Here is a 71246-nt window from a genome sequence, read left to right on the forward strand (position 1 = left end):
TGCTCGGGGTGGGACCGCCGAGCACAGCCCAGGCCCGGCCGCTTCCCCCGCGGGTCCGGCACCGTGGCGGCCGTGCCAGCAGGGGGCGCGCCCCGGCAGCGAGCCGCCCCCCGTCTCCGCCTTCCCGGCCGTCCGTCCCTCTCCGCCCGCACATCGTTGGGCCCGGCCCGGAGGGAGGGCTCTGCAGGGAGAAAGCTGCTTCAGGGAGGTCCCAGCGTTTGAAAACGAATTGAAATGTGCGCTTCCTCTTAGTGAAAGAGTACGAGGTGGTCTTGCATTTGCAGCGGGTTTCAGGAGCAGAGGTTTGTCAGGAAATCGTTGTCGCTAAAGACACAAAAAGCTGTTTTGACTGATGACAAGCAAAATGTTTGCCATGTTGCCTTGCTTTGATCCTGCTCTTATCTGTAATATTCATAGTGATGATGTCTAGTGATGCTTTTCGTAATGTAAAGAACCCTACAAAAACTAGTACTGGTGCAAGCCAAAGTCCAAGGAGGGAGGTGGATTGATGTTACTTTTGTTTGCTCTACATCATAAAGACACATGCCTGTACATTACAAGGGATTTTAACAACTCCATCAGTCCCACCACAGAGGTATTAAGTAGATGAAAAGAAAGAAAAATGAACCCCATGCTCACCTCGTGCTGCCTTACCTTGGTACACATGGAGGCTCAGAACTGCAGCCTGTCTTCATTTCCAAGTGAGAACAAGAACTCATGGGAATCCCCATGGCGCTGCTGCTGCTGAGCCCTGGACCTGCTGCTGCATGCAATCATGCAGCTGCAGTCATGCTGCTGCATGCAGAGCTCCTGGAGCACCCCAGCACCTGCTCCAGCATGCTGGCAGGAAGCTTCCACACACAACAGCCTAGTGGGACACTTCTCTTGCAGAGCATGGTGAAGCCAGAGGGCACAATCTGAGCTACAGTTTGCCTTCTGGCTCGAGTTACTGGCAGGAATGGTAGTCTGGGATTGGAAATGAAAGAATAGATTTCTTATTTCCTATTGAGAATGCTTAGCTGATGTTTCTGACCAACTGCTCGTTCCTCTGTTTCAGTTCAGACAAATCAAGATCATCTTCTCCAGCAATATTAAAAACAAAATAAGGAAACCTGGTGCATTCTCATGTTACTTGCCAAATGACTAAATTCTGGATTTATTTCTCTCTGTTGTTACAAAGAAACTGTGGAGCATTTGCTGTGCACGTGTGCTTCCTGATCTTTTGTACAAGAGGGATTTTGCACTTGATTAGTGTAATGTCTTTTATTGCCAGATTCTACTCCATTTGTCTTTTTGAAGGTACTTTACTTTGTCAGTACTCTTATCCTGGTCTTCAGTTTAAGCAAGAAATAAGTAGATCTTTACCACTGCTTGCAACATTATACCTTAAATGCCCGTATGTCCCCTGGCTGGCCCATCCTTTGGATGTTCTGCTTCACTGGACAAGGCAAGGGCTTGTGGTGGGCATCAAGGAGTACTTGCATGCACTCCTGCTTCATAATTCGTCAAATAACCCACAGCAAAGTTAAACTCAGCCCAACTGAACCATTTTCCTTTTGTGAAAGGGACAGGAATAAAAGATACGACCTGACAAGATGACCTTCTGAAAACATACACTACAGTAAGCGAAAAAGGGAACTGAAGAGACAATTACAGCTGTTATATACAAACTTTTTTCTTGGCTGCTTAAGAACAGTAGATTTTCCTCCTACAGGCGTAATATCAAATTTATTCATTTTGAGGTTTTGGTCTACCTGGAGAAGGATAATTAAACACTTCATAGTTGTTTAACAGTGAAAGCAAAAATAATGCCATGGGTTTTACATTAACAGTCTGGGAATAAAAAGCATTGCACTCTTCTGCCAATAGAGTAGAAAATTTACTATTGCGAGTCAAGAAAACCTAGTCATTTCACTACTCTTAACATTATAAATCTTCTTTCATGAAGATAAAATGCCTTTTAAAGTGCACTTTTGAGAGCAATGATTACGGCAGGTTTTTTCTCAGGGAGAAAAGGCGGGGTGCTGTGCATTGCAGACGAATTTCCGCTCTGAGAAGCTGCAGGGTGTTGTGAGGAGAGCTGGCCAGAGGGCAGTCGCTCAGCCTCACAAGGACAGGTGAGCACAGAGTTCAAGTAAATATATCTACTCAGGTCTCCACCTGTGTTTTTTTCACTTTGGCTGATAAGCTTTAGTTTCTGCCTCTGCTGTTCCTTACTGTTAATCAGATTACAGAGAATCGTGCTTCAGAGGAGGTGGGAATTATGAGCATACTTCTCAAACAGTTCTAAAGGAAGCTGTGCAAACACATCTGAAGAAATATTCCTGGAAGAATTTTAATCTGTTTGTTTTAAAAAGCACACCACTTACTTCCATTAAATTTTGAAATTCCCTGAACTAGGCAGCTTTTATTGCGTACCATCATCCTAAATAAATATTTTGGCTTATTGCATTTCCAAAACATGCACAAAACTTATGACACTCTCAAAAAAATCAGATAATCATCAGATACCAAAATTAGGCATGTCATCTTCAGAATTGTTCTTTTACTGTTGAGAAACATTGTTTTCAAAATACCTTCCTCCTGTTTCCAAGAGCAGATCAAACACCTTTCTTTAATCTTAGCTTGTAGATGGTAAAATTTCAGGTTGCTGTGTTTATCATTTTCCATTTTCTGTGAAGTTGCTATCAGAATGTTTAACAACAAAAAAAATTAAGGTGGTAGTTGGAGTACTTTTCTATAGAGATAAGCGGGAAACAGGTGCTGAATATAAATTTCTCTTAATAAAGTGCTACCATGACTATAATAATTAAGAACTCTTTGATGTCTCATCTAGCAGCTGTAATTAATAGAAATGATAAAATACCATGCAGCGAAATTGCAGTGCGTTATGGTTCCAAGTTTCCCACTGGGGATTTCACTGAGCAGCAAAGTCCCTTTCCAAGGCACAGAACTCAAGGAGATGAGAAGCAGAGGGGCTGTGGGCAGACTCAGGTGGGTCCTGTGAGAGCACTACTGTCACTTGCTTCTTTGATGCTCTGTGTGGAAGATGAGCTACAATAATTCTGGGAAGCCAAAGAACAGAGCCTCTGAACTCTGCTATATGCTCAGCCTGCCTCTATTTTGGCGTGGGCCAACATTTTGCTCAGAGAGCAACTTTTACAATGAAACAAATTTTAAGAGGCACTTCAGAGTTACCAAACAGTAACATCTACCCATCCAACTCGACCCCTCTCACCTCTCCAAGTGACAATCCAACCACTGCAGCATCTATGGCTGCCACGGGCAGGAAGCTGGGTGCTGGAACGGCAGGGTGCTGCCTCGTGCGCTCACTCCAACAGAACGCTGAGGAACGGGGCATCTCCTCCCAGAATGAGGGCAACGGCCATCAGCTGATGCTAGAGCCTAACCCGCTCCGTGCCTGAGCCTCTCCCCTCCTCTCACTCCCAAAATAAAGTTCCTGACGAGAGCATCATACCTGCTGCTCTCTTCCATAACCTTATCTTTAGCTCCTTCAATTCTTTCCTGTGTCAGACAGCATCGCGTCTAACCGCCTGTATTCGCACACGGAACACGCATACAGCTCAATACGTTTTCTTTAAGAGGGCCTTTTCCTACTCCCCGTACTGCGGCGTTATACGAGTCCAGTCTCTGTGGAACCGGCTGATTTTTGCCTCAACCCGAACCAGGGCCGGTGTGGCAGAGACGTGAGCAGAGATGCGTCTGAGGCTTTCAGCTCCCGAAGCTGCCACGACAGCGCGCGGGGCTCCGCCGCCATGGCTCGCGGCTCCCGCCTCACCGCCCCAGCGGGGCTCCGGGCCGCCGTGCAGCGGACAGCCCCCTCCTCCAAGCACGTCTCGCGTGGTTCGTCGAGAATTCGCCTCACTCATTTCTTTCTTTCCTTTTTATTTATTTATTTGTGACCATATTCCCCTCTTCCGGGCCGGGCGGCGCTGACTGCCGTGCCGGCAGCCCAGTGAGAGCGGCGAGGCGGAGCGAACCGAGACCAGGATCGTCCTCCCGGCGCCCGCCCTCCCGCCGCCTCCTCAGCGCCAGCCCGCGCCGCGCCGCACACACCCACCCGCCCGCCCGCCTGGCTCCGCGTCCCTCCGCTCCCCGCCGGCATGGTCATCAAGGTGTACATCGCCTCCTCCTCCGGATCCACGGCGGTGAGCAGCGAGGCGGGAAAGTTGTAACGGGCTGAGGGGGCCCATCCGACCGCATCGGCGGTGCTTCTCTTCGCCGCCTCCATCCGCGGCTGTCGTGTGACACGGCGGGGAGCGGCGGGCTGCGGGAGGGGGGCTGAGCTCAGCGCGGGGACGGCGAGACTGCGGGGAGAGGGCAGCGGGGAGACCGTGCTGGAGCTGTCGGGGCCGGGGCCGGGGCCGGGCTTAGGTAAGGGCTGGGGGCAGTTAGCACTGGGTTTAGGTAAAGGCTGGGGCTAGCTGGGGCTCCGAACCGCCACAGGTGTGCGGAGCTGCCCAGGGGAAAGCTGCCCGCCCAGCTGAAGCAAAACCCGCATCCTCCTCACCGCGTGGCTCCTCAGCCCTTGGCCCCGCACCGTCTGAGCATCAGCATCCTGCCCTGGGAGGGAGATCTGTTTACTGCAACCGGTGCTCACGAATAACATGTCATTTCCTTCGCGATTTAGCAGCTTGCTTTGTGACTTCTTGCTTCCCTCTCCCACTGTTGGACTGTTTTTAACAGTATCAAGTGGATAGCACGCTTTGGCTCTGTTCTGCACCGGAAAGGCAAAGCGAACTAATTTTCTGTTTCTTAGTTTGCTATGGTTTTACTCTTGAGGTTCATTTCTGAGTTGTGTTAACCCTCATGTCAGCACTGGGTTCTGATGCTCTCATACCAAATGGTTAATGACGATGGGCGTGTGAGGCTACTGCCTGAGCAGCTGCAGCTTCTTGCCCTGTGGGAGTACTGAGTTTTGTTTTCTGCAGCCCCAGCACGCTGTCGGCATAGCTGGCTCAGAAGACTGTGTTTTTTCAAAGCTAAGTGAATGAAAGAAAAAAAAAAAAAGTGGGAGTCTGTGCCTAGGATCAGATATACCTCAGCAGCAGCATCCCGAAAGTTGTCTGATTTCTTCTGTGTGACCTGCAAAAAAGAGACTCGGAGCCTAAAATCCAAGGGATTTATTGCACTGCATGAATATACAAGAGACTTTCAAAATGCCAGTGAGTGCCGTTAATGATCAGTGACTTTTGCTGCATGCAGATAGAATCTAAGCTACAGGTTAGCAGTGTTGCTGATACTTCTGTGAACTTCTAGAGTAGCCACCCAAACTTTCAGAGGCCAGCAATGTACAGGAGGAAGAAGCACCACTGCCCATTTCACCAAATTCTCCTTCTCTGGTTCAGTGCAGTTGCTGATCTGTGATCTTCAGCAGAAGAAATGCTGTGTTGGTGAGCTGTGGTGTGGTAGCCCCTTGTTTGACTCTGTTGGTCAGCGGCTGAGCCTTGCCACAGAAGAGAGCAGAGAAGTTCATGCCTCGGATGACGCTATGCTAACAGTCCTTGTGTTGTCTTTGTTACTCTCAATGTCAGCGCTAACATCAACATGCTGATGATGGAAAACTGAAGATTACCAGATACACATCTTGAAAGAGTCTTGACATCCTGAGCAGGTAGTTTATGAGAGAAATCAAAAAGAATTTCTGCTGGCTTTATAGAAAATAATCTTATAGAGGGAAAGAAACAGTCATTAGCAAATAGAAGAAGTAATTCTTTTCTCTAACACAGCTGTTAATAGCTTTTCGGTTGACAGGCTTTGCTGCTGTAGATTCTTATCAGTGACCTCTTAATGGCAGTTATTGATTTTTGGTTTGTGTAGTGGTACTAAGCTCCAGGGAGATGGCCACTGATCTTGATCTCAACTGCATTTTCCTGTTTTTAAAATTATTGGCATAGTAGTTTCTGCGATGCTGTCTTATCTTGTGAACTGTACATTTCATGAGACTCAGTGCTAACTTTGTCCCAAGTTTTAGGCTCCCTCATGCATCCTTGACCCTGGAATTTGGATCTCAGCACTGGCGTGTTTTGTGTTTATGGAATATGAGTGTAACAGACTCATAAATACCAATTTTATTACGTATGTATACCCAGGTCTAAAGTGACTGCAGCTGAAGTGATGTCGAGCAGTGAGCAGGACTTGCGTGTTCTTGATTTGCTGAATGCACCCAGGGTGTTTCTGTTGGCCAGGCTCAGCCGTGTACCGTGTACCTCACTGGGTGGCTGTTTTCTTTCTGCTATAAAAATTTTAATTGATTCTTGAACTTAAAGCAAAACAGAGAGGCACCTAACTGAAGAAGAAGTCTCTGATTCACATGAAATGAGGTCAAAGGGAATGAGTTATTTGTTCTGGGTCTTAAAATGAGCTATTAGTGTGTCAGTCTCTGCTTGGAGAGCCAGCAGAGTCTTACCGGGATCCTCAGGGAGTGGATCAGAGGATCCACTGAACCAAATCAGAGTTGTTGTCATTTGCTAACATCAGCCCTGTAAGCCAGCTCCGTCTCACCAAGAAGGCTTTGTTTTGCCAGCAGCATCCCATGCACTGTTACTTTGGTTTCCTTGAGTAAAAACTAGAAACAGGAGGAAAATCACCTCCTCTCCAGAAAATGATGACTTGTTCCTGAAAGTTGTTAAAGCATTTGTGAGGCTCTGGATGCATTATATCAGCTGCAGGGAAAAGGGATTGAGGCAGCTTTGCACCTTGGAGCCTTGGGCTGTCAGTCTGGGAGGGTGCCCAAGTTTTGTGGTCTTTCACTGGCAAAGCAATACTTTGTTCTGCAGTCAGTTTTGCATATCACAGCTTTATAACTGTTTCTCCAAGGCACTGTTCTCCGTAGTATTTTTATTCAATGATATGTGTCTGTGAGGAAAAACTACCATATGCTGATGATGTCTAAGCAGGGGCATATCAGAGGTACATGTTGAGGAGTTTCTGGTGATGTACACTCTGCTGGTTAATTCCTCTGTACCTGTGTGTTGTGGTGCTTCATTATGGGTGTCACAGCCCCAAGGGTGGGTGCTGAGCTGCCTGTTCTCCAGCACGAGGAGTTGGTGAGTACACAGCCTTATCTCTGCTGTGATTCATCGGTTGCTAAGCCCTGTGTTTAATCATGGGTTTTGCTGCATACCCTGTACGGTAAAGGTGACTTTGTGTGTGTTGTGGTTTGGTGCTGCACCTCTCAGAGGCAGAGTTAACTGAATGTACCTGAAGTTCGTAGTTCAGGAGTCTTCAGCTGAAAGGTGCCCTTCTCCTTTGATCTTTCTGGTTCTGAACCACAAGCTGGGCAATGGAGCACAGGTGGCTGTAATTATGGAGATGAGCTGTAGGCACCAATGTGGGAATGTGCACGTGCAGCTCCTGTCCAGGAGTCTCAGTGGCGTGCAGCCAGAGTGAACAGCATTACCTAATGTGAGCCAGTGTTGGAGGCCACGAATGTGAAACAACAGGCACAAATGCCACATTCAGGAGCACCCAAGCATTGACTTGAATGGGGATTGTGCAAGCTGTGAGACCGAATTTGGCTACAGACTGCTATTCAAATCCTTTAAGAGACAAAAGGAGGAGAGGCCGAGGAGTGATTGGCATTCTAGCTCTGTGAAGAAGTAGTATATAGGGACTGAAGAGGGTGAATTGCATCAGCCTGTGATTTTCTCCATTTGGGTTTTTCTTTCTTTTTGGGTAGGAGATTGCCCCATCTCTCCTCCAGTACCAAAAGAACTTGCATACTTCTCCATGAAGGCAGCTGCCTTACTGCTTTTATTGATCTCGGGTGGAAAGGAGCCAGCTGTTGAAATTCCTCTCACTGTTACAAGCGTGCATTTGTTGCCAGTAACTGCCAGCATTGCTCATGGTGCAGTCCCAGAGGACTGTGTCTGTTCATAGGGTACCCCACTGCCAGCTGCAGTTCTGATGGCACATGGCTGGTTCTTCTCACTTGCAATGAGTTGTGATTGAGCACAATGGCCAAACCAAGAAAATACTATCATTTCCATGTTATATCATGGACTCCCACTGTTAAGAATGACTTTAAAAAGGAGAGGAACCTTGAGTTTATTTTTTCATTCTCAGATTAAGGGATGGGAGGGTGTAGAGTTTTGTATTTTCATATTGTTTTCTTGTTTGGGAAAAGATTGAGGTCATTTCCTCCTCACCCACCAGGAAATGGAGAGGAGTGCGGCCTGTCATCTGGAGCACGAGCACTGGGTAACAATGGTGCCTGCTCTTCTTTCCTCCCATGTCTCCTCAAGAAGCACAGAGGCACCTGGCAGTGCTGGGGCAGCAGCAGGTGGTTTGAGGCAGAGCAGCTTTGTGTGAGACTGGGAATGAGCAGAGTTGTCTGCAGCCAGCAGCTCTTGCCTCTGTGTTCAGCAGCTCAGGGCTGTGGGATGGCTGGTGAAGCTGCATCATTCTTCTGAAGCAATCCCCAGAAAGTAATAAACAGAGAAATGGAGCTTGTATAAAGACGGGTATTTTGCATTTAAATATCTCTGGGGCCTTTTCTCTCTTCTTGTCTCAATAAAGGTACTACTGCCCTCTGAGAAGATGAATGAAAGCTACGTGCTTTCTGCTCCTGTGCTGTCGTACTGCCGTGTGGTTCATGAGCAGAATGGTGCCACAGCCACGGCACTGGCGTTCCTTGCAGCCAGCATCTCAGCACGAGGTGCAGTAAGCACACCTTCTGCTGCACTCGTGTTCATGGTTACAAAGGTGTTATCGAAGCTCTGGTGCACATGGTCACGTTTGTCAGCCCAGAAGCTGTGAGCAGCTGCAACACACATACTAGAATAGCTGGCAAATGTCTGCTTAAATGCTTGGTGTGTATCACTGCTGTTAGTAGAAGGGAGTACTGATACAGGTCTTTTATAGATGGTTGTGTATATAATGCAAGTTCAGGTGAAACCATGTAACGTGGGAAAATACGCTGTGTGTGTATTTTTAAAATCAATCTGACAGGGGTATACAGAGGTTTGTGATACTTTGCACATATTTTGTATGCTGTGGGTGAGAACTGCCTCATTAATAGGTTTGTTATTGATTTTAAATCCTTTGTTTTATGAACTTCATATGCATGAAGTACTTTGTTGGATATCCAGTGATACCACACTTCATCTCTCCCTCAGAAAGAATGGTATGAATTGCTCTGAGTCAGAGCTCTCAGGGTAGAAGGCAAAATATGTAACATGAGTCTAGGCAGTCAGCTAGGATCCCTTCCGCCTGCCTCCCGGCTGTCTCTTTTTTCAAGTCATTGTTCTAAACTCCAGATAAGTCAAACATTTTTCCTAAAATATTGCATTCAAATCTTTAATGGAGCCAAAGATTAAATTGATTGCAGTTGTTGCAAAAGTTCTAATGTATCAAAATAAAAAACATTCTACTGCACTTAAATAAAAAGTGTTTTCTGACAATGTGAGTGAGATTGAAGTGATGCTTTGCAGTTGTGGCTGGAAAAGGCTTTTTGTTAAGACTGCATGTGGCTGTATATGTCAGGATGACAGTGTTTATGTTGGGGCAGTGTGTGAGGATTTTGCTGTCCCTGGGCAGGCTGCACTGGCTCTGCTGGCTCCAGGGGCTCAGCACCCAGGCAGGATCTGGGCAGCCACAGGTCAGTGCTGAGCACTTGCATTTTTTTAGGAAATATTTGCAGAGCTGTACGAGAAACATCTCCTGTCCTGAGACATTAAGGTTACACTCAGAAAACTGTAGAAGTCAGTGAATTGGCATGCATACAATGAGAGGAGGATGCCAAAGAGTCTCTGCAACATTGTTATTACAGCTTATTCCTCCCAGAGCAGGGGGAATTGGGGAAAGAGGAGACAAATAAAACTGAGCAAGTACTGATAGACATCAGCTGTTCAAGATGGAAACAGAACAAAATTTTTTCCCCTATATAATAAGAAGAAGGTCTAAAGATGATCCATCACAGCAGGAGAGGAGAGAGCTCTGCCTTATGATGCTGCTCTGAGAGTCTGTAGCGCTGAGCTCTGCAGCTCTGCTCTGAGCTCTTGGTGCTGGGCAGGCACCAGGCTGCATTTGTCATGCTGATCTTCATGACATCCAAGAGCACATCATTTTCAGGAGGCCAACTGAAGAGCCTACTAAGAGCACTTTCAGAAATTCAGAAGGCAGGGAGATGAGATTCAAGTTACTGAGAGAGAATGCAAAGGATCAACATCAAACTGAGCAAAGCTGATTCTGACAGCTGAAGTAGACAGCTTCGTCTTGTTGGGCTTAGTTTCCCCTGTGAGAAGTGGATGTGTGGATTGCTTTAATTAGCTATCTGAAGGTTAATTTTGTTGGGGCTCCTTTTGCATGCATGAGTACTGTAACATTTGAGATACTGAAGGCACTCAAGTGTGAAATTTTAACTATTGCCTCTTGAGGAATCTCCTGTTTGGGGTGCTGTGGTGTCACAGGCAACAGGATTTTGAAAAGGATCTCAGGAAAGTTTGGGAGCTACAAATACCTTTTTGGGCTGGACAAACTGATGTTATCTGTTAGATTTCCCTGACAGGTGTGTGGACAGATGCAACACAGGGAGGGGAAAGCCATGCTGCTGAGTTCCTTGGAGAAGAAGCTGAGCACATGAGTAAGGGTGATCCTTTTCCATGAGGAAACCAAGCCGCCATAGGATAAGATAAAAGGGTTTTTTTTTTGGCTTACATAATTGATTACACACCAGTTATATAAAGCAGATAACAATTAACTTTGCAACATACAGGCAGTTCTTGCAATATACAGAAGTTAGGAGGGGGTGCTACAGAGGTCTGTGCTGATCAGCATAATCAGAGGCAACCCAGAAGGAGAAAGCGAAGGGAGGGAGGCTGCTGGTGAAGTTGCATTGCAGCAGAGCAGCCTCCTGTGCCTGTCCTGTCATCAGGATACACGACCACAGTGCTGTGCAGTGCTGAGCTTTAACTCATACTGCTTAGCAGAGAAGTCCTGGAGCCGAGCTAGGTAATTCTACAAAAATACCATAATAGTGGTCATAAAGAAACAAATAAAATACCAGCAGTTTTTAGAACCAGTGAGAGCAAAGTGTAAAACAATAACACTATAGAAATCTAAGGTCTGTATCTCCTTTAGACTGGAACAGTCTAAACGAACAATAAAACAAAGTAAAAAGAGAAAACGAGAAAGGTAATGTGGTCACTGTATGAGGAACAACCAAATAAGGGAGAAATCTGTAGCTCAGAGAGGACTGAGAAGGTTATAGAGAGATAAAGTCACATCCGGCGTAGGAGAGCAATGAGGAAGTGGTGGTACGTAACTTTTTGTGACATAACAGAACTGGGGAGAGCGAAGGAGACTTGCAGGTGGCAGGATCAGGATAAATGGTTTGCAGTGTCTGACGATGTGCAGTGCTTGACAACGTGCAATTCACCAGAGAAACTCACTGCTAGAGAATGCGTATGGCAAAAATTGCTTGGGTTCAGGAAGCAATGAGACAAATTAAGGAGGAAAATCTATTATAGTTAATAGTTTAATAGCCCTTGATTACTACACCTCTGACTCAAAGCTGCGTGTTATTTGCGTCTGGGAAAGTACAACGTGGTATTGCCCTGTGTGCTCTTGTCTGTGGTGTGCCTTTCCCTGGAGGAGGCAGGATATTGGGGCAGACAAGCATTGGATCTGACCCAGCAAAGTTCTTCTGTTCTTGGATGAAATTGGCTCTGCTCCCAAAATTACGTTAACAGTTTGCATTTGAAGTATCAAAGAATGTGTCGTCCAGGAAAAAATGTTTGGTGGAAGAAAATGCATGTCTTTGTTTGGAATGTGTTGGTTTGGTTTTGGTTTGGTGGTTACTACAAAGGCTGTAGATCTAAAAGAATGGGAAGGCTCTGGATACTTCAGTGTAACTAGAAATATCCTTTGGGTTGTGAAGGGATTTTTTTATCTGTTTTGTATTCAGCCATACCACTGTGATTAAGATCTTAGCTCCTTCTGCTTTGCAGACACTGAGATGCTTCAAGAGACTGTAGATATAGGAGGAACTTTTAACTGTATTTGTCCCCTGTATCTTAGAAACAGAAAGAAAATAGTGGAAGCTTAATGATAAATCTCCTCTTGGTTTTCTTTTAAAGAACTGCAGTCCAGCTCAGCAGCTGAGGATAGGGCTGTAAGAAACATGGCATGGAGCTGGTAGTTATATGGTGGCAGTGGGCAGACACTGATCTCAGTACTTGGGTGCTGGGAAAGACTTTGCCTTAAGAGGATTTGTTGTTAGAGCTTCTACTTTATGTTAGAATGAAATGTTCCATGGGATCCAGGTTATGACTGGGGCCTTAGTAACTAGAGGAGTGATAGAATCATGGAGTGGCTTGTTTTGGAAGGGATGTTAACAACCACCTTTCCATTGAGGTTTTGCATAATACTTGAGTGTGACTGGGGAAGGGTTTCCATGATCGAAGCTAGAATTTCTCCTTCTTTCCTGGGCTCTCAAAATGTGCCTTTCAGCTACCCAAAATGTACACAAGAGCTCATAGGAGTGTGTGGCTGGTCATCTTGTCTTGCAGCAGGTCACCCATCTTAGCATTTCTTATACAGGAAACATCAGTGTTTGATGATACAGGCAGCAGGTGATTCCAAAACCATCATGATTTTGCAGCATGAACAGCAGATGCTGATATACATCATTTTTAGACCTAGACAGTAAGGTAGGTTTGTCAGAAATCCCTACTGCTGTAGGTCAGAATAAATTGGCAGGCCCTGTGTAAACAGAAACAGGCAGCCCCTGGGGAAAACAATAGTAGTTTTCACATAAACCCACACTTTTATGAGAGTAGGAGTTTCCAGGCAGGTTTGTACAGCACATCTGTACTCACCTCATGGGATGACCATCTTGCTGTGTTAATGGCTCTGGAGGCTTGCCACAGACTACAGTGGGGCAAGGTTTTGCTTTAGGAAATTCTTCATGCTGCTTATCTGAGGTCACTCCCATGCACGTGGTGAGAGTTTACTCAGCCACAGCAGCAGCTCCAGAGCAACCAGCAGAATGGGGGAGGAGCAGAATAACACGATGGATGAATTAAAAATCTACCCCAAAACTTTTTCAATGGGTGTGGATAGAAGTGAAGTTCTGCCAGAAATCATTTATTGATAAAAGATGTAGGATTTTGTTTTCCTTAGGGGAAATGCAATACATATATGTAGAAGTACAAAGGAGGCACAACAAAAGGGGCAGGTTCACAAACTTGTATGTTAGTGACCCGATAATCCTGATTAGAAACTGGAAATTCTTTTCCGCCCTGTAATGCAGATAAGCACACGTCTCATGGTTCTGGTGGCTAAGTCCATGAAACCTTTGTGCTTGAGAAATCTTTCTCTAAATTTGTTTCCTTTCATCATGTCAATTGAGCAATCTTTCTCTAAATTTCTGTTTCCTTTCACCAACTCAGAGTGTACCGGGAGTTAGCCACAAGAGCCTTCATCTAATCTGCAGAAGGCCAAGGTTTGAGCTGTACATGTGAAAATATGGAAGTCAGTCCATAAGGCTCCCCCAGGGTCTGCTTCCTCTAGGAATTCACACCTATATAAACTGAGGAGCAGCTGGACCGACAGCTATGTCTTCCCCATAATAATTTGAGACTGAAATTAGCAGCACGGAAGGCATTAGGATAGCCATCACTTCCCAGTGCCAGCAGCTGAGCATGGGGCTGAGCCTGAGGAACGACAGGGGAATAAAGCTATTTTGGCTGCTTGCCTGGGTCTGGAGAACTCCATCCTACAGCAAATAACAGCTGGGACACTTAGTCTTTCAAAAAATAAATGCAGTTCGTATTTGTCTTCGTGTTTGCTTGTGGTATGCAAATGCTAGCTTGCACACTGGCAAAAGGAAGTTTGTGGTTTTTTTAAAAATAAAAAAGGCTGATACTGCAGTGACAGGAAGGCTCTAAAACCCCAGGGCAGGCAGGCTGGGATGTGGCCATGGCTGTGCTGGTGGCTATGGCTGCACGGCATGGGCAGTGTTAGGTGTGGGCTGGAGATGGCCGCCCCCCATCAGTGTGCAGTACTTAGCCAGTGGGTAGCAATAGCTGTTGAAAAATGCTCCGTTTTTTGCATTCCTGTAAAGGAAGACTTGAGAATGTTACCTGAGCAGTGCCCTGGATGGCAAAGCTGCAGGTAATAGAAGCAGAAGTTGTCTGAGTGTTGCATTGCTCTGGGAGCTGCAAAGCCAGTCTTTGTGAGCTTTCTGTTTATCCCCCTCTCTCTGTGCTTCAAGACAGTTTCTAAAGTTACATATAAAAGTTAGCAAATCTGCTTTAGAATAAAGAAGGGACTGTGGGCAGTGGGTCGATACGCTCTCAAAAGCAAGCTGCAAACTAGCAGTGCAAAGCACTGGTATTAACACAGGCATTTGTTTGCCAGATCTTTTGCCTTTTGGCGCCGTGGTGTGAATGCACCAAACTGAAGTTCTGTTTTGGAGTAGCCTGACTCTTTTTGGAGAGAGGAGGAAAACTTATTCTTTAATCCATAGCTTTCCTCTTAATCCTTCCTTCCTTTGTGTTATGATAGTTTGGTATTTCAGTTCAGGGGAAAAAAATGCTTGCTTGTCTTGGAAGAATGTATTTGTTTTAATATAGCTATTTTGATAGCAGTCATCCAAAAGACTTCTATGCTCAATGGTGCCTCTAGTATATGAGTTCTTTGCAGACAGAAAGTAATACAGAACAGAAGCACCTGGATTTAGAGTAGGGATCCCTAAGGTCGTGCTGTATGTCTTCTTAAAGTAAGCTTTATTTAAAAATAATGAATACCTGGCAGTATAAAGGCAGTGAAGCAGCAATTAATGCTGTAAACTTTTAGTCTTGTCAGTTAATTTAGTCTCCCTGTGTGCTAAACTGTACAGGAAATAAACCTTCCTTTTATTGCAAGCCACAGGAGCCTCATGCAGTGCTTCTCTGTGCTCTTAACTCATTTGCTAACCAGAGTTCTGCTCTAGTCAGGCAAATGAAATGTCAAATGTTTTTCTTCACTCTTCTGTTTGCCATAGATGGCTCCTCATCACCAGCACAAATGCACTGATTCAGAAAAATAATTACATTAGCAGCTGTTTCAATAAACAGCCTGAACTGCACCCTTCTACTGTTTATGGTGCTGGCCCTCAGGCTGTCTTCTTGGGCTGCTTCTCCAGCAAATCCCAGCACTGCGCAGACACAACATTTGCAGCGTAATGACGCGTGACCTGTGCTGTTGCACCTGGTGGGATGCTGCAGACACCAGTATTCATAGACTGTGGCCGCTGCCAACATTCAGTGAGCTTCCACAGCCTATCCTGGAGCCCTCTGTGAAAAGAAACATAAGGGAGGATTGTTTTGGCTTTCAGGGGGAGATGGGCTGAAAAAAAAGCAACAAACCAGCTTGAAAGCTGAGGGTGGTGGTGAGATCCAAATCTGCAGGACTGAAGTTCTGAAGTTCCTGGAGCAGAGTCAGTTTTCAATAGCACCCAGAATGCCTTTTTCCCCCCATTTTTCTCAGCCATTCTGAGTACTTTCCAGAACCTAGCCTAGCTATTTGTCATGTTCCAGGGAGTTTTCTGCAGCTCTTGTGATATTGAGCCTGACTGTCTCATTGGAGATAAGCCTTGTGTGTGCTAAATTGCATTATGGTCGATGCATGCAGCCTGTCGGTGAGACTGGGCTGTGGTGTATTTGGTAGTATTCTACTGCTTGTAGAAACAGCCCAAATTAAGTCTAACCCCATTTTCACAAGAAATAAGCAATGATTTGGAAAAAAAAAAAAAAGAAAAAAAAAGTAGTATTATTGCTGACTGTCTGCTTAGGAGAGGAAGCTTTGAGATACAAAAGCTGCGTTCAAAGTTACGTGAGGAGCACGTGACAGAGGTAGCATAGCCTGAAGAGTTTTTCTCTTTTCCTTATTGTGGAATTTCCTATTTCCTGACAACGTGCTGTGCTGCAGGTAACATAGAGAGGCTAAGGCCAGGTGCTGAGGCTGCAGAGATGTGTGTGGTGTCCCAAGGAGTTGTGCCAGGAGGAACAGGACTTGCAGGCTGCCTGCTCACCTTCTTAGGGCTGCCCTGGCACCCTGGGCTAAGTGAGCAGGGTGGGCATAAAGTGCTCCATTGCTTCCAGGGTTGGAGGAAGGACTGGGAGAAAGATGTGGGGGGCCTGGGTCTCCTCCAGCCTCCCTGAGGCTTGGACAAGCACAAATCCAGCTGTGGGATTTGCATCGATTTGTCTGGAATGCTTCATCCATGTCCAAGAGGGAAAACCACGCGCAGTTTCTCAAGGCTTGTAGCTCCGTGCTGTTGTGCCAGACATCTGACTGCAAACAAAAGCAGTGATTAATGAGGGAAAATTCAGAAGCCGTGACAACAGGTTTGTTTTTAGACTTCTGCTTTCTTGCAAACCATAAATTGGTCAGATCAGTGGGACTGCTGGAGATGCTCTGGCTGAAGCACCATGAACTTGTTCCAGATCCTGGGGCACTTCAGTTTTTTTTAAGCAGGCATTTCTTCCTCCTGGGCAGCCTTGGAAGCCTGCTGATGGCTGCAGAGCACTGCAGTGGGCACTGAGTGCATCTGTCTGCTCTGCCTGGCATTCTCACAGCTCTGACGCATTGAGATGTGCAGCAGTTAGGTTGATTTTATACCCTTTTTTGGGAGGAGCAGAGCTGTTTTTCTTTCCTTTAACCCCATGTGGAGCTTTGTTGCTGTTACCAGGGGCACGTAGATGTTCAGGAGAGTACAGTCTGCCAAGTTCCAAGTCTGCAGCACAAAACAACTGCATGTAATTAATGAGGAGTTCACATTGTGCCACTGCTTATGCTGCATTAATGGATAACCAAGATAATGGAGCCTGTATTTCCACCGTAGGAAGCTGTCTCTCTGTTGGTTTTGGAGCAGGCAAGCAGTTTTCAGTCTTATAAAAGTCAAATGCCACAAAATTGACTTAGAAAATTGCCAAAGGTCAATTTATTTTGTATTGTGATGGTGGTGTTTCTGTTTTGAAGAGGACAACTCTGGATGCTGCAGTGATCTGTGGAAGGTGCCAGTGCACAAGGTTGAGGCTCTGGCTCTGCAATACATCGATGTTCCTTTACATTCTCATCTAAAGTGAGATAAGGGGAGGCTTAGCACTGGCAGCTTGGCTTTGCAAGATATATTAATTTTGGCCTACTCCAGCTGTCTATTCACAAAAGAAATGATTAAAAAAAATTCCTGATATGTGAAGATCTGCACCAAACAGAGCAAAGACCTGAGATAGGGATGACCTGAGGCCACAGTACAATGTGCATATTGCTGTGGGACGAGACGCTGCCATGTCCCCCGGCTCATTTTCTTCTCTGCTCTGTGCTGGTGCAAGCACAGAGAGCTGCATCCAATCACCAGATATCCCACCGTGCTGCTGGTGCTTCTGGCACAAATTACGGGCAGGGGGAACTCGCTGGGCACAGCACGCTGAGAAGGGGACCGAGCAATGCTGGGGCATCCCCCATTTTCCAGATCTCCTTTTTGAGTGAAGTGCAAGTCTAACGCCTTTCCAGATCAGAACTGCCTTGTGCAATACTCAGCTTCATTTGCATGTCACCATTTTTCTCTTCTCAGGCTGACAGGCTTTCTAACAACAGCACACATGCTCTGGGGTTTGGGGCCTCTTCTAATACCAGAAACCTAGACTCCCAGTGCTCTGCTGTGTTAGTGCATCTGCTGCATCCCTCCTCCTTTTGTGAAAATGGAGTGAGCATCTCTGATCACACCAGTAAATTAATTCTGCTGTACAAAAGCTTCCAGCTCCTTCCTCTGGAGTGTGTTACCAGCCTTTAACTAGGGAAAAATTTTTCATTAAAAATGTGGGACATATGAGAGAAATGTAACACAATAACCTACTTCATATTTGTGGTAAAGTCTTGAAGTGATGCTTTTCTTGTAGTATTCTAACAGGCTGTGGCTGCTGTGGGGAATAGCGTTTGTCATCCCGACTTTTGCATTGCTCCCATTTGGCAACTGTGACTCTTTAAACAATTTACAGGATGAATAAATGCATGTAAAGCAAGCGATGGGCCATGGCAGGACAGAGAACATGAGACTAGTGGCCAGTAAACCCTGTGGGGTGGCAAGTGAGGGGAGAGTAGAAGGAGTATGCTCAGTGCCATCCTTCTTTTCCTTGGATCCAAGAAAGAGAAGCAAGATTTCCTTCTGAATGTGGTGGCTTCAGGAGGAAAAGGGTTGATTTTTCTCAGACAGAGTCCATTTTCATTTCCTGGAGCAAAATCTGAAGTTTATTAAATGGTATTTTATAAACTGTGCTCAGGCCTTTCTGTTGATGGGATATTCTGTGTGTCAGAAACCCAGAAGCAACACAACAGCCCTCTGAAAAGCAGGTATAAAAGGAAAAATTAATTCTCTGCCTGCTCTCCAAGTGCTTGAATATTATTTGTTAAGAACAGAATTTCATGCAGGATGTGCTAATGTATTAATCCGTAAGGTGCCTTCATAGAAAGTAAGCTTAAAACACATTAAAAAGTAATCAGGGCTTCATTAGGCAGTGCTTCTGCAGCTGCTTTCTAGCAGCTGAGGAGATATAAATAAGGAAATGTTACTTGTCCTTGCACCTAAGTAACGGATGGAGGAATCTGCTGTGGGCTGGAGGAAGGGAGCCAAGCAGTTCTCTGAAGTGATGCAGATGTGTTTATGGCATTTTAGGGTCTTTGTTATTAGAATGTGATAGTAGAACAGTCTGATTTCTGTCTGATACAAAAATGGTGACACTTGGAAATCCTGCTGCGATGCAAAGCTCAAATCTTGCATGCGTTTGAATGAAAGGAGTGATGCCTTTTGGTTCTAAATATTTTAATTGCTGATACCATGCAACGCTGAGAAAAGCACCCATCTTCCAGCTTCACTTCTGCCAGCTGCCCATGGCACAGTTAAGGGCTGCTTAATGTGCTCCAGCTAGGCTCCTGTGGGGGGCTTCATGATCTCAGCACTCTGCATATAAGGATGAATAAAATCCAGTGCGTCCAGAAAAGTGCCTTAGGCCCTATTGGGAATCCCAGTCTCCAGGACACCATGGCACGCCATGGCGATGCTTGTGTTGGTATCTTACTCTCCTGAGAGGAATGAAGCTGTCAGACACACTGCAGCCTTTTGGCTTGGGTTTTGTTGTTGTGGGATTTAGCAAATTTTTAGGCATTGGTGTATTGAACGAGTGCACTCAAAATGGCATCATAATCCATAAAAGAAGCTTTTATTTTTGTTCTCACGAATCAGCTTTTCCCCTTACATAGTTTTCTATAGTTTCTGGAGAAAGTTGTCTTGCTTTGGAAAGCAAGGACTTCACTCCCTGTTCAAGCTGCGTTCTTGGCTTGTGGAGGCTAACCAGCTGTGTAGCATGGTACCTTATGCCTGGATCACACCGTGTTGCAAGCAGACTGTGTGCTTCCGGATGCAATGCAACCTTTAGTTAGATTGCAAAAACATTTCACTAGCTCAGATTTTTCCCTCAGCCCTGCACTGAGTGGTGGTTTTGCATCTTTTCAGTCCTGGACTTTTTCCTGCTTTTATCTAGCATCCTCCAGAGCCACGGGTGAGAAGCAGGAGCTCAGAGGTGAGCTGCAGCCAAGCTCTGGGCTAGTGTGCAAGTTGCCAGTGGGGAGAGCAGCATCCATACAGGAGGCTCTGAGTTGCTGAGACAAACCACATGAAGGCAGCTCTGCTGCAGCAGCTGTGCAGGACACGAGCTGATGTGCCCTGGGCTTTCCCAGCATGAGACAGTCAGTACATATGGAGCCAATCTGGATGCTGCCTCACTTCAGGGGAAAAAAAAAAAAAAAAAAGAAAAAAGAAGCGCAAGTACAGCATGAGCTTTTCCAGCCTCTTGTGTTTGGTTTAGGTCATGTAAGTTCACGGTGGTTTTGCTGTATTTGCCCTCAGTTTTCTTCCTTACAGACCAGTAACTGAGCATTGGAAAAGATAATGATGGCATTGCTACATGTCATGCGTGGCTTAAAATAGTTAGAGTAAAGAAGTGGTTTGAGTTCTGTAATGATAATTGCGCAGACCTAAAAATAGGTGAATGTTCTACCAGGCAGAGAGAAGTAAAAGAGTGGGACAAACCACTGGGAGACTCTTCAGAGACATCCTGCAGAGCTCTCTTCAAGCACTACTGGGCTGTAGGGACCTGCAGTTCTCAATCCTCTCACCACAGCTGATGGCAATGGTGGCCAGCAGCACCATCGCAGCTGGCACCTCTGATTTGTAGCTAATAAGGGGAAAGAACAACTGGCTTGTTCCTGTGAATAAAGAAAAGCAAACGACAAAAGCTTTATACAAACCTTCAGGACCTTCAGTATAACAGCACCTCATGGAGTCCAGGAAGGAGCCTTGTCAGAAGTATTCTGTCTGTGGAAGGAGTCCTGCTGCAGTGTCCTGGGGTGGAAACTCTCCAGGAATCCCCAGTATTTAAATGCTTGGGTGAGCTGCCTGCTGGTTGGCTCCTGCCAGGTGCGTTGTATGGGAAGGCGCAATTGGAAGTCCAAGCAGGATTGTTCTGCTGGCTGGTGTCTCCTTGGCTGAGCTAGAGGAAAGGTCTGCTGTTTGCTGAAGGCTTTCATGGTTGTACTTTTCCCGTTCACAGCTGAATTTGAATTTCATCTTCAAAATGCACCAGTTTGAATGGGCAGTTCGAAGATCTTGAGTATGACTGCAGACAGGAATGTCACTTGTTGGATTGAACTTTTCACCTCACGGTACAAACAGATATGCTGTATGATATAAGGAGTGGCCCCCCAGTGATGAAGCAGCTTGTTTAAAACCAGCAGTGCTTTGAAATGCAAACCCTTCCAAGATTTGACTGCTTTTTCTTATCTCAAATTCTGGCGGAACCCCAAAGGCTGGAATCAAAAATAGTAAAAACCTTTTAAAGCGGTTTTTATCTTTAAGCTAAAATGAGAATTGTGCAAGATCTAGTTTCACTGCAATGTCTTTGCTCTCTGGTGTCCTGGTGCTGGTTTGGAAAATGAAATAAAACCATGAAGCAGCTGAGAGGTGGACAGGGGCAGTGCAGGTAGGGGCTGGAACTGATGATAGAACCATGGCCGAGAACTTAATAAGAAAGCTTTTAAATTCCTTTAAATCCTCACAACAGCACAAGAGCCACATGGAAGTAAGTTTGCAAAAAAAATGTAGCTATTTATGTGTGTTTTCCCTGCATGGAAGCAGGGATCCATGCCCGCCAAGCAGCAGGAACGCCTCGTGCCAGAGCGGCAGAGCCGAGCGGTGCCAGCAGCAGCGGGAAGGTCGGCGTGGGGCCGGCCCAGCAGCGCCCAGACTGTCAGCTTACTTTGGGTTCCTGTGGTCCAGAAATAGATTTCCAAAACACATCTATTGTCCAGCAGGGAGTTTATTTATAAACTGAAGAAATAGCAAGACTTAAAAGCAAAATCCTTCTTGGCCAGCAGTGCAAACAAGACTGTTTTGTATGCTTCTGTATACCAAATAAGACATTTCTTTGAAGCTCTTTTCAGTAATGTGTTTCAAATAGAAGTTTCCTTGTGGTGGGGTGGTGCTGGTCCACCTTGCGTTTGGAGCCTGAGGTCCCCAAGCATTGCCCTGTGCTCCTGTGGGACCTGCAGAAAGAAAGTTCCAGCAATCCTGGTCACCTTTTATGTCAGATTCTTCCATTTTCCTTCTGCTGTTGCAAGCATTGTGACTGCTTTCATCAAAGAACTTATATGGGCAGCTTGTTAGCATCTTAGCCCAGTGCTGTCAAAAGTCTGCTGATCTGGACAAATTGTCTTAGGTGAAATCACTTCCTTGAAAGTGAACTAAAATAATGTGAACATATTTTTACTATATTTGGAAGTGTTTGTCAAAATAACCAAATAGCCTCGAATCACAAATCTATACGTGTCTTGGTCAGCTGTGGTGAGAGTGAGTGCTGGATACCAGCTTGGTAGCTGAGTTGAGAAGCAGGGAGAAAATGGAGTTTGGCTTGAAGTGCAGCAGAAATGCTGCAGGTTCCTTAAGGACTTAAACCAGCTTTGTCCTCTGTCTCCTTGTCTCCTTCCTGTTTTATATTTTTTGGTTACATCTTCTGTGTGTGTGCATATGAGTGAGGAAAAAATGGGAAGAAACAAAAATATTTTGATAGTGAAGTGTCGCAGTATTTTGTGGGAAGTGTTGCCCATTTTGGAGTTAAAGTTCCATTTTTGATGGACTGCCATTTGTTGGACAGCATCACCCACCTCCACTCCCAGCAGCCTGACATGGCTTCTGTGTTACTGACAGCATCCGCTGCTGCACACTGGACCCTAGCACAAAAACACTCACTTCTGGTGAGCATCCTGAGGAAGGACAGTACTTGATCATAGTCCAAAGCTGCTCATTTTCATGGTGTATTTCTATGTGTGTTCTCTGTTGAAAGGCTGATAATTCATGGCTGGCTTGTAACTGCTGAAGAAGGTGCCTGTGCTCCCACAGCTCCACGCTCCTTCCCAAACTTGGGCAGCAGGAACCATCTCCAGGCTTCTGTCCCCGTGCTGTGTGTGCCCATCTGAGTAAGACAAAGCACCCCGGAGCGGCGGCAGGCGCCTGCTGCTCTGTTTCTGGTGCTTCCCTCCCAGTGATTCTCCAGTGCCTGAGATTAATGGTGGTTTTCTAAATAAAATCACAGTAAATAATGCACTCTGGCAGCCGTGGATGCTGTGTTTCTGGAGCATTCAGTGCTCTGTGTTCCTCTTGTCTGAGGAGCCAGGAGGGGGATGTCCTGTGAATCTTCTAACTCATTTCCTCAGCCAAAAGAAGAGGGTTTCCATGTGCGTCAGCACTAGTTCATTCTTTTCAGGGCATTCCCACTGCTGTGGAAGGAGAATTGTCTCCTTTGCCCATAGATGGGCAGTGACCAAAATGCTGCCCTTGCCTCCTGCACAGTGCTTTTAGCACAGCCAGCTCCACTAGCTGCTCTCAGACCAGCAAGGAGGGTCACCTGCAGTCTTCTGAGCCCTGAGCTCGAGCCCTGCTGTGCTACCTGTGGCTGGAAACAGCCCCAAGCCTGCCAGAGCCACACAAAGCTGGGGGGATGAGCAGAGGGGGATAGCTTACAAGTTAAGGAACTGAGAGTAATGAGAGTTGGCTTGAACTGTAATTCACAACTGGTGGGAAATGGTTAATTGAAATGTAATTAGGGAGAAAAACCCCTCCGTTTATTCCCAGGTCAGCATGTGGCCTTAAAAACTGAGTACTGGCAGAGCAGTTTACAATTACAAAGACCTTTCCCATATTCTAGTCCTGTGGAAGGGTTTATGGAGGAAGTGCTGGCTCTTTTTTCTTTGACCTTTGTAACATGATGGAGGAAAACTTTCCCTGACGGCCCCCTCCCGCTATGACTCTTGTTATTAAAGGCAAATGAGGAAATCTCTTACCAGTAAATCTGAGTGTGCTGAGAAATGTTCTTATGTGTCGCCTGTAACATGAATGACCTCCTTGGAGCTGTATTAACTCGTCCATTTTATTTATTTTTAGCCACGATGAAGATCTGCTAGCATGCACAGCTATGGTGCTCGAGGGTTTGTACTTACATTAGGTGCACTGACCCCTCTGGGAGGAGCCGTGTGGGCTCCTGTAGGATGGATCATCACTCTGCATAGAAAGGGGTGCTGGATGCCAGGCAGTGCCACCGCACATCGTCTCTGGGGTTGCAGGGTTCTGCTCCTGCATGCTGCTCCCTCCCTACAGCCATCTCCCACATGCAGAATGCAGAGCAGCTGGTGGCCAGAGCTGGCAGTGGCACAGCATCAGCGTGGGGTGCTGCCCAGGGGCCTCGCTGGGATAAAGCTCTGTTTGCAGTGAAGGGAGAGCAATGTGAAGGGAACAGATTTCCCATTAATCCTCATTTTTTCATTGTTTGCCAGGATGTGCATGGTTATAATTTCCTTTTTGGTGGTAAAGTCATGCAGAGGAAGAACAGAGCACAACAGAACATCTCTGCATCAGGAAGTTAATTATTCAAGTATGACAGTAATAAAAACCACTTTTCCTGTAAATAGCCAGCATAGTCTTTGCTGCAGAAATCCTGCTTTTTGCTGAAGTTCTGCTGCATCCATGTGGGATCTCTGTTAATAAGGATGGGATGAGATCTCTGTCTGTAAGTCCATATGTGGGTTAGGGGCATGGAGGGTGCAAGCTGCACGTTGCATATCCACCAGCAAACTTCACTGCTTCTGTAGTGCAGTGTTCCACGAGTTGGCTCAGCCAGCACAGCTGCTGCACAGGGACTGCTTGCACCTTTGGTTTAGTGGAAACTTAACATTGGCAGCACTTGGCATTTGCAGTGCGTATAGAAGCAGCCTTTGTACTCCAGCCTGTTTGGTCATACAGGAACCAAGCTGAGGGATTCCTTGTAAAGAAACCTGTTCTGAATTTTTTGCTGATGATGAGAAATGATGAAAAGAAACTTTTTTTTTTGCTAAGAATTTCTGTACAGTTTTCATTTTCAGTCTGTTTTGCACTCCCTTGTTCTTGTATCGAACCCTGTATAATCGGCAGCAGAAATCACTTGACTGGTTTTATTTTTCTCTTCCTCCCTTCCTTCTTTGTGACAGATTAAAAAGCAACAACAAGATGTTCTAGGCTTCCTGGAAGCCAACAAAATAGAATTTGAGGAAAAGGATATTGCTGCCAACGAGGAGAATCGGAAGTGGATGCGGGAGAACGTTCCTGAAGACAGGCGGCCAGCCAGTGGGAACCCGCTGCCACCCCGGCTCTTCAATGACAGCCGCTACCTCGGGGTAAGGGACAGCCTCTGGTCCTCTCCTCGTGCTCACCACCGTGCTCTTGCCCTGCTGTTGTCATCAGCAACCCTTAATTCTCACCAAGCTAACACTTGGCAGAAGCCTGGTAGTGATACATCGACCTGTCGCAAGTTCAGAGAGCTGTCCACGTGGGTTTTGCATGTAGATTTCAGATAGCTCCAGTCTGTTCCTCTCCAAAAGACTTCTGGGGTGATGCGACCCATGTCAGTACACGAGTTCTGTGATCCTTGGGATGACTTTTTATGCTGTTTGCAAAATGAATGCAGCTGCAGTCTGCTTACTCCAATGCCTTGAAAAGATTAAAAATCGCACTGAGAATAGAATACTTCCTTGTAATTATTTTAATGCTTGATCAAAAGTATGCTGCCCTGCAGCACTTCTACACAGCAGGCCATGCTTGAATGATTATTAGATTAACTGTTAATTTTATTTTTAAAACCTAGTATCTTCTGAAAAGAGCTCACAGTATGGATTGATTTCAGCTGTGTGTTCACTTCTAAGTCATTTTGCTGCCTGGTCCTGAGCTGGAACATCTGTCATTCACATCTGCCAGTGTTGAACCTTTGAGAGACAATCCTGTGGCCACTGGAAGAAATGATGCCACAGTGCACCACCATTTTTTCTTGCTTGTAATAAAAGCAGAACTTGAAACAACATCCAGTGAATTAACATACCACTCGGCTTTCAAAATTTTACTGACTGGTTTTGACATGGAAAGGGTTTGGTTTGGAGTGACAAACATAATGGTTGATAGTTGTCTGCAACCAAAAGCTGAGAAGAGACTAGTCATGAAGAGCTGAAAATCTCAATTATCTATATTTAAAAAAAATAATTCTGTACCAGTAGGAAGTCCAGTTGCAGCAGAATCACATTTCTCCTTTGGTATGCAGAGCTTTAGATAGCAGATGACTGTGCAGTTGTCCTTGTTGCCAAATTCCTGCTGCATTGCTGCAGGTATGCAGTAGAGCAGCGCTCTACTATGCAGTTGGATGGGACAAGAAAAGTTTGCACAGCTAAATCTGGATGTTTGTGTATAGGAGATGCTTCTCATGTATCCCCAGCTGCAATCCATGAGAGTTTTGCAGTAATTTTGGGGAAAGAGGTGTACGTACTTCAGGCCTATGTGTTTATTTCATTCCTAAAATTTTGGCTGATGTCACTTCGAACTTTTGAAGTTCAGTGAATTTGTGTAGCTGAGTTCGAGTTACAGTTTTGCTTTCAGAAAGGCAGAAGTTAATTCTGTCTACATACCTTTTTGTCCTTATTTGATCCTCCTCAAGCATTAACTTCTCCCTGTTTCATCAGATGCAGTATAACTGGCAGCAGTATGAGCAAGCTGAGTTTTACTGGCCCATTTGTGGCAGGAAGGCTGTAATTGTAGGTGCTGTCTATCACCAGGCTAGCACAAATCCTGCTCCTTAGGCACGGGCATTCCTTTCCTAGTGGATGCTCCAAAGCAGCCTGCTAAACTATGCACAGGCAAGATAAATAGCTGCTTTGTTATCAAGCAGCTCCAACACATAGCTAGTGCTGTCAGCAGAAGGGCCTCAGGAGGATTTAACATACTCATACACATTTTTATCAAACTAACACCTGAGTGCTGTGTGTACAAATCAAGCAGTAGCTTGACATCCCTGATGGGGGTTGGACTCGATGATCTCTGGAGGTCCCTTCCAACCCCTACAATTCTGTGATTCTGTGATCACCAGGCTTTTCAGACCCTCTGTTCCCTGTACTCCCTCTGTTCCAGCTGCAACAGCCTTTGGTGAGAAGCACCCCAGCTCTGAGCACACTGCAGGTCCTACAGCATTTGCTGTTTCTGCAGGCGTGCAGAGCCCTGTGCCCTTAATGGCAGCTCTCTGACTGACTTCAGCCCATGACTGAGCCTGCTCTGAGCTGCTGACTCTCTGTGGAGTTTCCTGCCAGGACTCCTGCAGCAAAACATTCCCCAGTAAAGCTGGAGAGAGTCAGCACTGTTGTTTCTGTTAGAAAGGGAGAAAAGGCAAGGCACAGGTCAGACGTGCTGCATTTGGAAATCAGGGAAGTGTTTGGTAACTCGGACAGCAGTGAGCTTGCACAAACATTCTGGGTTCCTTTGGCTGGTGTTTGGCAACAGCTCTTGGCTGAGCCACAGTGTGGGGTTTTTGCTTGCCATTTCCTCGCCTAGCAGACAACTAAGCTGTGTTGTTTGTAATCCGCACAGAATTGTATTCTATCTCAAATAGGAAAAAAGGCAAAGAAGGAAGCATGGGTACTTTTTTATTGCTTCATTTTAACTTTAATTTTCTTGGGAAGTGGTTGTGTGCATATTTAGAGCAACTGAAATGCACTGCTTAATACAGTACCAAACAGTACAGGGCTGAGATGTGCATTTTTTTTACTAGGCTCATGCACTAACAGGGCTTATGCTGAAGCAACATCTGCCTGCACTGAAGTAGGTTGGTTTTACATTAGTCTCACCTGACTTCATTTGTTTGTGTAGGCTAATCACTAAAGGCAATACGTGGGGAGAAAAGGTGAAGTCTTAATTTACAGGTTTAAATTTAACTTTTGACAGGTATGAGGGTTCATGTCCATAGCTGCCCATTACTGATGAGTAATTAGTGGCAACTATGGGTATGAGTGCTTCTGATGCCAACAAAGAGTGAGCTCACCTGGTCCTGCGGGAGACAGACCTGTGACAGCAGCTATGGATGTTGTCCCTTTGGGAAAGGCTGAAGCACCTTGCAGCAGCATCTGTTACTACAGATCCCCAAATTCCCAGTCACTTTTCAGACAGTACAAACCCTGCAGCATCAGTGCCAGTGATAAAAGCAGGAGATGACACGCTGATGTCTGCATTAGGCTGCAGGAAGCAATTTGCTCAGTGTGGGTTGGGTAACACCCCAAATTGAGCTCTGATTATTTCTGAAAAGTAGTAACTACTTTGTTTTGTTTTCCCCTGAATCCCATCGTGAAGGATTATGAAGCTTTCTTTGAAGCTCGAGAGAACAATGCAGTATATGCATTTTTAGGCTTGACTGCGCCACCTGGTTCAAAGGTAGGTGTGTACATTTACCACAGCCTATACTTTATACCTTGTTCTTTTCTGCTCATGGCAGGATATTTTACGTGTTCTGAGGGTGTCACAGTGAATCTACATACTGGACTGATATTCACTGTATCCACAGACTGGCTTTCAGACTTTAACATCACAGCAACACAGTATGTGCTGCTTTATTTGGAGAGTGCTGTGTTCCCTGGAGGTATCTTCCTTCCCCTCCTTTTACCAGAAAATCTGTGCTCAGTACTGATGTCCTTTTGGTATGCTCAGTGTGGAGCCACCCTGCTTTTTTCCAACTTAATGGAAATGCTTTTGTTGGTTAAAGAAAAACAAAACAAAAAAAGCTTGGTAGAGTTTTTCACTAGTATATTTGTCTCTTACTGTGGGACTTTTTTCCAAATTGCACACTCTGGGGAAAAAGTGAAAGATCAGCTAGTATTTGCACTGAGGAATGCATTGCAATCTGGATGAAAAGATACTGCCACACACATGAAAAGAATTATTTCAATTCAGTGTAAAACAAATAAATAAATACTTAAATCATGTAGCCTTAATGTACTGAAGTCATAAAGCTTTGTTTTGATCTAGGAAATACAATGAAACCAGAATCACCGTTTTTGAAATAATGTGCTCTTATTGCAGAGCAGTTTTATCTCCAGCTTGTAATCTGAAGCCTTGTTTTCCTTGCCAATTACAAACTGGATTGCTGCTTTGCCGACTCAATGGGCTGGAATTCTTCTTTTGATTTAGATAGGATGGGACAAGCCTGCTTTTTACGTTTCATTGGAGGGCACCAGGATCCTCCAGGTCACTTCCAGCTTTCTTGTTCCAATGGATAAACACGCCGTTTCCTTTCAACTTTATTCATGTAAGAGTTGAAGGTCACACTGTGTGCATCACTCAGAGACCTAATTTTAAAAGAGGATGATGATCAGTTAGTATTAAGCATTAGAACTTGCGGGTCAGACTGAGACAGTTTTGGGCACCAAACTAATTTCTAGGGTTAATTCCACTAATGAGCAGTGTAGTAAGGAAAAAGCTCTGCCTCTTATGGAGTTTCAGAGAGCAAACCCTGTGATACGTGCCCCAGCACGATGCATTGCTGGCTTCAGGAGGCCAGCTCACACAGTGCAGTGCGTGTTTAGATCCTGTTTATTTCTCAGAACGTCTGCACAATGTTGCACAAAAGAGTGAGCAGGACAGAACCAAGGAGAGGGAAGGCGTGCAGGAAAGCCTTTGCATTTCCTCTTACCTGTGAGGTCTGGGAAATGCAGCTGGTGCCATAACGAATCAGGTCACCTGTCTCCACAGCAGTTACAGATGCTGCTGCTTACCTAACCTGCTAGATTGCTGTTTTGGCAGAAACAGTCTGTGTGGCTGTTGGTTGCTCAGATTTGTCCTAGGGGGAAAAGATGAGTTTTAAACAAGAGGAGCATTAATGCAGTTGTACTCTGCTGGATTCTCATATTATTTGCTACAGCTTGCAGTATGAGCTAATGAAGATAACCTTTGCATAAGTGAGTTTGTACCCCGTGCTTCATGCAGTTGCTCTGACTTTTGGTATCCATCTTGAAATTACATTATGTCAAATCAAGCTGATTGCCTGTGCCATGAAGGAGGAACTGATTTGTTGATGCTGCAGTTGGTATTTACAGGATGGCTGTAATACTGTAGTTAATGACCTTGTGTTGCTAGATAAAGTGAAAGGAGTCTGGGATCAACCTGTGTACCAGCAAGAGAAGGTCTTGGCAGCAAACCTCCATTACATGTCGTTAAGAGAGATTTGGAAAGGTGTTTGAATACAAAGTTCCAACATTAATGCTAAACAAAATTAACAGAAGCTCAGAAGTGAGCATAGGCGATGCAAGTAACCATTTGCTGAGCCCTGGTGTTTGCTCCTGGAGATGAGAGAAATGCTCGGAGTCTCCTCCAGCTTAGCACTGCCTTAAAAAAAAAAGGCCAGGTGTCACTTCTGTACTGCCAGCAACTGCCTAATGGAGTTGTTAGAAAGCCAAGAGATCCATCTCCTCTTGTTTCCATTCAAAGAGCTGCATGTCTTCCAGGCAATTTACACCATCCTTTTTTTTCCCCCAGGTTTTGTTGTCCTTTCTAATCTTCCCTGTTTTTTCACCTGCTTTTTGTGCTGCAAACTGATGGGCTGCCCTTCCACGAGTGCCATGGCTCGCTAACATCCCGGCTCCGCTCTGTTCCATGGTGTTTGTGCAGGGAGCAGAGCAGGGGAGCAGAGCTGGCATACAGTGTGGGGCCGTTCCCACGGCCTCAGGCAGGCAGCAGCACACTGGGATGTGTGTGGCAGTGTGCCAGCAGAGCCAGCACAACCCCTGAGTGATAATGGAGATAAGTGTGGGACTGCTGTCCTGCAGGCTGGGGTCACTGCCCACATCCCCTCTCTGATGAGTCTTACAGGCTTCTGAGAAAGTCCTTTCACAGTCCTTCCTCCTTTTATTTATTTACTTGTTTATCATACTGTCTCATTTTAATGATACTGTTGAGACTGTTATCTTCTGGAATTTTTGTGCAGTCACCAAAGCAAACAACTCAATTACATAAAAGCTATGTTTAGCAGATTTCCTTTAAAACGAACGGCACACTCCGCCCTGAAGTGAGAGCACGATGACTCTGTTCATCGTTCTGTGGGCCATGTTGCTGCTAGCAGGTAATTCAATTAATCTTCACTCAGAAGTACGCAGGCAGAAACCACTTTCAGGAAAAAAATCCTTTTGCATTTCTTCTATAATATCATTCTCTCACTTCTGTGGTGACTGTACAAAAAAACAAAGAGTGAAAAATATAGGCTACCATTTTTTAATGATCCTCCTGGTGTGTACCAGTACATGTCAGAGATGAACTGGTATGCCTGCTCAACTGCTTCAGCTGCTCCTTGATCTTCCCAGGTAACAGTGATACTACAAGCACTGGTGGCCTCAAGTTGCACTGAGGAGGTTCAGGTTGGATATTAGGAAAAATTTCTTCTCTGAAAGAGCGGTGAGGCACTGGAATGGGCTGCCCAGGGAGGTGGAGGAGTCGCAGTTCCTGGAAGTGTTCAAGACACATGTGGATGTGGCACTGAGTGCCAGCAGTCCTGGTGCCAGGACAAGGCCCACTGCCAGCCCTGGGTTGGAGCTCACCTGCAGGTCTCCTTCTCTTTGACTTCTCAGGCTGCTGTGGAGGGCAAACACTAAATGGTGGTTTCTGGTTGTTTGGTAGTCTTTAATTAGAGAAGTAAATTATGTCTCTTCAAGGCTTTTTTTTCCCCCCCCTTTTTTTTTCCCTTTATTCAATGTAAAGTTTTTAATGAATATATTATATATATTAATATATATGATATTGTCATTTGTCTGTAGTTTTTCAAATAGTCACTGATCTCAGTTCTTGTGTCCTAACAATAAACAAGGGACAACTCATTATATCTGTTCTTACTCTGTTTAAACTTTCACAACTGAAGTTGCTCTGTGCATGCATAGCAGAACGGTGAGGAATGGGAACAATGCGGACATTTTTTTACGAGTCCTGCCTGAGCTAGGTCAGAACTGGAGGTGAAGCCAGTGCCTTATGTGACTTCATGTAACTGTGGGCAGTAGAGATCCTTTGAGTTGGGTTCAGTGCTGTTCAGTTCTTAATCACAGACAACTGCATTTTTTAATGACATATGTTGCTGCCTAACATAGGTTATGTGTACATTGCTATCTTTCATAATGTACTAATACATGTATTTCTGTTCTGCTGTTTCAGGAAGCTGAAGCACTGGCAAAGCAACAAGCGTGAATTTCAACTGCCTTAATGTTCTGTAAAGGGAATTTCCACAGCTTTTTATAAAATAGTAAAACTGTCTCTGCTTCAAGAAATATAGATGTGATTTCTAGCAATTGATTGGTGCTTGCAGCATTCACCATACATAACACAAATTTGAACACAGGATGAAAATGTGAACATAAAGGTAGAAAGCATGGGTGTACTATTACGAAGTTATAAGCATAGGAAACTGAAGCAATTGGACACGAATGACTTTCACATAGTTTAAAATGTCTTGGCAATTTGTCCATTTTGTGTAAACTTCAAGAAGCTATTTTAATACAGATGTGGTTATACCCAGGAATCCAACTATTTAAAATATAGGGAAAAAAAGCAACTATCTAAAACCTTGTCAGATACAGGTTTAGTGCCTGTGTTGCCTCAAAAACATTACAGAAATACACAGCTTTTCAGTGTCTTTAAATTCTGGTTTCAGATGAAATTGTAGGTGGTGGTGTGTATTATAACCATTGTAGTCACTGTTGAAAGTTATGTTCTTTTGTAGGATGGATATTTAAGATTTGTAACACACTGTACAGATGATAAAAAAAAATGTCGTGTTTCTCATTTAAGTGATTTGTGAGGGCTCTTTCGACAAAGAAAAAGAGAGTGGGCTCTGGACAGCCTTTTTGTTGGCAAGTTCATCACACAGCTGCCTAAGCATGACTTGGTTACACGTTTATGTGCAAGACTCAGTGCACTTCAAAGAAATACATGCTGATTCCCAGGCAATGTTGCAATTAAGCCAAAATGGCCAGAAGTGGCATTTCCTTACCTGTGTAAGGGTGAACGCCTTTAATGTATTTCTCTACAAAAATACCAGTTCACACTGCTTATAGTGTTAGGCATTTTAATGCATGTTCAAGTAGTCATTAGATTCATATAGTATTTTTTCAAATGAGTAAAGTTAAATGTTGGAATAGCAAGAATTATTGCAATTATCCAAGATTTTTTTAAGGTTTAAAAGCTTATTTCCATTGCTATTGCCATATCATCAAGCTATTACAGGAATTGTGAACCCATTAAAGTGTCTTGTATTGGTGAATTTACCACGTGCAATATTAACCTGTCTGTTCTCCCAGTGCTCATGAGATAGCCTGAATTTCTTGGCCATGTTCTGCAAAAATGCAGATAATTACAAGTGCCCTGAAGGATAAGAAGCAGGTTTTAAAAATGTGTGAGTAATTTAAAATGCATTATGCACCACATAATGTACTTATCCCCTCAAAGCATCAAAATACAGAAAGGTAATTAGTCCTTGCTATAGTCAGAGGATCATTCTAATAGCTCTGCATACATATATTTTGATTTTCTTTGCTTTATGAAGAAACAGGTGGTACAGTTCAGCGAAAGACTGCAGTGTATCATGCGATGCGGTTATTTCCCATTTATGCTTTGAAATGTATGCAGTGCTTTTCAGAGACCTGACAAAATGGTTTACAGTTCATAGTTTTAAAGTCTCCAATTAGGAACAGGATAGAAGTAACAACTCCGGCTTACAAAGACGGTTTAAAGTGCAGTAATTAAATACTTCCTTCCCTGACGTCTCTTTGGGGCTTTTGTTCATTCACTGAAACCAATGATTTTGTCAACATCTGTTAAAACAGAAATGCAGCTACTTGCTGTGTTTGGAGAGCAGCTCTGCTTCTGCAGAGCTCACGTTGAGACTTCCAGAGATGCCAGAGGGAGCAGGACCTAGCACGGAGCCAAGTTAGGCACATACACGTTTATTTCACCTTTCATCTTTTCTGATTTGGGAGCCAGCAAGTTGGCTTAAAGCTTGCGCTTAAAAATGCAAGCACGCTGTCAAATTACACACAGATAGATTAATGTTGCTTTACCTTCAAAATTTACACATGCATTTGTGCTTTTTTTTATTAACAAGCTTTATCAGTAATTTCTGAATTTCTGTGAAATTTATTTTTAAGATCTTTTGAGTGTGGAAGTACTGTTGTACGTTTAGTGTCTTATTCTTGTTCACTGTAATTTCATCTTTCAAAATGGAGGTGATTTTTCTTTCTTCATATTTGTGTAATCTCTTTCTATGTCTAAACTGAAGGCCAAGTTTTTGAGAAAGTATTTCAGAATACTAAGCGAAGTCTTGCGAAGAAAGTGGAATTTGACACGCAAGTCAGTATCCTCATTCCGATTTCCTGTGTTTCCTGTGTAAGGAAAGTAAGTTTTGTGAATTACAGTCATTATTTGGAAGAAGCTGTAATTGAAAGTCACTGCTGAATTCTGTCAGTTCAGCGACCCAGAACGTTCTGAAATGAGGTCAGTCTCTGTTTCTGATGGTCGAGAGAATTACCAAGGTTAAGAAAGCGCACTCACTTTCCTGGTCTGGTCCCCCATCCTTGCCATATGGTAGCATTCAAACTGTATCAGCATTCCTAAGAAAGCTCTGTTGAGACAGACTGAATTACTTCTTTGTCCGGGGAACAAGGCAGCAACACAAAGTGAAAAATACCTAAAATATCTTTGTTGTGGGACTGTGTGACAATGTTGATGCAGACATCTTGTTTGAATTTGGCAGTGCTAGCAACGTGTTGCTCTATGCTACTTTTCTAGTTCACATACCTGAGTTAATGATGGACACAAGAACTGAATTTGTTCGTTTCTCATTGTATGTTTTCCTATGTAGATGGCAGGCAATCAGGACTTAACCTGTACTACTAACCATTCCTGTATCATTCCAATAAAACCGTTTTAGAATGCTTTCTCACACTATTGACTTTTTTGCATGCTTTATTTATGGTTTGAAGTGAACTGTAAGGTTAAAGAAGCGGAGTTTCCAAATGAAAATGCAAGATTTTGAAGTGCAGCATCCAAACAACACAAAGTCACATATCCATCGCTGCTGCATGTTGAATCTGCTGGATCTCTCACCCTTTGCAGCTAATGGGTTTTAATTACTTGGGATACACCTACTTGAAGTGAAATGTTTTCCACTCTTTGCTTAAGGCAGTTCCCAATTGAAAGCCGGGCAATCAACTTCACCCCGTGCCTGTAAAGCTTGCCAAACATTCCCAGTCGCTTTTTTGAGATGTGTAGTTCATTAGCTTTGTGCCGATTGCAAGGGGTTCTTCCCAGTGGTGGTATGACGCTATGCTTTGGTTCTAGGAGAAAACCAGTGCCGGTAACACAGTTACACTTCCGTCGGGGAAACAAACCCTGTGTGCGCACACAGTATTTCCCTAACTTGCTGTTTCAGGTTACAGCTGCAATCAGTGCAGTTCCTACGGATTAACGTGGGCTTTTACCCGTTTCTCGCTATTCTCGACCCGCATCTCATGGAAGACGCTGTGGTGTGACGCTACCATTCGGTACCACGAGCTGCACTACGCGCCTCACTCGCGGTCCCAATCCCACGCCCAGCTCCCCGCACCGCCAGCGCGCCGCTCACACCGGAATGGCGGCGCCGGCGGCAGCACCGCCCCGCTCCTCCCAGCGGTCGCTTCGTGCCGTTGCCACGGAGACCAGCCGCCACTCAGCGAACGTGGCGGGCCCGCCCCGCCATTCCGAATGGACGTCGCCTTTGTCAATCGGCTCTCCGCCCTGCCTTCCGCCTCTTTCGGGCTGCCGGGGCGGAGGGGAATGGCGGCGGTGCGCTTGAGGGGTGCCGCGGTCGGGTGGTTCTGGTCGTTACGGCTCTCAGTGCCGTCCTTCTTCGCGCGCTGCAGCGGCCCCAGAGGCGCGTGCCCCGGGTTAGGGAGCTCCTGTCCCGAGTTCACCAGCGCACAGCAGCAGCGCCCCCTGGCTGCAGCGCGGCAGCCGCGCTGGGGCAAAGCGGCGCCCCAGGCGTGGCACCGCCGCTCTGCGTCCGGGCTGGGAGGAGCAGCGCAGCCTGTGAGATATTAATACTTCCTAGTAAGAACAAAAAAAAAGCGTACTTAGCCGCTTGTTTGCGGCTGTGTGCTGTGACAGGAGATGGAGGACGCAGGGAGCAGGCAGGGCGGGCGGCGGCAGGGAGCTGGAACGAAAAACCGCGTTCGGGGTATGTGGAGATGTGCAGAAAGGAGCTTGGAAACGGGCAGGCAGTGGGGCTGCTGGAAGGAGGCACTGCTGGTTCCAAGGGAAATGAGCGGTTGAAGTGGCTGTGCCTGGAAAAAAAAAAATGTATCAACTCCTACTTCATGTTTGTATGCACAGAAGGTGTGCGTTTTGACCTGGAATTAGGGGCTTTGTTTACCTGCTGCTATGGTTATTGTTTATGTAGGCAGGTTGCTCTGAAAGCAATGCCCTCAATTTATTTCCATGGAAACTACAACAGATACAAAGAGCACAGTAACACTGGTAGAGCAAATTCTCGGCTACAAAACGCTGTTTTTCAACACAGTCACCACCATCAGCTGTGTATTTTCACCTGTAATGAACAAGAGCCTGTGTGCCATGCTCATACAAATTGCACCAATGGAGGTGAGCCAGTGCTGCTGTCACTGCTGCTGAAACGTAGCACCTGCTGCCTCGCTGGGCCACATCCGCTGTTGGAATCCAGAAATGTTCGTTGGGTGTCAATGAATGTCAGTAGGTGCCATTTGCTGCATGGAGGAATTAAATTCCACCCCGTGGCTTCAAATGCCCTTCCATGTCAGACGCCGTTCTGTCAGTCTGCCCCTCTGCTGCTGTCTGTCACACGGCAACAGAATCTCATGGGATATTGGAAGGAAGGTTCAGCCCCCACTGCCGTCCCACCAGCATCTGCCTGTGACACTGTGGGCCGACATCAAAGCTTAGTAAGCACTACTTTCAGAGCAGCCCTTGTAATGTTGTAATTGTGTAATCTTATTTTTCCATGTGTGAATGAGACATCAAAATTTCATCTTCCTGTAATCATTGTAGTTCAGATTTAGCCTTGGGATTATGACGCTCATCTTGTTGACTCTGATTCTCCCGACTGCAATCTGCATTCAACTTCCAAAGCAGCTTTTGTTCTGTCTTGTTCTTATTTTGTGTTTGCAAATACAAGGTTTTTCTAATGTAAGGTGATCTGATGGGTAAAGATACAGATTTCCAGCCCCAGGGTAGAACTGAAATGAAGGATGACTTATTTTAATCACTCCTGACTAATTTAGCTAACTTCAATTCTTTCTCTCCCCCTCTCCCTTGTTTTGGTGTTTTGTTGAAGTTGCTTCACAAAGTTGTCAATTTCTTTCCACCAGGAAGAGTTTGCAAGGCTATAAATTTAGCTGTTTGTTCCAAAAAAAGAAATGGTATAAATAACTAAACTTACACAGAAGTGGTCCTTGGAATTCAGTTTCGTTTTTGAACAGCCTGGTGACATACAGACTGAGCTTTTAGTAATCCTTGTTGATTTTAAGTGGCACATTTTGGTACTTCCTATCTGGTCAGCATTGTACCTCAGTCAGAAACATCTCAGTTCATGTTTGTAACGTCCTCTTTCAGATTTGCTGCCATTCCTTACTCAGAGACTGCACACTTTTTCCAGTGGGATCGCTTCTGTTTTATAGGAAAACAAAATGGGGAACTGAATCACATGTATTCCAGTTATTGCTCACACAGCAGTGAAGAAAAAGTATGGGAGACTGTTCCCTTAGAGCAGCTGTAGTCGGGGACTTACTGGCTATGTAACAATCCAGCTTTCTAACTCTGCTGGAATTGGTAAGTCTGAGCTTGTTGTACTCTTATATTTTCATTCACCCTCCTCTGCCCCCCCCCCCCCCCCCCCCCCACTATGGTTTGTTCCAGAATGCAGGCACTATTTATTTAAAAGAGAATGTAATTTTTCTATAATGACCACATTTTAGCTTTTATATTAGCACTGTAAGCATTTTCAAAGCAATATAGCAACATTTGCAACCATTGATGTTCAACAAGCTTTAGATTGCTGAGTGCCCTTGTCTCTTGAAAACAATACTTAAGTTTCCTAAGTCCCTTAAGAGCTTAAGAAAATGTTGTCAACAGTAGGTGAATTGAAAAGCAATGATAAATAATCATAAAATGTACCCGATTTTTTCTGAGACCTATCAGCTAACTTGATTATTTCTGTGCATTTTGCAAATCTGTAAAACCTTTAAGTCCGACTTGGATTTTTATTTCCTTCCAGTGTCAGCTCTTGAGAGCATAGAAATTGTCTTCCTATGGAAAAAGTTGTTTCGTAACTGATGATAATGATGTAGCCATCAAATGAAATCGCTTTGCAGGTATTTATGTGAATCCTTACCCACTAACAACTCGTGAGTATCATCTCTCTCAGCTAGCCACAATGCAGAAGAGATACCTAGGTACAGAAGTGTGTTACTAGAGGTGAACAACCTAGCGAATGCCCTTCCTGTATCTCCTCACCTGAGTATAGATTAGATGCTTAGAAAAACAGTTTGCTTTTTATTAAAATAAATATTCTAGAGAAAAAGCAAAATCACAATCTGTCTTCATAAAATATACATTGTTCATTTTATACTGTAATTAATATTTTCCAAATGAGCTTAGAGTACTTTTCTCATCTTTCTTTCACTCATAGAACTACATGGAATTCTGGTGATTAGACTGTTACTCACACTTGTCATCATGTTGGCAGAAGGCATCTTAACTAGGCTCATATATAAAGATATCTGTCATCAAGATAAGCCTCACAAATCTCATGCAGCCAAAAAGGATAAAGAGGGAATCTGGAGAGAGAAACTTGTAGACAACCCAAAAATTAAAGGATCTGATGATGGACTTGAGAATCTGGACAAGATCTCTGCTGGAAGCAACAAAATGGAAAACAAGAATGGTCTTCAACAGAGATCCGCAGCAGATCCTGCGAAGAGTCAAACGGCAGCGATTGGGAGAACCGTGTCACGAGCTTTGTGTGTCCCTGAAAGAGAACAAAGTAATGAACAGACGGATTTGTGTCGATCCTGGTCTTGCAACAGCATTTATCAAAACTACCCTGACTTACATATTGGGGGAGACCACGTGGGAGACCATACCTGTGATTCAGGTTGTGTTTTGGACCATGTGTGTGATGACCTTTCTGACGGCCCCGTTATACTGTCTGTAGATATTCCTCTTGGTCAGTCTCCCCTGTGTGAGCATCCTGAAAAGCCAGGTGTAAATTTCCTGTCTGGAGACGAAGCTGGAGAAATGAGCATGATGTTCTGTGAGGAGCCTCTTTCAAACTCTCAGCTCAACGACTATATGGAAGCAAAAGTGGCGGAGCTCTATAAGCAGCTTTTTGAAGAAATCTTGACCAGGTGTGGTTCTGTAAGAAACCTCCTCACTTGCAGTTTAGTAAGAAGTAATGTGGATCAGATAAGCTCTCAGATATCCCAGGAGCAGAACATAGAAACATCAAAAGCCAGAGAAGTGCTCTTACAGTCTTTAGCTTTGTTTAGTTTGCACAACACTACCAATAGAAGTAGCTCTGAGTTCAGTACTCCAAATTTGCAAATATCAAACCCAGCAGGTGTGAAAAAATGCTGCAGGACGTGGCTTGAATCGTGTCTGAACTGCTCAGCTGAAGAGATGAATACAGGTCACTTACCAGTGTTTCATTCTAAGGATTAGATTGGAAAATGAAAGCATGTAGACACCACAGACTTAATGGCTTAAGCCATACTTTGTCTACGATGATCATTGGCAGAGTGAAAACGTAAAGGTCTCTGTTCTCTTTTTTCTCATGCAGAATTTGAAATGCATTCATCTCTAAAATTCTATTTGATTTCCCTGTAAAAATGTGTATGACCTCCTTGTAAGACTCTGTCTGTATGAGTAATGTACTCATGTTTCATTGGATTTACTCCTGCAAAAGTATTCAATCAAGGCAGAAGTGCTGCTAAAACTTTTATCTGAGAGACTGATCCACCCATCTCTACGTAAGAGTCCTTGCTGGACTTTGGATTGTGCTGTAGAGCTGAAGCTCAAGTTTTGGGTATTCAAGTACAAATTTTGTTCTGCAAAGCTTGATTGCAGTGGCTGGGAAAAGATTTCTTTGGTTTGAAAATCTTGTCAGCAGATGGAGATGCTCAGGACTGAATTATTTCGTGTCTGGAATCATACACAGGAAATGTATCAACATGAAACATCAATCAAGACACTCATTGCATATGTATGTTGATACTGCATAGATGAGTGTGTCACAAAGAACATCTAGGTGAGGTAGCTGATCAAGAATTTTAAAATATTTTCTGTAAAAATGTTTTAAATAAATTTTACTTCTTTGATGAAATCCTCTCAGCTTTCCTTTGGCGTGTTATATATTCAGTTTGTATTTTTGGTAAGTGGACTCTGTATTTCTTTGAAAATGAAGCTCGTGCAACCTCAGCAAGCTAACACTACTGCAGCATTCCTGGAAATCTTCCTTCATCTTCATTTGGAAATGTAAATGTACTTCTTGATATGAAAATGTCATTACTTAGCATTCAAACCTATTTTCTTCTTTTTTTTGTTTTGTTTCTTCTTGGCAAGCATTTCAACTGAAAATTAATCACTGTCTCACCATTATGAAATGATGATGAGACTAATGAGACTAATAATTTATTTTCTTCTACTAAGGAAAGCTCTTCACATGCACTATTTGACACACCTACAGTTCTGGGTTTGCAATCATGAAATCCAATTCTGAAATATACCAACAAACTATATTTATGGAACTACAAGCTTCCAAAACATCTGCTGATGTACTCATCAAGTCACTTCATCCGGGTCACAGCGGCACTCAGTGCATCGATATGGGATGAGTTACACAGCAGAGCTGCTCAGTGAACTTCCATCGAACACCTGATGTAATCCAAAACCAAGGTTGTTTTTGAGACATCTCTTAAACTCTGATGCAAAATATGCATTTTTAAAATCTCTGTCAACCCTTCAGGAGAATATGAAAGATCTTGTGATCTCTAGGTAATAATACATCAAATGCAAACGTATTTGTGTTTGTAAATCAAGGCCCTTGACATCTGATCATTCCTTTGAAGAGATCAAAGTTGGTGGTTTTTGTTTTTTTTTTAATCCAGCATCTTCAGTTCTTGTGCTTTTTTAAAATCAAGTGCTGGATTTTATAATGAAAATACCACTGAGCATGAAAGAATACCCCAGAACACTGAGAAGATCTGAATTCACAAGGGATTAACCTTGGGGCTCTTGAATTCAAGTAATTTAGCTTCATTAGTTGGTTGGTTTTTTTTTTTGTTGTTTGTTTGTTTTTGTGATAGAAACTGCGTGTTAGGGCTTAGAGTTAAAACTGTACCTGTTTTGGCCTATACAGGGAAAGAAATTTGAAGGAGAAAAAAAGTACACTGAACCCTTCATGAGCTCTAAGTCTGCAACGATTGCAGTTTCATGGCATGGGGCTTTTTGTAGGGGTAGCACAGAGACATCAGTGTGGGCACTCATTGTATGTAATGTCACACAGTCTGCTAAACGTAGCAGCATACGTTATGGAAAGGGAACTACAAAACTTTCATGTAACCAAGATTTTAACCCTTTCTAAAACCTTTCAATCTCTTTTAGGATTAGTGGAACTTGAGTAAAGTGATTTTCTGTACATAAGAGCTAACACACATTCAGATGCAAGCACATGGACTTAATAGTTTATGCACATTCAAATTTGAGACCAAACCTCAAAGCTCCCAAATGAAACCAACCAAACAGCTAGCAGACAAGGCTGCTATGTTAGATCTTCTGAGTGAGCATCAAGCCAATTCAGAATCAGGGGGGTGAATACCCCTGCTTGTGAGGTGTTTGGGGCTTGCAATTATAGAAAGGCAGACAATATGCTTCTCTTGAACTGCCCTGATCACTGGGCATTCATTTTCCTAAGCTGCCTTTGAAAATAAATCCTATTTCTGCTCTTTGCGTCCAGTCTTGAATGCCTAACTTTTAGTCTTCTGTGTTTTTTTTTGCAGGCAGTCTTCAATGTGAGGTAGGCTTTTACAGGTAGTGGTGGGCGTGGGGTGTAGGGTGGATATTTTGAGTGTATAAAGAGAAACTGATGTCATTTGGGGACCAGCAGGATTGAGAAGGTTTTGCTCTTGTAGGAAAAGCAATCTGGGTGACCCAAGTAAGCACCCTTCTCTCCAGATGAAAATGACAAGCAAAGACAATCTCTACAGAGCATGTGGCAAGTAATTAAATACAATTAAACTCATACATGAGAAGACCTGAAGTGAACCTCCTTTGCCTGATCAAAAATTCCCATTGACGTTAGTAGTGTGAGAAGTCATAGTGAAGCTGGTTCCTGTTTTCTAGCAGGATGACACAGAAGTCACTTGGCTTTTAGTGTGCCTTGCCCTGATCCCACATGTCTCATTAATCACCTTTGCTGCACTCACATGCAAGTCAGAAGTCCAGTGGAAGAGGCCAAAGGGCTTCATTAAATTCTGGAGGAGTCCAGAATGGGCAGCATTGAAGTGTTCCTTGGTAGAGGTGCAGAGAAAAAGTTAACTGAAGGTGAGGTGAAAAAATTTCAGGTGGGTTTGCAATTAACTGTGAAAAAAAGTGCTCTATGGCTTTTGTGCTGCCCTGGCTTCATCTTTAATTCTCCCTGGGACATATTTATAGTTCAGTCCAACCTCCTGAAAGAAGTTAATTGCACAAGGTTCTTCCTCAGGATGTATAGAAGTCAGAGTTTAAAGCTGAGGTCCAGGTCCTTGTGTTCTCTGTTCTTCCTCCCAGCCCTGCGGAATGCATTAGAGCAAAGCTGTGCTTCTCTCCTCCCAGCCTCAAGATGGGGACCCTGCATCTTCAGCTCACTGCAGCTCAGCACCAACAGCAGCACGGCAAGAGCTGCACTGTTGTGAACTGCTGCATCAGGACAGGCCTTGCTGGCCCCGCTCCTCTTGTCATTGAGCAACGGAGTGGTGGAAGGGAATATGGAAATGGATGTTCTGCATTTGGCAGAACCCAGCCTTACCACAAAGCTCCATCGATCCCAAACCATGTCAGGGCTGTTTTCAGAGCTCTTTTTTGAGTCACTTTTCTATGTGGACAATTTTAACTATAACGTAAATGTTAGAATGAAAACACAACGCAGCGAGCCATGTTGTGAGAAAAGCTTGTTATCTGTAGCTTTGATTAGAATTACAGTCCTTACTGTAAGCTGATGGAGGCAACAAGTGTGTCAGATTATTGTGGCAGCAGCTATACTGAAACCAGCCCTGCTGTGGGTACAGATGAAGCTGCTGTAAAGGAAATACACGACATTTTGCAGGCATACTTTCGAGTTTTGTTTTTCAAACAGAAAAAATATGAGATGATTTGGTTTTTAGAATTTAAATAAACGCAGAAGGTAGAGGATGGAAAAGCAAAATGCATTTTCATGTATCTACTCCTATAGGAAACTTGCAGGTAAATGTGCATTTAACATACATTACCATGGAGTAGGTTTTGTTACTGATGTTATACAATTCTGCCCATAGAAAAGTATTGTCTGTGTAGTTTTCCTGATATTTCTTACTCAGATTTAATAAAAAATGCAAATAATATCTCAGAATTGAGACTTACTTAAGAAGAGATCCCTGCACTGTTGCAGAGTACATTTTAGGAAAAAAATCATGTAATTTCTAAAAAGATGAGACAAATACAAACTTACAGTTCACTTAGATACCATTCTTAGTTCCATTTTATTTTAAGTGATATATTTTAATTCATTGCATGTTGAATTTATTTATTTATTTAAACAAAGATATTGAATCACATTGTAGATTTAAACGAGTAAATCTCCATCAGCTGTGCTGGAGCTCTGCCTGTTTTCACTAACAGGAAAAATGGCTCCATGAACTCCAATTACACAGGAAAATCACTTACAAGGTGTGCTTTTCCAGACTGCTGGAGGACAGCAGATGGATTTCATTACCAATGAAAGCAGTGCCTTATTTTACAGGTCACACACATGGGGCCACATTCTGACTGGCAGCTCTGCTTATGTGTGTGCCAGAAAATCTGAACTGGAAGGAGAAATTGTGGCAGGGAATTTGCAGCTTTCGTTTCCAGTTCTCATTCAGCATTCCTGCAGGGAAGTGTTCATTGAGTGCTACAACCCTGAAGGTCTGGTTTTTCATTTTGCACATTGCTCCTGTTCTACCTACAAGCTTCTAAAATGTAGGCATTTGATGTAACTCTTTTTTTTTTTTTTTTTTTTTTTTTTAATCAGAAGAACTCACTGCCATATCTCCATGGGGTTAATTGTTAATTTATTTGTAACCACCCCAGCCCCCTATGGGGTACCACTCTGGTGCGTGCTGCCTGCGGGCCTTGTGGGGATGTTAGAGAATTGGGTACTGCCCTTTGGATCCCAGCAGCTCAGCGGCCCTCCTTCCCAATGCCCTCCCCCTGGCACGTTGTTCCACATATGGGCTGTAGGTATTGCCCCTCTTGTAAAAAAAACTCTGCCCTCTTTTGTCAACCGTGTCTATCAGGACAGTATTTCATTTTCCTTATGCTGGTCACACGGTGCTCCAAGCATCAGCTTTGCTGTGAATGTAAGTCTTTTTCCACTGAAGTTCTTTGCTTTGCTTAACCACAGTGGCTGGAATTCACTCCCCAGGCCTTTGTATCAGGCTTTTCTGCAACATCTCAGGTTCTGCTGTATCCAGGTGTAGGAAACCCCATAAGGAGGGCTTTGCAAGTCCGAAAGCACAATATAGAGCTGAGTGTTTTCTTTCACATAAATAATAAGACCTTAAGTTATGGGAAATGGCTGCTTTACCAAAGCAAAACAAAGCTGGTTGTTCTCAGAGTGCTGAGGGCAGTGATGGTCTCAGAAGGCTCTTGGCTCTGTGACAGGGTTGGTTGGGTTATACACGCAAATACACTTTGTATCAGAGGATTTACAAGTAAACAACTCCATAATTCTAAATATGCCATGGAATGCTGCTGACATGTAAGTTCTGACTTAGGTTTTAGGGGTCCTCAGAAAGATTCTTGTTTTGTGCAATAATATGATTAACGCACTGTGCTGGTGGCTTTTTTTGTTCTTATTCCCCATCTGTACTGACAACATACTTCTGCTTTCCATTGCTGAATTTCTATTGCATGCTGTGCTGCTGACCAGATTCCTTCAGTGCTCTTTCCATTGCTCAAACCTATAAAACTGCTGTTTCTGTAGTTACGTACTACTTTGGGATGTGATGAAAGCTAATGAAGTCCTGAGCAGGCTGAGGGTATCAGATGGAAGCTTTGATCTCATTGTGTGTTCCAGGTCGTTCAGCTTTGTCAGGCAGTTCCTGTGGGTAAGCACAGTGTGCCACGTTGCCCAATGGGTGACTGATGAAGGTACTAAGATACCACTTCATAAGTAATATAAATACTGGATTAATTTTTTTTTTTTTTTTTAAAAACATTTCCTTCTTGAACTTGCATGCGTAAAGCTCTAGGAGAATAGCCAGTTACTGCTTGCCTGATGAGCAGTAAGGAGCAAGGCTGCGGAGATGTGGGCTGGGGCTTTTTCTGAGGCTTTTGGGGAAGTGCTTTCTGTTTCACTGTGTGCTTCCCTCACTGTCACTCATTGCTGCAGTTGTTCATTGATCCTGACATAGCTTTACCTTGTCCAAAGATCCTGAATTCTGTTTCATGTGGGAAGAGTGAGAAATCACAGGTGCCTGCTCGCACCTTTTTGTGTATATGAGATGCATGTTACTGCTTTGTTTCAAATGAAGGAAATCTGTGAATTGGGAACATAGCTGCAAACTGACTTCCAAGCAAGTCCTGGCTTCAAGTCTTAAATAAACAGATTTTGTTCGTTTTTATTCTCCTTTCCTTTTACTTGAATTAAAGAAAAATAACTTCACAGTTCTTGCTCTCTTTTCCAGGAAATGTTGCATATGCAAACGTTATGCAAGAGAGGCTGTGGGAAGATGTGTCTCAATATCTGCACTGGTGGTGTGCTCAGAAAGGAACTGACACAGTGCTATTTCCCTTTTCTAACCATTCACCACCCGGCTATTGAGCATGAATTGTGGAGCACTGGCTGCAGCAACACAGCTGCAGTAACCCAGCTCTCAGACAGACTTGCTGAATGTTTCTGGGTAACAAATATACCCCAGGAGGTAGCTATCTGCTTATGTTTATTCCCCAGGAAGAAACCCCAGGCTGCATTAAGCCACTGCAGGACCTTAGAAGTGTGTTTCCCCAGCAGCATGGCTGGCAGCGAGGCCACCTGTGGGTGCTGGTCGCCCTATCAGGCTGAAGTCTCAGGGTTAATTGTATCATTGGTAAATAGATGGATTTCTGGAGGCACAGTGTGCTCCACACCTCCAAAGTGAAGAATTTCTGTACTACTGTATAGTCTTGGAGCTGCTGTGCATTCTTGGATCTACCAATTCACAGTGCAAGCTTTAGTGCAAGTGATGCCGCATAGTGTCTGCTCCAATTGCTTCTTGTTCCTCTTTGGCTCTTATTTTGTGATTGCAGAACTGTGATAGTGGTGAACCATGACAGCTGTTATTTTCAGCATTTGGTTTGTCTGGACTAGTGCATTTTCCTGGTGGGTGATCTGTGGTTTGGTCAGGGAACAGACACAGCTGAGTGAAGGGGCAGAACCCAGTGGGCTGGGAGGCTTTCTTCCCACACAGCTGTGTCTGCCACCCAACTTCACAAAAAGGCTGAAATGGTGGCAGAGCAGCGCTAACAGTAAAGATACAGGCTTTCCCAGGTAGAATGATGAAAAAAAAAAACAAACTGAAGGCCATTTAGCTTACTGTTTGTTTAAGCAGTTGCTCAGAGTGCTCGAGCTCTTACTGACAAAAGCGGTATCCAAACAGAAGTTGGTGCCAAAATGATTAAAGTCTACTCCTCTTGTAGTTGCCCTGTAGGAATTCATTAATTGGGAAGTTGTTAAACTCGAGGTTGTGTTGCAGTCAGTGTGTAGCAGTGTTGCTTGGAGGGGTGTGTGACAGGTCAGGCTGTTTGCAGTACGGCAGATTCACCAACCTGATGTTAGGTGGATGTTCTTCCCTGTGGGCTGCAGATTGATCTGTAGTGTCCCTGCCTGTAGCAGGTGGTTGAAACTAGATGTTCTTAAAGGACCCTCTCAGCCCAAACCATTCTAGTGAGCCTGGCGTTCACCCAGCTCCCTGCAGCACGGAGTTGTTTCTCAGCACACTGATGCTTTCTGATATGCTGCAGCAAAAACCAGCATGGTATGAATTAAATGTTAAGGGCTTTTGTATTTCTGCTTTCCAGAAAAGCTGTGAGTGTGATCCATCCCAGCAATAAGTGTGATGAGGGCTTGGTCTTAATTTCGGTTTTGATTAAATCTTGCTAAACTCTGTGTCTGCTTTGTGAGCTTTCTGTGTTTGCTTGTAGGCTTGCATATGAATGAAAATATGTACTTTTCCACTCCTGCTTCTTCAAGAAGATCAGTAGCTTATGCACAGCCTTCAGTAAATAAATATTGAAATGTAACAAAACTGCAAGCAATGAGAAGTACAAAAAAGAAGGTGACTGCTTGTGAAAATACGAGCAGGTTCCATTCTAATCGGGAAAAAGATTTTGCTCATTCATAAACTGGAATGACTGTCTTCAAATTTTAGACAGTGTGTAAATAAATGGCTGTTATTCTGACATCAGCTGGAACAGGGCTGATCGCAACAGCAGCACATAGCTCAAAAGACAGAAGAGATGTAAGGGCTGAAGAAGTGAAGCACCAAAGCCCCACAGCTTGCAGCAGAGCCTTGCTCTGAGATGTCCTGGGGTGAACTGTTTGCTACAGAGACTACAAACGAGTAATAATCCCAAGCTTTTGAAAGAAGAAATATATCTATGCAGGTTAGCTGCCTTGTGTGGCAATCACAAGCTTGCGGCGGTGGGAACTGCTGCAGTGCTTTTGCAGTGTTGGCCTGAACCCATCTGGTGGGTTTGCAGCTTGGCAAATCACTTACCGTTGTAATATGAGATTCTCTGTGCTTGGTGTGTTTGGGGTCTCAATCCAACATGGGATTTTCCTGTATTATCAGCTACAAGCTCTGAAATGTTGAGTACTTATAGTTAAGATTTACTTAAATACTTTACTGAAATGTCTCCTCATTTGAGGCCCACATGGTACCACAGCACAAGGCACAAGGATATTCCAAGTTTTCTTATAAATTTCAGTAGTAGATACATGAATTTCAGGAGGTGATGGAAATTGAGATTTAGTTTAGTGTGTATTTATTGTCTCATTAAGTGATGCATGCATCGGTAGCTTAAAAAAAAAAAAGGCATAAGTTAAAGTATAATTACAAATAATAACAAGACAGGAAGGTAAAATAAAAAAAATAAATCACATATTTCACTTTTAAAGTAAGGAAGGGAAAAATATTTTGTTGTCATTGGTGAAGGAGTATAATAGTAACATTTAAAACAATACTTCTAACGAAACACTTTTGTTCTGGGGTCCTGAATTTTCATCACTGTTACTGTATTACACAATATCTTCTCATAACCCTATCTCTTTCACCGGAGACCAGTCAATAAAATTACAGGGATCAAAATCTAGCCCTGAAACCTAAAAATGGGGAAAGTACATTATGCTATAGACAAACAACACCCCAAACCCCCTGTCAGTAAACATATGATCAGATGGTATTCACATTAAAAAGTGGTTCAATACTATCAATAGCCATTACAAGAGGGACAACAAGTATTGTGTCGTCATAGCACTCAGGAAAAACATTTTGCCATTTAGTTATGAATAATCCAGAAGCAGCACGTAATGAAACATCATACGTAAAGTCAAGGGAAACAACAAGATTATTTAATTGGAACTGAAGAGTGAAACAACTGAAAATGTAAAAATGAAGGAAGCTCCTTCCTTAAAAGTAATGAGGGATCTGATTCCTCATTCCTTTCCCCATTCCTGCCTCAGTGGAATGGAATGATTGAGAACAGAGGAGGAAAATCCTGTGGGAATTCTGTATTCCAAATGTCTGGCCTGCAGTTCCACTAGCTTCTTGAATCTGGTGCCACTTCCCTTTGTATATTTACAAAACTTGGCTTGCTAAGATGGCTCTCATGGGAGATTGGTTTCTTTGCTTAAAAGTCAGCAAGTGTGCTAACAACATGTGATTAATACACATTAACAGTGGTGACTTAGAATAGTTAATGTTAGAGAACTTCACTGCATCTCCCTTGTGTCCCAAAGTTTATCTTCTTCCCTACAAGTCAGATCAGAAGCAGCTCATAGGAGCTGAGAGCTGTGGGTGTGTGTCTGTATGATGGGTTCTGGCTTCCTACAGAAAAGTGGGTCACCAGCAACTTGCTGGCAGCTCAATGTTGGTGTCATTTAGGCAGCTGCAGAGAAGCACAGAGACCATCGATCAGTCTCGCAACAGCCTGGGGCCTCTGTTTTAATTACATATGTGCTTTGGACTCTATTCATCCCTATTGAAGCATTATTAACTTAAATGAAACTCCACAATGGAGGAATTTGACCCAATATGTTGGTGTTTGTTTTTTTTCCCCCCTCTTTGATAATCCTACATCTAATTCTTTTGGAAAGTCTTTCTCCAAGCTGGCATTTGGCTTTATGTGAGCAGTTGGTGTTTGGGGGTTGTTGAGAACCCCTAAGACCAGAATTCTGTGTGTCCCTCAGTGTAGCCCAAAGCCATTCCAGAACAGAGAGGTCAAATGGGTTTTGCTGTCTGTCTGTGTGTCCAGCTTTTCTTACCAACTTTACTCGATTTTCTGTGCCATTTTCAAGCAGCAAAGAGAAATGAAGATAACTTCTTCTGTTGGCTCTTGCTGTAGGAAGAAGCTTGAAGAAATTGGTTAAATTTATTCTTTTTCAGGTGTCCTCCATCCATCCATCCATCCATCCATCCATCCATCCATCCAGCACAGCTCTGAATTCAGCACAAGAAAGATGACTGCTTTGAATTACTAATTGGAATTTTTTATTATCAGCAGCATTGCTGCCAGCGTTGGGCTACAGATGAAGAGTCTGGTGGAACGCAGGAAGGTGGGCCCGCTTCTGGCTGCTGCTGTGCCATGTAGGAACTGCAGAGGTCTGCAGCTGGTGCACCAGGCAGCTGAAGGGTCGGCCCATTTGGGCACGTGGCGCTGAAGAGCACGGATCTCCAGTAGGTCTCCCATCTGGGAGCTGATGGACAGGGAGAAGAGCGGGCTGAGGGCTGAGCTCTGTGGTGAGAACAGGAGCAGCTGCGACCAAATACATGCAGTGGACAGTCCTGGGGCTAATGGAGAGGCAGAGGGCATGGAGCAAGGGCATGGCCACTGTCCTGGCTGCCCTGCTCTCTTCCTTCCTGCAAGCTGCCGGGGTGGGAGCCCTGCACGGTTCTCCAGTGGCAGAGAATGGCAGCTGGGCTGCTGAGGAAGCAGAGGGCAATGCGTCCATGGAGCACACGTTTTTCTCTCTGGATTATCAGCATGTCCAAGTCCCCTTCGAAATCACGCTCTGGATCATGCTTGCATCCTTGGCCAAAATAGGTGAGGTACCTTGGGAAGGTGAGGAGGGATGGGGTGGGCAGGGAGTGGCTGTTCTTTCCTAAGATAGCCTTTATGAGTAGGATCAGGAGGAAACAGGACGGGTTGGAGGTTGTCTTTGGAGTTCAGAGCTGTTTGGGGTGAAACAGGTGATGCTGGCGCTGGAGGTAACTTGGCACATTGTGTGTCACACGCGCATGTTACGTGGCAGATGTACTTTCTGCTGAATGCTGAGCTCTGCAAATGTACCTGTGTGTAGTGCTAATCAGACTTGCAAGTGGCTGCTGTGTCCTTCATGGAGCGTATTCAGCTGCTGTGAAATTCCTGTGAGCCAGATAAAGCCAAAGGAAATGTAAGGCAAGCAGATGTGTATTCATCTGCAGGACTGGGTAGGAGAGAGTGGAATTTATATATTCTTTATTTGTCCCCACACAGGAATTGTAATCGCTTCTGTGAAATTCCTGCTATATAAGTTATTTTACCACCTTTTCCTTCAGAAAGGAAAAGTCTCTGAGATTCATTTTGATCAGAATTTCATTTCTTTGGCTAGAAATGGCCTTTTCTTTTTGCTGTTCTGCATCTTATGGAATGAGGTCTCAACTTCATCATTAAATATGAAGAAATAATAATCATCACATTTTTTTAATGTTGCTACTCCTGTTCCAGTTCAATTTGTTTCAATTTCCTTCTTACTTTTAATAACCCACATCTAGTACTTATGGTGCTTGCCAGGATTTCTCTCTAGCAAATACTGGGTGTTGCGCAAGGCTGGTCTGATTGATTGCTTGATCTTTTTTCTCATGTTACCTTTAATTTTGTGTTGATAATTACACGTGGTGACAGTTTTCATACTATTTAATAAAAAAGATTCTTTTTTTTCTTAATCTTTTTGTATGTATGGAATCTGTGTCGTGTTTAAAATTAGCAGCTGCTGTTTATGCTCTTAGTGCTAAAGTTGGCATGCCAACTGGATTACATTATCCCAGAAGCATTTTTACTTACACAGATGATTTAGTTTATTTTCTCTTTGTATATTAGCGTAACATTAAAGGTGTATTTTTAGGTATGAGGAATTGCAGAGTGAAAGTTTTGTATCTTTTAGATGTCTTAGCTAGTTGCTGATTGGGCAGCTTTACCTTAATAATTTATTATCACTGCTTATTTCCTCTGATTTATTATCAGTACTCCAAAGTTCAGCCTGTGGAAGGTAGGAGCTGGTGAAGCTTCCTCACCGCAAGGGGTACCTGGTTTTCCTTGGCTAGTTTGGGTGATAACAGAGATTTTTTTCTGTTTATCCCCTTCCAGCATTTCACCTATACAACAAGCTGCCTTCTGTGGTCCCAGAAAGCTGTTTATTGATATTTGTGGGACTCATCATGGGGGGCATCATCTACGGCCTGAACGACAAGTCACCTCCTGTCATGGACAGCGATATCTTCTTCCTCTACCTGCTGCCACCCATCGTCCTTGACGCAGGGTACTTCATGCCCAGCCGCCCTTTTTTTGAGAACATCGGCACCATTCTCCTCTACGCGGTGGTGGGGACAATATGGAACGTGTTTGGGATCGGCTTTTCGCTCTATGGCATCTGCCAAGTGAGAGCTTTTGGGCTGCGGGATGTGTCGCTGCTCCACAACCTGCTCTTTGGCAGCCTGATTGCAGCGGTTGACCCCGTGGCCGTGCTGGCAGTGTTTGAGGAGATCCACGTCAACGAGAAGCTGCACATCCTGGTCTTTGGCGAGTCGCTCCTGAATGACGCGGTGACCGTGGTGAGAAGCAGGCTCTGTGAGAGCCCCTGGTGTCCAGAGGAAGGGTGGCAATGTCTGGTGATGATTTTGTTAATTGTTGTTTTTCCCTTTTTCACCCAGGTGCTCTACAAACTATTTCGATCATTCTGTGAAATGCCAGCCATCAAAACGGTGGATGTGTTCGCTGGAGTTGGAAAATTCTTTGTGGTTGGGATTGGGGGAGTGTTGGTAGGTCTTACCTTTGGGATGACCTCTGCCTTTACCACGCGATTCACCAAGGACATCCGTGTCATCGAGCCGCTCTTTGTCTTCCTGTACAGTTACCTTTCCTACCTCACCGCAGAGATGTTTCACCTCTCTGGCATTGTGGCGTAAGTGTGCCCCAGCATCACGTTTCTCTAAGAAGGATTTTTGGTTGTATTTGCTAACAGGTATATAAAAAAAATCTTTTAAAGTTAGCTGCAAATCTGTCTATGACAGCGAATAGAAAGTATGAAAATGTATGAAATAGCTGAGAGGTGTAACCCCGTTGCACACGTTACATTACTGCACATAAGCAGTACTATCTGCAGCTCACAGGCAATCCAGATCACTAATGCCGGGCAAATTTCAAACGTCCAGTTCATTTAAGTAGGCTATTGAGGAATGGTTACTTGAGCCCCATAGGGGTTAGGCCCAGCCAAAAACAACGTTTGAAAAACAGCAAGGATTCTTTAATCAAATCCTCATGACCTCAGAAAAATGTGGTCGTTAGGTTTGCTGCAAGTCTGTTCTAGCTTCATCCCTGATTGTGCCTTACCAGTTGGCATCTGGGGCTTGGTATCCAGATGTGTGCTGAAAGCAGACCTGGTAGTGGCACAGCAGAGTGATGGGTGGTAGCTATTCATCCCTTATAAAGCTGAAGCCTGGAAATATGCCTTCTGTGTGAAAGAGGAGGGCTCTAATGGAAATTTCTGCCTGGAAAGTTGGCTTGGAGGTTCTGACTGACCTCCAAAAGATTTCAGCCAAAGCTCATGTGCTTGTCTTGCATTTCTGTACTTGGTGTGGGTGGGCCCGTCCATCACCTCCCTGCCTCTAATGGCATTTGAAATCTATTGACCAAATTCAGCCAAGTTTGTCAGAGAGCAAGATTTCAAAAGTACTAAACCCAACTGTTTGCAATTTCATAGAGCACAGTTAGTTCCATACATTGATGATTGACTTTGTGCTTACGTCATTGTGAATTTCACCTGAGGAGCTGGTGCTGAGAAAAATAAATCTAATAATCCTAGCGGTAGCAGAAGTCTTGCCTTGGAAAGCAGAGACAGATTAAAAACAAAGCATGGGTGATTCAGTCTTTCTGTTTTCTGTGGGCTGATATTTGTTGCTTGGTTCTACAACTTGAACTAAATCAGCTGCTGCTGAGGATCACAACTGACCATTTAATATTTCCCTGAAGACTATAAAGTATGCTAAGGCTCCATTGATAGCTACAGTGTAAGCAACTGCAAATCTGATAATGAGATAAAAAGAAAATAAGAAATTTAAGCCGGGTTCCAGCGAGATACAGGAGCGCTCGGGAGATTGATTTTAAAACTAATGATACTTCTTTGGCTATAAACTATTCCTGTATCTTGCAGATTGTGTTCTTTGAACAGTTAATACAAGCAACATTCTGGCGTTACTGACAAAAATTCTAGCTCTGGGAATAGGTAAGAGAAAACCTATTTATAGGAGCAAAAGACAGAACAGTGAAGTAAATGTGCTGCATAATCATTATGGAGCAGAAAACATTCAATCCTAATGATGTCTCTTTCTATCAGTCAAAATCTACTGCACCCATTATGGAACCCATTTTCTATTCTTTTGAATAATGTATTGTTTCTAAAGCAAAACAATTGCAAAGGCAGTTGATTCCTGCAATACCAGTCTTACAATTGCCAAATTATAAATGCTTCTTCTGTATGTCTTGATTTCAAACTATTCATTGGTGATCAGGGAATACTGTATTATGAGAAACAGACCTTGGCAGTTGTTTCTTTTTGAAAATAATCTGATTGCAAAAATAAATAAATACATTCTACATAGTCTGAGAACCTTTTGAGTGCAACTCGATCTGCGTAACTTTTCTGCTAATGTTTTTTAGCTGTATATATATACATTCACATACATTTCTATATACATATATATACACACAGATACTTTTTCCTCCTTGTCCCAATGTCAGTGCCCATCTTTTGAAGCTGTGAGGAAAAAAAGATCAAATTTATTCTTTGTGAATGATCTGAACCCCTATCCTTTTTTCCAAGAAGGATTTCCAATCCATGGCATGAATTTGGTTGCCCATAAATCCGTATTGGGTTTCTTAGTTCTTAGTTGGATCTGTTTTATTCCGTCTTTATTGAGGCAGATACAGAAACCGAAAAATTACTTTATCTTGCTGCACTTTAAGGCAAAGTGGATCAGCCTGACAGGGGTAAATCAAAAAGTTCAATTTTTGAATATTTTTAAATAGTGATACATTTTTCTTATTAGATGGAAGATATAAACTTGGATACTGGATGAAAAAGGGATTTTTGAGTGTTGTGTCAGGTGAAACAGGCTCTCCTTCCACAGTGAGAACGTGGTGGCATTTCTGTGTCTGACCTTCCATGTCCTGCACCTTTTCTCCTGGTCCTTCCCTTAACTCCAGTTTTGATTTCTGATTGGCAGTGAGGGAAAACACATAATTATTTTGAGATGAAAGAAAAGGAAATATCTGTATTTGCTGTTGTCATTTGTTTGAATGCCAAGTCAAGTAAGCAGCAACTCACAGTGGGTAGAAGTGCATCTTCATCTGAAAAAGACTTTTCAGTACTTCAGGTGAAGAAGAACAGCAGTTACCATGAAGTCTCCTGGGAAGGGAATTTGTCATCTATAATACTCCATGTGGATGGCCTTACCAAGTGCCAGGGAAAATCCGATCTCAGAAATGTAAAACCATTTTACCACTTGTGGTACCACTTCTAGAACAAAATGTTTTTGTCCAGGTCAAAATACGAAAAATGGAGGTTTGACTTTTTGAGCAGCCGGTTGCTCTGACCTTCTAAGACTGCTGGCCTGAATATGTATTGATTTGTAAAGCTGATGAATTAGACTAAACACATGTACCCTGTAACTTAAAGAACCAATTAGCCATGAAAAATAGCAAGGCAGAGTTTTAATTGGTGCTGTGTGCTTCCGAAGTGACCTTGGGTACATGATACAAGGAAGTCAAATGTTCTGACTCCAGCAACGCTCTGTAATTTACTAGATTTCACTGCTGTGAAGTCAATGTGAAGCCAATTCTTGGCTCATTGTTCAGCCTGATGAGTGTTCATTAAGATTCTTTTTACTGCTGGAGCACTTTGTTGTTTTTTGGTTGCATATTGGATGGCTTCTTGGCTACATCCAGAGAATGGACAACTCTGGATGCACTTGGAAATATGCAGAACGAGGTATGTTTTGTGTTTGTGTTTCCATTCAAGCTGCTCTTAAGCTACTATGACTTCTAGTCCTACAAGAGACTCCTGTAGTGACCACATAGCAAACACTTCAGAACAGTCCTATTTGCACATAGTGCTCTCCCTTTCTCTCAGATGTCTTTCTCCCATGCAGGAAAACAGCTCCTAGGAATTAAACTCTGCTGCCCAGATGTTTTGAGATAGGTATAGCTAAAGTGCTGGGAGCTGGATACAGTGATGGGAAGTGTTGCTGTGTGATACAACAGCAGTGAATGAAGTTGTTTATCTGTGAAAATATTTGGGCAGTCTGGTTAACCTATATGGTATCTTACTGTCTTGATTGTCCTGCTGATATTAGTGGGCTGAAGGAAGTAAATCACTAGCACTGCAAACATCTGGCACTTGATAAAGCTGATATTTTTTTCTTTAAATAATAACGTGTCAGTGTTGTGTCCTTATGAAGAAAAATGTTTCATTTTACTTTTCCCAGCATCATTGCTTGTGCCATGGGCATGAAACGTTATGTGGAGGCCAACATCTCTCTGAAGTCTCACACCACGGTCAAATACTTCATGAAGATGTGGAGCAGTGTTAGTGATACCCTCATCTTCATCTTTCTTGGAGTGTCTACCATTGGAGAAAATCACGAGTGGAACTGGCCATATATTTTCTTCACTGTCGTTTTCTGTCTGATTTGGAGAGCACTAGGTATGGTGAAATGATGCTCTTTTGTTGTGGTTGTTGTTTGAATGGAACTGTATGATTCTGTTTAATGAGAGAATGCTTCTGCCCCTGCCATTGCCTCTCCAGTTTCTCCATGTGTGGTTATTACAGATATGAATCATACAATCATTTGAGTTGGAAGGGACCTTGATGATCACCTAATCCAACTCCTCTGCCATGAACAAGGACAAGGGCTGAAATGGGCTGGCTGCAACCCTCCAGCACTGCTGTGGGGCTCAAAAGCAAGTCAGTAACCCTACTGCAATTTTCTAGTCTGTGCAATCACCACAGACAGCACTGGTGCTAAATGGAAATTCTCATCATACCTAATTTATAGATCCATCTGCCCTAGGCCCTTCTTTGATTATCATGATCTGCTATTCCATTTCAGTGTATCATGGTCCCTTGCTATCTTCACAGTTGGAGAAAGAGCGTGAGCACAGACCCTGGGATCAGGGCTGCGTAAAACCCCAGGGCCTTTGGCTGCATATCCTAAATTGCAGAGATTTAGGGGATTTAATTGACAACAACCTCTGTGTACAGCAGTATCCTTAAAAGGAAAACTGGAGGAACCGTTGGACAGCTGTCCCTGGAGATTTGTGGGTAGATGAGAACTGGGACCTAAAATGGGAGGTAAAAGGCAAAAATATGAGAATACACGTGTAACAAAGATTTAATTACCATGTTTAGGAATGTAAGTAGCTATGGGTGTAGTAACATCCTGCTATTTTTTTGTTGTTTGTTTGGGATTACATAAGGAACAAATCTTTGTGATGTGACATGAAAAGGAAATATGAAACAACACTTCACTGTCTTCTCCCTCTGTGGGAATGACTGTGAAATGCTAGTAGGAGAATGATATCCTGAAACAGCTTGAGAACTGGTCTCCAAGGCACAGAAAATGAGCTGTTTCAAGGCAAGCCACAGCTTATCAGCTGCTGTTGTCCCTGTTTGGTCCACCCACCCTGCTGAGCAGGGTCAGTGGGCTGCCCAGGAGCTCCATGGAGGGGACTCTACATCTTCCTTATCTAGGAATGTTTTTATATGTTAACAATATCTGCAGATACAGCAGAGCACACGTTTTGGCAAAGACTTGATAGCTACAAAACATTCAATGGGATTTATGTTTGTAAACCACTGAGTCAAACAGAATGGTAATTTACTTGAACTCAAATTTGATAGGCACTTCAAGAAATTGCTTAAATAGGCTAAGCCATGATTAGCACGTAGACGTAGCAGAATCTGTTTTATTTGCTGCTAATACATGCCAAGGTTTGTTTTAATAACTGCACTGCGAATGCACTTGGAAACACAGTTATTGGTTGTGTATACGTTGAAATGTTTTATTATGATTAAACATTTTTTTTCTTTTAAGTTATTTGCTTAGATGAAAAGAAGTTCTGAGTTATTTTGACTTTTATTTAGTTGGAAAATTCTTCATTGCAAGAGGTAAGGAATGTAGTAATGTTACAAAGCACCTGGCAAAATCCTCCGGCTCTCTCAACACAGCCATTCTGATTGCACTCAAATTACACCATACGTTAGAGGAGGGCTCAGTGCTGCAACCAGCAAAGAAAGCACTCTTTATATTCAAGGTCCCCCTGAATTAAATAAGAACACACAAACTAAGGCTGAAAATCATCCTGCGCGTGTCACCCTGAATGGAGCTTCCCATTGATCTTCATGGCTGTTAATCTTCAAGAAATAAAACGTTTGTCCTATCAGTTGGCATTAAGATCATAGCTTAGAGCTTTAAGGCCAGACTTTTTGTATCTTTCTGCATCTGTCTTGTATTTGCAGATGAGTGAAAATTACATCAGCTGCTGTCACCTTACATGGTCTTGAAGTTGAGCAGTATAAATCTCTTACTTAAAGGTTTGTCGTGTTTGTTGTATTCCCCCAGGCCAGGAATGACTGAGGCTGGAAGAAAAGCCCTTCTCCAGGGCTCTGGGGTTCCAATGGCATTGGGAAGGTACCCTGCTTGGCCTACTGCTCAGAGTTCAGTGATGTTTTGCTATTGAATATATCATTCAATCTTGAGAAAATTAATCTACTGGATATATTTATGAGGAATATATCCGATTTCTTCTTGTTTGAGATGTCCCCACCTTCTTTCCTGCTTTCAGGGGTTCTGGTGCTGACCTTCTTTGTGAACAGATTTCACGTGAACACTGTCACCAGCAAGGACCAATTCATCATTGCCTACGGGGGGCTCCGTGGTGCCATTTGCTTCTCTTTGGTCTTCTTGCTTCCTGACTTCCGCAGAAAGAAGCTCTTCATTGCAGCAACCACTGTGGTGATCCTCTTCACTGTGTTTGCACAGGTAACAGCGCTCAGCCCAGAGGACAGTCATGAGCATATGTAGAGAATGACCACGATTTCTGTCTTTCAGATGAGTAACCAGAACTAAGCATTAGACATGGTGCACAAGCTAATGTGTATGAGAATTTACTGGTCATTAAAATTCCCTTTCTGTCCGGTGTCCAGGTGGGTAAAGTTTAAAAAGTTGCTACTTACAGAGGCAGAAGGTGTGTTGCATTTGTGAGGCTGATTGTATTTTGTTCAATTAAATCGTGTGCTGTAGCCTTTTCCTTGACATGTCCTATTTCTGATCTGATCCATCCTGACTGGGGCAGCAGTGGTGGAAACTGGGAGGAATTTTCTTAGAATGTGTCCCAGTTTACTGGGGAATCCAACAGTTGAAGCAACATCCATTCAGTAGTTGCTGATCAAAATGTTTTGTGTATATACCTGAGAAGTCTTCATGTTCACGCAGCACAGCAGCTGCAATAATTTTATGATGATTCAGCAGCAAGGGGCTTGCGCTAACTCTTCTGCTGCAAGAAATGTGGGTGTGTTACTTCTTATAAAAGCGAGGAAAATCAAAAGAAATAAGTCATAGCACACTTGATTTATTTGCCTCTGATTTTTCTTCCCTTTTTTTTTTTTTTTTTTTTTTTTTTTTTAAATTCATCTTTGAGTCCAGTTGCTTCCCGTATTCCCATTCTACCCTAGAGCTTCTTTAGTTGTAGCACAAAAACCTTGCAGGGAAACTGGTACTTTGAGTCCACTTATTTATGGCAGTGTTCTGTAACTGCTGAGAGAATGCAAAAAGATCCAGAATATGCCATTGCTCTGTACCCTAACAGATGAGATGCTGCAGGTAGAATGAATGTTTTCTTTCCTATTGAGCATCTGGCGTGGGTTTGCAACAACATGAAGGTTTTGTTTCGGTGCAGCAGGGGATTCCTGAGCGTGGGCTCGTGCCTGTCTTGCTCCCAGCAGAAGTCTGTAGGAGCTCCTATCGAAGTCCTTTCGTACTGGACTTCGCCTGTGGATGTGCTCCTGCTAGGACTGCTCCCGTTGGTGACGGACCGCCCCGTTCCTCGCGTTCTCGGATCGCCCCTCCAGGTGCTCGGCAGCTTCCCTCCGCCAGGCACTGCTCTGACATCTAGTGGTGAAAGCTTCCCTGCGAGCCTGTCACGCTGGGGCTGCTTTCAGGGTTTCTCAGCAAAAAGCCACTTTTTGGTTCACCTTGCAAATGCTGCCGCGTTCCAGCGAGGATGTGGTGGAAACGCTGGGGTCGTTGGGTCCCGAAGGGAGCAGGGCTGATGGTGGGGAGGTGAGCAGGCTCAAGTGTGTGGGATGGGAGCTGGAAAAGCTCCTTGGTGTAGGATGTCCATCCTCCCCATCCCAGGATAGGGCTGCAGAACAGCTGTGGGGCCTCTAGGACACAGGGTCACGGTGTCAGCTGCTGAGTGGCCCCATGGCTCAGCATCACCCAGGGAGAGCTGATTCCTTCCGCTTGGCCTCCCTGAACCCTGCAGTGTGGGCTCTGGGTGCTCAGGCAATACAGGAGAGGCTGTGTTCGTTCCTAAGTCCACCTAATTCACGCCAGCAGCTGAAAAATATCTGCAATGAGTGCGACGTGCTGCTGGGCTTGCAGGTTTCAGGGCCTTGTTGCGTGCAGAAAGGAGACGGCGGGGGCCTGGGGGTGGGGAACGTGGTTAGGTGGAGGGTGACAAGTTTTAAGATGCAAATGTGGGTCAGAAATTGAAAAGATACGGTCACTAGGCATGTCAGCTCATGCAGAGACACTCTTGAGGCTCAGACAAAGGTTGTTCTAAGGCAGCAGCTCCATTCTGCCCAGGCTTTGGGAAATCCTTTCCAGGACCTGGAAAGGGCTTTTGTGTAACCTCAAAGCTCAGCTGGTGATGTCACTCCCATGCTGATGGGTGGGAGGTGGACAGGATCCCCGTGGGGATCGTCAGCACTCAGTGGGAGCAGAGCAGGCTTTGCTCAGGCAGCATCGTGAAGCTGGGGCAGTCATGAGAACAGTGGGGAGAAAGCAAACTTGCTGCAAAGCTGAATCTGCAAAGTATTGTTATAACACAGCATGGAAAACACAGTAAAAATAATAGTGATAATAAGAAAAAGCAGGTATTAGGGGAAGCATTCAGCAACTTGGTTTTTATGGAAGTTCTCCAGAAGTCTGAACACTGCTGCACCAGATTGGTGGATGTGGAATTGAGGAGTAAATATCTTTGATATCCTCACATACTTCACATTGCTTTGGGTGGAAAGAGCAAGTGAAATATTGGCTACAAACAATTTCTGTTGTCTTTTTTTTTGCTGCTGTTGTTTTGTGTAATGTCTTTTTGTTATATGTTTACAGTGATATCAGTAGTGACGTGGGTCTTAGTTTGTGTTTAGACTGTTCAGAAGGTAGGGGACAGAAAGCAGGGGAGAAGCTGGTGAAGGCCAGCAAAGCATCTTGTTGGAGCACAGATCCACTTCATTTTCTTGGAGATCCTGTCCACACTGTCTGGAAAGCAGACCAACAACCAATGTGTAAACTGCTGGGCTTGTCCATACATGGGTCTGTCAGTGCTTTATATAACCCAGGAAATGTGGCTATTTTGGGCTTTCTAATTCGGTTGCATAAGGCCCTTCCCCCAAGAGATTTGGTTAATAATTTTGGGAAGGTTGGCTGAGCAATTGTCAAGTCCTCAGTGCTTGCAGGCGGGCCTGGCTTGGTGCCACCCAACCAGAGTCCTTCCAGGAGCTGTGGGCTCATCTGGAATGCCACGGAGGGCACTTGCTGTTCAGTCTGTGTGAGGTTTAAAAACCAAATACCGTACTTTCCATTTGAAAATCATTCTGTCTTTTGACCTCTGACCTCTTTGATGAAATTGTTAGCAAATGTAATAATCATCATAGAGTCTTTTGTATTTTCTTTTTGTTTGCTGAATATATTTACCCATTAGCTACTGGATTGCTGTTGGTAGAAAACCATTGTGTGAGCTGTGCTATAGCCATCATGTCATAGAATTGTATTGTATTGTGCTGAAGGGACCTTAAACCCCATTCAATTCCAGCCCTCTCCCACCCCTCTGCTGATGCAGCCCAGGGTACTGTTGGCCTCCCATCAGCATCATGCAGTGTTCTTTGGGCAAGCTGTCCTTGGTGGGTGGAGGTCACGGGCGACCTACAGGCATGACGTGGTCTTGTGGCCTGAGAGACATGTAGGATTCTCATAGTTCTCCCATGGTGAGGAAAGACGTAAGGAATCCAGGTATGTAGGTGCTTCTAAGTCTGGGAGTCCTGCTCTCAAATCTCCAAAACACCACTTTAAAATGAATAGAAATGTCGCTGATTATTATGAAGGCAAGAGTCCAAACTGTGTTGTCTGTAGTTCATTCTTGTAATATCTCGTTTGTGAATTTCAAATATTTCTTATTTACTCTGAATAATTATGCATTTCAATTGCTATTAGCTATTAAAATGGCACATTAATTGTTTTTACTGTTAAAAATGCATTCAACTCTCCTCTGTGCCAACATTTGTGACATTCAGAAGTCATAAATATTAACTGCTCCATTGTTTTTATTGTAAACTTGTCCTAGAAAAGAAGTTTCATATGGAAGCCTGACTAGGAAATGCATTACTGCAGTATTTTCAAAGTTCACTCACAAGGCTTAAAGGACACTAAAACTCTTCCCTTGACCTTTCCGCAGGTGAATACTTTGATTAGTAAACTTAGCCACTGGCTGATGATCAAAGATCATTGAAGTAATGATCTGTGGCACTTAAGAAGTGAGCAGACGTCACCCACTCTGGTCTGGGCCACCATTGGCAGGGGCTGTGTGCTCAGATGTCTCCAGGACAGCCATCGCTTCGGGCATTTGAACTTTGGACATTTCAAGCCTCTTTCCATCTGGTAGACTACAGCAATAGCAAACTTTGGGCTTGACCTTGAGGTTACTGGTTGAGTTTTTGTGATCTTGGAGGTGCTGGAGGGCAGGTGAGGGGAGCAGAGCATTGCTCCTCTCTGCCACCTCTATCTAAAGGCTGTGTGAACTGCTGTTGACAAACTATGACTATACTTGCTTTCTGCAAGCAGACAAAATGTTTGGCTTACAAACATTAGCAGATAGCAGGTTTTCCAGTGTTGTCAAAGCTTCCTTTATTCTGCCTTAAAACAGAGGTGCTAGCTCAAACAGCAGGCCTTGTTCTACCAGAAAAGTTACTTGTGCTGCAGTGGCTGTGGTTTGTATAAATTCCTCTCTTTTGTGAATTTTCTCCAATAGAGACAATGCAGGCACCACTAGAATGCTTGATGTGAAGAAAGCCTGACTTTTGGTTTTGTGACTTTGCTGCAGGGAATGACCATTCGCCCTCTTGTAGACTTGTTGCATGTCAAGAGGAAAAGAGAGAGTGCTCCCACGGTGGGTGAGCAGATTCACATTCGGGTAAGTAAGGAATCCAACAACACATGGCTTGAGTTTCTCAAGGGCTTTGCTGGTGGGCATAGAGTCCTTCTGCAATGCAGTGTGCCTCCGGGACTCTACAGCCTTATAAGCTCTTGTTGATTTTGCTTGAGTCTTCTGCAGGTTGGACCCTTTCCAGGTTTAGAGTCCTATGCAGCTCTCTAACAAGGGGTTATTATTTCCATTGCATTGATAACCTTTCACTCAGTTGAGTGTTGCACAAGGTGATGCACAAACGTGGCAGACGAAGATGGTCGCATGCCCAAAAGCTTGTCAGAAAATCGTAGAATGGATTGGGTTGGAAGAATCTTAACAATCACTCAGTTCCAACCCTGCCCCGAGCTGGTTGCCCCTACCAGGTCAGGCTGCCCCACGCTCCATTCAGCCTGGCCTTGGGCATCTCCAAGGATGGGGCACCTGCATCAGCACCACCAGTTTGGATATTTAAAAAACAAACAAACAAAACCCAGGAAGAGTAAGACAAACACTATATTGGACAGAATCACTGAAGTCCCTGTAGCCCAAAAGTGCAGTTTGGTTCACCTTGCTCTCACCATCCAGACGTTGGCCTTTCTGCTTACAGGGACTTCATTGCAGAGTGATTCAACTCCAGGAGAAAGCAGGGATTTCTGCACCCTTCCCCGGGGCTCTGCATGGCTGAAGGGAAGCAAGGCTGGATCCCACTGCAGCTGCAATGCAGTCTGGGGAACAACTCAGGGAGATTTTGCACTGGGTCTTGTTCAGTTTGATGCTTACAACCCAGCAGAGAACTGTGGCCTGGGATGTTAAATTTGATGATGCGCCGTGTCCAGTGTGAAGTACTGCTCTGAATCTAATTGCTTATGCCCAGTCACACTTCCATAAGCATGTCTCCTTCGGGAATATTTTTGTCTTCTTTTTGAGTAGCTGGAAATAGAGATGTTAGGTCTGGGGACATGTATAAAATGTTTGGCATCCTCACAATTAGGTTGTATTACAGGGCTTTGTCTGAGGTTAACAGAACAGTTCAATAGGCTGAGGAGGCTTTTCCTATAATGAACAGAGAATACTTTCTTCTTTTGTTAGTGTCTGAATAGTAAATCATCTCTGAAAATGTGTTTATTGGGAAATGTGAGCTGAAAATGGCCATGTACCAATTAAGCTAAGTAGACAAGGTAACAATGCAGATAGTTGGAAGGCAGGCATGCAGGGAACCAGAAGCAGCTTTTGTCCTCACATTTCTCAGTCCCCATAGCTGGGACATTCAGCGTGGGGTCCTGTTTGTGCAGCTCTGGCTGGGAGGTGCCACCCAGTGCTCACAGGAGCACCATCAACCAGTCCAGGATTCTTCAACACGTTTTAAAACATAATGTTTTTGAATAAGGCACAGTATGGTCAATGATTTTATTTAGTGGGAAGTGCCTGGGGGAAGGCAGTACTTATTATTCAAGTGGAGTATTCATTTGTACATTATCTCTGTTTATATCCTGAAGATACTGTTCTCCTGAGACAAGCTGTCCTCGAAACACGTGGTATGAGCATTGCTGAGGCCCGGTATGCAGGATGTGCCAGCCATTAGCCAACCTGCACGTATCATAAGGAACAGATCCCCATCCCTCAGAGATTAGTCTTTGCTTGCACAGACCTGAAAGAAAGCAGCCAAATCTCTCATTGTGCTCCAGAACCAAGGGATACATGTGTAGGGCTGAATGGGGAATTAGGCCGACAGCCCCTCTTCTTGTTTACCAGAGCAGCGTACCTTGCTGGAAATGTCCCCCATTCTGTCTGCTGGCTTTTGATGTTTGCTGACTGAGTTCATCACGTATGCAATACATGCAACCAGTGTATAGCAAAATCCTCTCTTCTGTTTAGTTCTTGGATCACTTGCTGGCTGGCATAGAAGATATATCTGGACACTGGGGACAGTATTACTGGAAAGACAAGTAAGGATTTGCCAAAATACAACTGTGTACATGTGTAGAAAAAAATGAGTCTGGTTCCTATTCTGCAAGTTTCTGCTGTGGGCTGCTGAGCCTCATTCATCCTTGTGGCTCGGCACAGATGGGAAGGGGCAGCTCCTCCATCTGCAGCAAGGTGAGACCAGGCTCCTGGGGCACTGCTGCTGATCAGAGCAAATCCTTTCTCCTTCCTTGCAGGAAGCATTTTGTTCTTTGCTCTAAAAAGACTCCTTTTTCCTTACCTACAGTGTTTGCCCCTTGTCCAAAGAAATTTGCTGGAAACACAAGAGCTGCAGGTGCCATGGTAGATTGTCCACATAGAAGAAATTATTGTTATTTTTAAATAATAGCTTAACCTAGTAGTAACAGTCTACCTGGTTTAATTCATTTACAGCTGACTTCATGGTAATGACTCAGATTGTATCAGCTGATGGGTATTTTCTTAGAAATGACAGTGCTTGGAAGTGCCACTAGAGGGTATGGGAAGCACTGCTGCTGCTCCTTGCAAGTGAATTTCCATGTGGCTGAGCTGCAGCATCGCTGTCTGATACCAGCAAGATTTTTTCCAAATGTTGTGCTGCATTTTAGCAGAAAGTGGGAAGAAACAACTCAAGAGGGCATCTGGAAGTGTTTAAATCACTAAATCCTGTTGTATCCCTGGGGCTACTGCATGTACTTGTAGCACTTACTGGCCTTAGTAATAAATTTGGCACTTTGGGGAATTTTTATTGTATTTGAAGATGTTTTAATATCTTAGCTTATGTACAGAAATAAGTAGGGACTGGCCTCCTGGGCAGCGGGTTTCTGGAAAGCAGGAAATGAAATATAATAAAGTATGAGGCAACTATGGACTGTGAAGCTGCTGGCTTGTTCAGACTCACAGTAGTTCTAGGAAGCAAAGGGCAGGAGGCTAAGAACACCTTGCTTTGTTCTCAAACAGGTTGGAGTATTTCAACAGCAAATATCTGCAGAAGTACCTGCTCCGAGAATACGACCAGCCCAAATCAAGCATTGTGCTTCTCTACGAAAAGCTGGAGCGGAAGCACGCCATTGAGCTGGCAGAAGCAGGGCAGCTGGGCCATGCCCCATCCCACCCATCCTTGCTGTAAGTGCTCCCCAGCCTGTCTCCACAAATAGAGTGCCACTAAGTTGTAATAAAGCTGTGTCCCTGTTTGCGAAAGCCAGCAGATAGGTTTTATCCCCCAGTCGTATGCTGGAAAGAATCATGACTGAGAATTATTGAGTTTTCTCAAGGAAAGAAATCTTTAAAGAAAGTTATAAATAGATCTGGAAAGATTTAAGTAGCTCCTAGTTATTGGACATATAGCTGGGGATATCAGCTTTGTTTTAGAGCCCTTCAAAATCACATTATGTGGAAGTTTGGTTTGCGTTGGATTCCAGATAGCCAGATTGCTGTCTCTGATGTGTCACTTTCACGGAGTGCTACTTGCAAGGGAAAGGCGCTTGCTCAGCTCTGTGGCTTCATGTGAAATAAATGAAATAAATCTGATGTGCTGCACACCAAGAGGCTGCCGTTGTCCACATCCCTACCACCAGAAGGAGCAGTTATAGAATCACAGGATCACAGAATGCTTGGATTGGAAGGGACCTTACAGCCTCCCTAGCCTCAACCCCTGCCATGGGCTGGCTGCCCCCCACCAGTTCATGCTGCCCAGGGTCCCATCCCACCTGGCCTTGAGCATCTCCAGGAATGGGGCACCCACAGCATTCTGGGCTGCAGCGCCAGGGCCTCACTGCCCTTGGAATAAAGAATTTTCCCCTGGCATTTAATCTGAATCTCCTCTCTTTTACTTTAAAGCCATTTTCCCTTTATCTGTCACTATCAGACCATATAAAAAGCTCCTCTCTCTCTTTTTTTTATATGCTCCTTTTAAGTATTGGAACATTATGATGGTATTATTTAACAAACTTCTCAGCCTCCTCTGCTTCTCCCTGCCAGGCTGTTCCATAGAAAGAAACAGCATACCTTGTACCAGTGTAAAATAAACACTATTCCAAGATTAGAAGGAGGATATTCACAACTGACTGGCAGATGGGTGGGCTCCATCTGCAGGGGCTTGCTATTGTTCATGTCTGCCTGTCCCACTTGTGGTACCCAACGGAGATACTGGGCATTGGTGACACACCAGGTGTGCACCTCCTGAAGTAAGCTGCTTTGGTTTTCTTTGCAGTAACAGTGAAAGGACTGTCATCACAGAGAAGAAATCAGAGGATGCTCTGTGTCCGGATGGTCTGGAAGACATACAGGAAATACTGGCAAGGAACTTGTACCGAATCCGGAGAACGGTATAGCCCTTCCCTCCATCCGTATTTTGTATGTCCAATAACAAAAGTTATTTCTGTTATCCCAGCAGCCTGAGCAGATGTTGTGAATATTTACATAATTACTAATGATGTGGCTTTGTGAGCAGAGAATAGTTGGCTGTGTGAAGCCAGATCTAGTTTCCAAGTCAGTGGTTCGTTTCTGTTTGCAGCATGACAGCTTTTGAAAGGTTCCCCCAGTCAGCCTGTAATTTCACGAGGTATTTTAGGCATCAGCACCAGAAGTAAGAAGGAGCACATGGATCCTCAGGAACCAGGTTAGCTCATCCAGTTACTGCAAAGCTCCTGGTTACCTACCAGAGCAGCATGGTTGCAGCATTACAGCCAACCCATGCCCCATCATCGTGCCATTGCAGCTTGGTGTGCTGTAACCTCAAAGCAAGACAGTAAACCAATACCATAATTTTTACTACCAATCTGGTGCATCAGGGGGTGACATAAAAACACTTGTTGTTTACAGAATATCTCACAAATAATCCCTCTGAGGCTTGACATAGAACTTAGGAAGGTGCATTCTGATTGCTGCTCACGTGCTGATACATGGAGCCTTATCCTTAAAATCCACCTAAGCCTTTGTTTTATGGATTATGCATGAAAAACTGAGTCCTTGGGGATGTGGCTGGGGTGGGCATTTCAGCATAGCAGGGGCAAACACCCCCTTGCTGCCACTTAACTGAGCTGAGAGAAAGAATGAGATAAGGCTGGGCAGAAACCTATAGAAATGGTGGAATGCTCTCCACAATTCCCTCAAAGGAGGTGGTAGCAAGGTGGGGTTGGCCTCCTCTCCCAGGTAATTGTGATAGGATGAGATGGAATGGCCTTAAGTTGCCCCAGGGGAAGTTCAGGTTGCATATGAGGAAAATTTCTTCTCTGAAAGAGTGGTGAGGTGCTGGCACAGGCTGCCCAGGGAGGATGTGAAGTCAGCATTCCTGCAGGTGTTAAGAAATACGGAGATGTGGCACTGAGGGACGTGGTCAGTGGGTGTGGAGGGGATGGGCTGATGGTTGGACTTAATGATCGTTTCCAATATTAATGATCCTATGATTCTCTCTGGCCACCTCCGGGGCTGAGTGTCCCCGTGTCTGGGGGACAACTGAGAGCTGTCCCATGCTCACGATGCTCTGTTGGTGCATGGCAGGGCCCGGCGTACAGCAGGCACACGCTGCCCGGTGAGACAGAGCCTGTGGAGCAGGCCCAGGAGATCCTGATCCTGCAGCGCCGGAGCCTGCGGCTGGATGCGAGTGGGAGCGATGGGATCAGCCCCAGGAAGAAGGTAAGGGAGTGGGGATGTGCCTGCAGCAGCAGTGCAAGTACTGCTCTCTGTGGTGACAGAGGGACTGCAGGTATCACAAGAACCGGGAAAAGTGCTCTTTCCTCCTCTTTTCTTTTATAGACAAATAGTCCTCCTGAATCCAAAATGGCATTCCAATGAGTAGGGAAAGAAACCTACCCAATTCCTGACAAACAAATGAGCCATCCTGTCTGCAGCACCGTTCAGCTCTTTGTAGGCCAAACCTTCCACCCACCAGGAAAGTTACTGACTAAGCAAATATTATTAATTGAGCCTCAGTTTGTAGATTTAGATATCTACTTTTCCCATGTTTTCTTTTCTGGGAGATTTTGTGGCAAGCTCTGTTGAGTGCATCCATTGTCAGCACTCCAGATGCTCTGCAAACATTTAAAATTGGTGGGGGTTTTTTACCCCTAAAAATCCTTGTTTAAAAGGACAGAAGTGTTATTCTGAGTGCTCTTATTTATTTTGGAGGTGATTTTTTTGTTTTTAAAAGCAACTACAGTTCTGGGCAAACTCAAAGGAAATAAAATGGAAGTGGTGCATGCTGGATTGCTGGAGAGCCATGCAAATTCCAGCTTGGCTAGGATAGCTCCCTGCCAGCTCATATTCTGAGCAAGGGAAGAAGCAAGGTGAATGCGACGTCTGTGTGCCCGTGGCTTCTGTTGGCTCCTTTGCCATTGATGAAAGGAGCTGGGCAAATGTTCCCTGTGGAAAGGTGGAATGGTCCAGGAGCAGCATGTGAGGAGCGGGCTCAGTCCTATAGGCTACTCTAGTCCTTTGTAACTCTTCATCTGCAGGAAATCCAATGAAGCCCCCACAATTTGCCCCCAGATCTCCCCAGCACAGCAACAGTAGTGTGTGAGCCATCTTAAATTTCACCTCCTTCTTGGAGGCTCTATCACTGAGGAGAACAGGGTGACCTTTTGAGGAGATACTTTATCTTTCTTTATTTAGATAGTGATTTTCCACGGCAGCACAAGATCTCCAGGCTGCCGCGGGCTTTATTCTATTCTGATTTCTTTGTTCAAATGCCAGTCACCGAAGAGCCTGCCGAGAGCTGCAGCGATGCACCAAATGCTACTGTTTCCCAGCCCTCCTTGCAGAAAGGTGTTCCGGCTCTTGCAAACAACTTAAAAGATTTAATTTGATCATTTGCATGCTGATTGGTACTTACAATTCAAAATAGATAGGGAAGAACATGGCATGTTCCTGTAGAACATTTGGTATAATTAAACTTCAAAAGAACAACATCAAACTCGCGCTGATTTTGAGCACATTATGTACTTTAAGGACATTTGATTGTTAACCCTTGTGCTGCCACACTCCTGCCCTCTGCTGCTCCCAGCAGTAACATTAAATAGGGAATCTGGCACCTCAAAAAGATCTCCATTTTTCTGAGCACTTAGAACTGGCCTTTCTGAGGACAGAATAATCTGGTGAACAGTCCCCTTCAGGCAGATGCATGGGACTTGTCAGCTGCTGTCAGTGGTGCACAATGAGCACTTGGGTGCTATGGCAATGCAAAATGCCAAGCTGGTACTCAATGCAGCTGTCAAATATAAAAAAAAGATACATCCAGCAGGGCTAGGGAGGCAGATGTCCTTCTGTGTTTGGCATTGGTGAGGCCACACCTCGAGTGCTGTGTTCATTTTTGGGCTTCTCACTATAAGAAAGACATCAAGGCCCTGCGGCATGTCCAGAGAAGGGAAGTGGAACTGTGAAGGGTCTGGAGCACAAGTCTTATAGGGAACGGCTGAGGGAACTGGGACTGATAGCATGGAGAAAAGGAGACTTAGGAGAGACCTCAGTGCCCTCTACAACTCCCTGAAAAGAGGTTGTGGCGAGGTGGGGTTCAGCCTCTTCTCCCACATAACTTGTGATAGAACTAGAGGGAGTGGTCTCAGATGGGTCAGGGAGGGTTCAGGCTGGATATTAAGAAAAATTTCTTCTCTGAGAGTGATGAGGCACTGGAATGGGCTGCCCGGGGAGGAAGTGGAGTCACTGTTCCTGGAGGTGTTGAAGGGAAGGATAGATGTTGCAGTGAGGGTGTGGTTAGTGGGCATGGTAGAGATGGGTTGATGGTTGGCCTAGATGATCTTTTTCCAACCTTAATGGTTCTTGATTCTATAATTTGAGGATACCCTATCCCTGGGGGTGCCTGCGGCCAGTTTGGATGAAGCCCTGGGCAACCTGATCTGGTGGGTGGCAGCCAGCCCACAGCAAGGGATTGGAACTAGATAGTCTTTTTAGAAGCCTTCCAACCTAAGCCATTCTATGTCTCGCAGGAGACTTCTGGGAGTGCTCATCATATCTTTATAATAGCTACTTCTCCCTTGTCCCAGTCTAGATAAAGCAGGTATAAATGCTGAGAGACATCACTAGAATGAGCCTCAGCCCAAAAAGCAGCACTCTGAACCTAAACAAAAAGTCAGGAGGGTGTGGTGTGACCAACACTTTTATCTGTTATCTTGAGTAACTGCCTTGTTTTAATTTGGATAGAAGTAAGACCATCCCCGAAAGTTATGAGAAAATATTCTAAAAGAGCCTCAGAATATCAGTGTGATGTAGGGAGGTGTGTGATGGCAGTGCTTCCCACTGTAAGAGAAAAGCTTGTAGTACTGGAATTTGCAAGCAGAAAGAACACTGATAAAAAGCAGTTTATTTAAGTATTTTACATTTCTAATTGGATAAAAATAAGGCACTCAGAATTTCACGTGAAATTGATAAGCAAATGGTGTTTAAAATAGCTGTAAGTGGAAGACTGGGGTGGCTGGCATTGGAGACTTTATATCAATTTCATACTCAATTTTTTGTAGTCTTTGAAAGAAGGGTTTGGCCTCCCAGGCTTTGAGTCAGCAGCAAAATCCATTCACCCCCATGCTGCACATTTTTCTATTCTGCATTTCTCCACAAGATGGAAGCATTACAACTGTGTTTGCAAACCAAGCTGGAAAACAAGGAGCAG

General features: G+C 44.2%; 3 protein-coding genes across 3 annotated transcripts in view; all 3 read left to right on the forward strand.

Annotated features, from left to right (window-relative positions):
* Nucleotides 1–4124: 4124 nt before the first annotated feature.
* Nucleotides 4125–31618, forward strand: SH3BGRL (SH3 domain binding glutamate rich protein like; the record flags this gene model as incomplete). Its single annotated transcript, XM_079542110.1, has 4 exons — nucleotides 4125–4169; nucleotides 24580–24765; nucleotides 27749–27829; nucleotides 31586–31618. 4 exons carry the CDS (start codon nucleotides 4125–4127, stop codon nucleotides 31616–31618), a joined length of 345 nt encoding a protein of 114 aa, XP_079398236.1.
* A 6552-nt stretch (nucleotides 31619–38170) lies between these two features.
* Nucleotides 38171–39154, forward strand: LOC306951340 (TLR adapter interacting with SLC15A4 on the lysosome-like; the record flags this gene model as incomplete). The annotated part of the gene is made up of 1 exon (XM_079541827.1): nucleotides 38171–39154. The coding sequence occupies one exon, from the start codon at nucleotides 38171–38173 to the stop codon at nucleotides 39152–39154; it is 984 nt and encodes a 327-aa protein (XP_079397953.1).
* Nucleotides 39155–49788: 10634 nt separating this feature from the next.
* Nucleotides 49789–71246, forward strand: part of LOC306951341 (sodium/hydrogen exchanger 2-like) — a gene marked incomplete at both ends in the record, with an annotated part of 24995 nt that continues 3537 nt past the window's right edge. The window contains 10 exons of the mRNA XM_079541828.1: nucleotides 49789–50008; nucleotides 51311–51774; nucleotides 51874–52124; nucleotides 55705–55922; nucleotides 58064–58260; nucleotides 62600–62689; nucleotides 64559–64629; nucleotides 65585–65749; nucleotides 66837–66951; nucleotides 68126–68260. Coding sequence (XP_079397954.1) covers nucleotides 49789–50008; nucleotides 51311–51774; nucleotides 51874–52124; nucleotides 55705–55922; nucleotides 58064–58260; nucleotides 62600–62689; nucleotides 64559–64629; nucleotides 65585–65749; nucleotides 66837–66951; nucleotides 68126–68260 — 1926 coding nt within the window. The remainder of the gene's footprint in view (nucleotides 50009–51310; nucleotides 51775–51873; nucleotides 52125–55704; nucleotides 55923–58063; nucleotides 58261–62599; nucleotides 62690–64558; nucleotides 64630–65584; nucleotides 65750–66836; nucleotides 66952–68125; nucleotides 68261–71246) is intronic.

The sequence above is a fragment of the Tetrao urogallus genome (genome assembly GCF_951394365.1).
Source record: "Tetrao urogallus genome assembly, chromosome: 13".
Taxonomy (NCBI): Eukaryota; Metazoa; Chordata; class Aves; order Galliformes; family Phasianidae; genus Tetrao; species Tetrao urogallus.